Genomic DNA, 72,089 nt, shown 5'->3' with positions numbered 1-72,089 from the left:
TGCAGGCTTGGTGAGCAGAAGAGACTTCTTTAAAAAACTTTTGACTGGTAGTGTATATGCAGTACCATAGAGGTCCATATATGGTACCTTTCTGTTTCCCACCATCACGGCTTTCATGTCTTTTGTGATGATTTCAATATACGCATATTCAAATTCAGTGCATTCATTGCGATGTATGTGTAATATGGCATCAGTGACATTAAGCGTGGTGTGAAATGGCATATTATGTAAATGAGATAAATGAGTTGTCAGGAATGATACATTGCACACATGCATTGAATAGAAAAGGGCAGTTTGGACATTCTGTTAAATAACTTTTTTTGTATTCCACCGGTCTGGAGCAACAAGAAGAGAGTAAATGATGACAGGATTTTCATTTTGGGTGAACCATCTGTTTTAAAAACTGTTTAGCACATTTCTTAAATGCATTTTCCTTTCCAAAGTGAATGAATTTGTGGTTTAAAATTAGATGAAGTATGAAAAATATGAATATTTGAAGTCTGAGCTCAAGAAGGCAAGTCGTTAAACCTCCTGTCGTTTTCATTTTGATCTCTCTACTTGATTTAGGGTGTAACGGTAGACTGTGGGGGTTCTGGTGAATTCAGGTAATGTGGCATATGGTGATAAGACACAATGAAAAACATGAAAAATCACTCAAGCAGCTCCTCACCTGAGGGACAGAGAGAACAACACTCATCGCCCAGGCCACGCACAGCATTATTTTGTTCTTCTTCTTAGCCTTATTGATGGCCAGGGGGTTGAGAATGGCCGACTGCCTGTCCAGGCTTATGACCACAGTCACAAACGCGCAGGAGTACATAGCCACGAGCTTCAGAAACATTAGCAATCTGCAAGCCAGATCCCCCGCCAACCACTGAACCGTGATGTTCCAAGCCGCATCCACGGGCATCACGATGAAAGTCACCAGCAGGTCAGCAACGGTGAGGTTTATGATTAAAATTCGTACGTGAGATTTGCGCTTGTTGTTGGTGCTGGCAGCCCACAGCACCGAGAGGTTGCACACAGCTGACACCGCGCAAAGCGTGAAGGTAATTATCACCCTCACTTTGGCTGCCATGGAAAAAGTGGGCAGCTGCAATGCCGCTTCACCTGTGCTATTGTTACACGTGGGCAAGGTGTAGTCACAGCTACCGTTCAAAGCATCTGCAGTCAGCTGGTGAAACATGATGTTCTCAGATGTTGGGGAGCTGTCATTCATCACTGAAGAGCGAAAGTGTTTGCTGCATTCGCGCCGCTACCTGCTGCACAATGAGGCTCACAGACGATTCATCATGATCCAGGGGAGGAGACTGCGATAGTGCCTGGAAATCTTCTTTATTTGATAGTACTAGAGTGAGGGGGGGGGGGGGGAAGCATGTTTTGTGTGTGTGTTTGTAGAACAATGGTGCATTTCACAAATACCAACAAATGTTAATGGATGAAAACAAATGTACTATCATAAAGCAAAGTGATGTTTAAGTGCATCTTTTAATGCTAAAAAAAAAGCTAAAACACTGCATACACTCTTAAAAAAAGATTCTTTATTGGCATCGATGGTTCCATGAGTCCATATATCTATGGAACCTTTCAAATGCAAAAAAGGTTCTTTGTAGTGGAAAAGGTTCTTTAGATTTAAAAAAAATATTATTCAAAATGGTTCTTTTAAGAACTGTTCACTGAAAGGAAAACCAAAAATGGTTCTTTTCTGGTATCACTGCAAAAACAACCCTTTTAGAGACTATTTTTAAGAGTGTATCTTTAAGTTCACTATAAAAACGATTTTTCTAAGTTGTATATAAGACATCTGAGTACGTTTAATTCAGTGTGTAACTTATCGTATCTTTGCAATTGTTCGTAAACATTTCTACAATTTTTTTTTCCTTTCTATCTGCTGGCTTTAGAATATCCCTTACGAAAACCATGGTATCATTATAGTAAAAGTGTGTTAACCATGTTTGTTTTGCGTATTGTTTACCCTTTGTACTAAAAATACCACGGTTAAACTATGGTTAGTACAGCAAAACAATGCTTACTTTGTGGTTACCATGGTTTAACTGCGGTTTTAGTTTTATTTGTGGTAAAACCATTGTTAATTTTCGTAAGGGATGCATTAAAACTCGCCTATGTATTTTAATGTCTTTATTCTAATAAAAACAGGTCATTTTCGGTCTTACCTGTCACACCTCTTACGGAAAGATCGCTTAGAGCATTAGAAGAAATCCAATGACCTTGAAACAAGTTGTTTGTACATCTCATTGACTTAAAAACCTTGGTTAATTCGAATCATCCATCATTTCTAAAATCCGATCTTCAAATTCAAATGTTGTTCTTCTCAAACACTTTTCCAGACAGATGAGCAGTCATCCAACAAGACACCTGTTCGCAAGGTGACATTCGTCTTGGTGAGAGAAGTTCTTCGGTCTGATTTGTAACTAAAAAGGCACCTCTACTTTTCCAAAGAAATTGCAGTTGAACCGAGCTAAAATAGTCTGTAAAGAGTTTCAGAAATACTAATCAGTCCATATCTTAGACTGCATCCTCAGTGCTTTCTTTTCCAGTTGTTCGAGTGAAGTATGTCCGTGTGTGTGTCTCCTTCACTCTGGCGCATCTCTTGCTTCCACGGACTTTCCACCTCTTAATTCCCTTGCGCGTCACTTGACAACACCCGCGCTCCCGCGCTCGCTCTCGCAGCGCGTGGCAGTCTGAACTGTCATCACGTAGGGCAGCTGTGTTGCAGTTATCCATGTTTTAGGAAGATACATTCGGTAATTTCATCTAAACTAGAGGGAGAATCACTGGGATGGGAGGGGGAGGGTTTCTCTCGGGATTTGAATCCTCCACTCCGAAGGACATAAAAAAAGTTATTATGCAGAGGAGTTTTAATTATGCATACGGTTTCATTGGCATTTCAAACATAATTTTAGTAAACACAAAGATTAGATTACAAATTGGTTGGCGCGTATATTCACGCTGTGCCAAACATATGTTCACAAATCGAACTGGAAATCACCTGGGGAGGTTGCTATAGCAACAGCACGCGTTCCAGCGGTTCGATAAAACGTACTCGGTTACTAACGTAACCTCGGTTCTCTCTAGAGAGGGAACGAGTACTGCGTAAGAAGTATCTTACGCTAGGGGAAAATCCTTTTCTGCGAGATATTGAAGCCAAAAATTATCCTTAATTTTGAAATAATGTAAAGCGCGTTGCAGCAGCATACAGACATAGGCGAAACAGCTTGCGCGCCTATTGGCTGCTCTGCGGCAACTGCAGCAGCCTATTAGAGCGAGGCCTGACGCGACGCCAGATCCAATGGGGGCATTTTGCGCCCTTTGCGTCGCTTCGCGCCCTTTTCGTAGCTTCCCGCCTAAAAGGGCGTGGTCTAGACCTATAAATATCGCTCATAGGCAGCTATTATCTGGTTTTTCATCATCAAAGCAACCAGAGCGTGCGCATGCACGGCAAGATACGCAGTACTCGTTCCCTCTCTAGAGAGAACCGAGGTTACGTTAGTAACCGAGTACGTTCTCTTACAAGAGGGAACGAGTACTGCGTAAGAAGTATCTTACGCTAGGGGACCCAGTGTAAAACGCCGTGCATGCTGAGATCTGACACCAAAGACCCAAGGGCGAAAGCCCGGGGTTCATACAGTTCATAATCACCTATGGAACTCACAGGGAGTCCGGGGAAGAGGGAGGGGCAATGCCGCACTCTTCCACATAGTGCAGCGTCACTCAGACGCTAAGTAAACGTACATACAGGGCGGGGTTACGGCCTGAGCTGACGTAAGAATAAGGGTCTTCACACAGTTTGCTCAGACACATCTTGTGCTATCACTTTCACTGTCGACCCTAGAGCTGTGCTCAGTAGACGCAGCATTCCGAGCTGATAACATCAGGTCAGACAACACTGAACATCTAGACTGACAGCAATCTGGCCTGTAAGGCGGGAACCTCCAGGTTGTAAAACCTTATAAATGTAGACGGAGAGGCCCAGCCCGCCGCCGTACAAATATCTTGCAAGGCAATCCCACTCGACCACGCCCACGATGAGGCCACGCCCCTCGTGGAATGTGCTCTGACACCTAGCGGGCACTGCATGCCCTTGGAAGCAAGCATATGCCAACGCAATAGCATCAACTATCCATCTGGATAAGCTCTGTTTCGACGCGGCCAGTCCCTTGGGACGCCCGTAAAACGAAACAAAAAGCTGCTCTGTCTGTCTAAAAGCAGACGAGCGAGACACGTAAGCTCGTAATGCCCTGACTGGGCATAGGAGGCTCGCGTCCGTTTCCTCATCATTGACCGGTAGGGCTGACAGCGCGATGACCTGTGCCCTAAACGGTGTGTTGAGGGATTTTGGAACGTAACCATGTTTGTGTTTGAGTATGACTTTAGAGTCATTAGGTCCAAATTCCATGCACGTCGCGCTCACAGAGAGTGCGTGCAAATCCCCTATGCGCTTCACTGAAGCGAGAGCCAGCAGAAACACGGTCTTAAGAGACAGGTATTTCAAATCAATAGTCTGCAGAGGCTCGAATGGTCCACCTTTCATGGCCTCTAGTACCACAGAAAGGTCCCATACGGGGACTGTGGGAGGTCTGGGGGGATTTAGTCTTCTAGCTCCCTTCAGGAAGCGAATAACTAAATCGTTCCTTCCTATTGACTGACCTAGCGTTGTGCTCGAGAACGCTGTTATGGCCGCCACATAGACTTTGAGCGTGGACGGGGTTCTGCCCTTGTCCAGCAGCTCTTGTAGAAAGGAAAGCACCTCCATCACACCACAGTTAGTGGGTGACGAGCCGCGAGCTGCGCACCAGCCCGAAAACACTGACCATTTTGAGGAATAGAGCCGTCTCGTAGACGGGGCTCTAGCCTGCGTGATCGTGTTTAATAGTCCTTTAGGGAGTTCATCATATATTCGCTGGTGGCCCAGACATGAAGGGACCACAGCTCTGGGTGAGGATGCCAAATCGAGCCGCTGGCCTGAGAGAGAAGGACTCTCCTCACTGGTATCGGCCACGGGACAGTGCTCGTCAGCTGCATCAGCGCTGGGAACCAGGGCTGGTTTTCCCAAAACGGCGTTATCAGCAGTATTGAACATCCTTTTTCGCTGACCCTCTCTATCACCTGAGGTAGGAGAGAGACGGGGGGAAAAGCATAGAGATGACGGCGGGGCCATTCGTGGGCCAGCGCGTCTCTGCTTTTTGAGTAAAATTCCAGACAGTGAGCGTTGTTCGGAGACGCAAACAGGTCTACTTCCGCTCTGCCGAATTTCTTCCACAGTAGTTGTACTGTCTGTGGGTGTAGAGACCATTCGCCTGCTGGAACATTGTTCCTGGACAGTCTGTCTGGCCCTATGTTTAGAAGCCCCGGCACATGCGCTGCTTTCAGCGAGCGCAGGTTGCGCTGAGCCCATACCAGGAGGCGTTCTGCAAGTCTGTATAGGTTTTTGGACCTGAGACCGCCCTGGCGATTTATATAGGAAACCACTGACATGTTGTCCGAGCGGACTAATACATGGTTTCCTTTTATTTGGGGACAGAAGCGCATCAGCGCGTTCTGTACTGCCAACATTTCGAGGCAGTTGATATGCAGGAGCTTTTCCCGTTCTGACCACTGGCCAAAAGACGGTCTGCCCTCGAGCAGAGCCCCCCATCCCGAGGTGGACGCGTCCGTAGACACCACTTTTATTCTCGAGGAAGTCCCCAGGCTTACACCTAACTGGTACCAGTCGATTGCTCTCCACGGATTCAGGGCTGTGACACATTACTGATTGACCGTGATACGAAGCCGACCGGGCGCCCACGCTTGACGCGGGACGTGCGCTTTCTGCCAGAACTGCAGTGGGCGCATACATAGCAGACCCAGCTGCAGAACTGATGACGCTGAGGCCATGAGACCCAGCATTTTCTGAAATTTTTTGAGCGGGACAGACGCGCCGCAGCGGAACGAGCCCGCTGTGCGCTGAATGTCTGCTGCGCGCTGTGGTGACAGCCGCGCTATCATTGACAGCGAGTCCAATTCTGTGCCCAGGAAGGAAGTTTTCTGACTGGGGGATAGTGAGCTCTTCGCCCAATTGACTCTGAGACCCAAATTCTCGAGGTGATCGAGTAACATGGTCGTATGCTGTACAAGCACTGAGCGAGACTGCGCTAGAATCAGCCAATCGTCCAAATAGTTCAGTATGCGCACGCCTTTCAGTCTGAGAGGAACGAGCGCTGAGTCCATGCACTTCGTAATGTACGGGGTGCCTGGGACAAACCGAACGGCAGGACTGTGTACTGATATGCCTGGCCCTCGAAGGCGAGTCTCAAAAATCGCCTGTGACGTGACGCTATCTGTATTTGAAAATACGCGTCTTTCAGATCCATTGACACGAACCAGTCTCCTTGGCGAACTTGCGCGAGGATTTTTCTGGTCGTGAGCATCCTGAACCGACGCTTCACCAACGCTTTGTTCAGTTGCCTTAGATCTAATATGGGTCTGTGACCCCCGTCTTTTTTCGGTACCAGGAAATATCTGCTGTACAGCCTCCCTTCGCTTTGAGCTTGAGAAAGGGGCTCTATGACCCCTTTGCTCAATAGTTTCGCCACTTCGGCTCGAAGCAGGTGTGCTGCTTCTGTCTGCATTGTGGTCTCGACGCGCGCTGTATAGCGGCGCGGACGTCGGTGAAACTGTAGCGAATAGCCTCCTTTTATAATGTCCAGCACCCATTTCGAGACCCCTGGAAGCTTTTCCAATGCGTTTGCATGAATAGCTAGAGGCTGAATACGAAGCGCGCTCCGTTCTTTCATTAACGGAGTGGTTTCGGTATGCTGTGGCACCAGAGACGTGCTCGTGACATTCGGGGCGTGGGGCACGCTGATAGCGGGAACTATTATGTCTGTGTGTGTATGTGGATGTGTGGCAACAGGCACATTTAACACACTGCAAACACCGTTCGCCTGCATACACGTTAGTTTCGTTTGTACAGAAACCTTTTGACGTGCATAATGTGATGTCTGTGAGCACTGTTAAGTGGACACGTTTACCACATGTGAAGCGCAATCGATCTGAGCCGATTTTATGTTCGCAGGGTCTGTATGACAGGTTGTGCTTGTGTGTAGAAATGAGCACTGGAGGAGTGGGCATTTTTGACTACACGTGAAACACCATCGGCCGTGGCCGGGACTCCAGAAAATACACTCTATTGGGGGTTTATCTGGGTAGCCGTGAAAACAACCTTTGTGTGCAGGCAAGCGGGCGACAGAACCGGCTTGTTGGCTGCAGCAAACACTGGAACAGTCACATTTAACACACTCCAAACATCGTTCGCTTGCATGGAGCGAATGCACGCTGATTTCATGCAAAACGTGCTCGTGATATTTGAGGCATGGGGCACGCTGATAGCGGGAACTATTATGTCTGTGTGTGGATGTGGCTGTGGGGCAGCGGGCACATTTAACACACTCCAAACAACGTTCGCCTGCGTAGAGCGAATGCACTTTTGGTTTCGTTTTCACAGAAACCGTTTGACGTGCATAATGTGGTGTCTGTGGCCACTGTGAAGCGGGCATATTTACCACGTGTGAAGCGCAATCGATCTGAGTCGATTTTATGTGCGCTGTGCTTGTATGTAGAGATGAGCACTGCTAGTGGGCATTCTTACACGTGAAACACCATCGGCCGTGGCCGGTTGTGAAGCGCAATCGATCTGTGTCGATTTTAAGTGCGCTGTGCTTGTGTGTAGAGATGAGCACTGCAGTGGGCATTCTTACACGTGAAACACCATCGGCCGTGGCCGGTTGTGAAGCGCAATCGATCTGTGTCGATTTTAAGTGCGCTGTGCTTGTGTGTAGAGATGAGCACTGCAGTGGGCATTCTTACACGTGAAACACCATCGGCCGTGGCCGGTTGTGAAGCGCAATCGATCTGTGTCGATTTTAAGTGCGCTGTGCTTGTGTGTAGAGATGAGCACTGCAGTGGGCATTCTTACACGTGAAACACCATCGGCCGTGGCCGGTTGTGAAGCGCAATCGATCTGTGTCGATTTTAAGTGCGCTGTGCTTGTGTGTAGAGATGAGCACTGCAGTGGGCATTCTTACACGTGAAACACCATCGGCCGTGGCCGGTTGTGAAGCGCAATCGATCTGTGTCGATTTTATGTGCGCTGTGCTTGTGTGTAACGTTAGAGATGAGCACTGGTTAGTGGGCATTCTTACGACACATGAAACACCATCGGCCGTGGCCGGGACACCAGACAATACACTTTATTGGGGGTTTATCTGTGTAGCCGTGGGAACGACTTTTGTGTGCAGGCAAACGGGCGACGGAGCCGGTTTGTTGGCTGCAGAAAACACTGGAACAGTCACATTTCCTGGAACTGGACGAGCGAATAACTTTGGTGGGGGTCCGGCAACAGCGGGACTCGTACACCGTCGTTTTCCCAGTTGTGCTAGGACGATTTCGGAGGCTCAGGTTTCAACTCAATCCTGGGCCGCGGGCCGCGTCTGGCGGGGCGGCGGCCAGACGAGAAAAACGTCAGAAAGCGTTAACCACGGGTGCCTCTCAGCAACGGTGAGAGACCATGTTACGCAGCGCTGACGCGGCTAGGCGGCGGCGAAGCAGGTTTGACGTCTGACGGCAAGCTTTAGAGGGGAGGGCCGACTTAGCACGCCGTCCAGCGGAGGGCAGACATAAGTGGGCTGCTATCGCCTCTTCTGAGCAGCATGCGCGTTCCTGCTTTGGCGGGAAACGGAAATCAGAAACCTCTTCCTCCTTCATGGCCCCCCTCGTCAGCGGCGTCGATGGAAGCGGTGGCAGACAGCGGCCGCTTTACGTCCGGAACAGAGGCTGACGAGGTCGATGAAGCAGGCGGGCGAACCGGCGAGCTTTGTCGGCTGGGGGAAGTGTCCGGGGCCCGCTGGGCACGGCGCTTTTTACGGCGCTACACCGCGGCGGGCGGGGGAGCAGTCTCAGTGAAGAAGGCAAGGCAAGTCCTCAGAGTCACCATTGGCATCTGCACGAGCCGTATGAAGGCATCTTTAAAAAGACGCTTTGCTCTTTTTAGAGAAACAGTGTGTATCGCAGCGGCGACACACACTGTAGATTATAAAGGATATAGGCGCCGGAAAGCGCAGCAGGAATGCACGGAAGGCGGCGTGGCCAGCAGCTTCAGTGGCTCGTCCCGCTGAGATGCTTGCAGTCAAACGGCGGCTTCTTATCCGGCTCCAGCGATGCGTGTGCTTCGCTTGAAGGATGAAAAATCAGATAATAGCTGCCTATGAGCGATATTTATAGGTCTAGACCACGCCCTTTTAGGCGGGAAGCTACGAAAAGGGCGCGAAGCGACGCAAAGGGCGCAAAATGCCCCCATTGGATCTGGCGTCGCGTCAGGCCTCGCTCTAATAGGCTGCTGCAGTTGCCGCAGAGCAGCCAATAGGCGCGCAAGCTGTTTCGCCTATGTCTGTATGCTGCTGCAACGCGCTTTACATTATTTCAAAATTAAGGATAATTTTTGGCTTCAATATCTCGCAGAAAAGGATTTTCCCCTAGCGTAAGATACTTCTTACGCAGTACTCGTTCCCTCTTGTAAGAGAACAAAAACTACTGTGTGGACGAAATAACGGATATTTTGACTGAAAACCATCGAGTCGAGGGGGAGTAAATGATGACATCGTTTTATTTCATCGTTATTATTAACGTGATTTATTGTTATATATATGAAAGAATATTGTTATATGAATACGAAAAGCTTTAAAGATAAAGCCGTGCGTTGACTGTAAGTAAAACTGACTGTAGTGCCATAACAGAAGAACTGGTAAAGAACAATTTGGTGCAGCTTTCAAGGTAAGTTTTTAGTTTCTACGTATTATTCTGAAACATAAAGTTGTAAAATGTGACCCTGGACCACAAAACTAATCATAAGTAGCATGGGCCAATAGCCAACAATACATTGTTCGGGTCAAAATGATCGTCAAAAATCATTAGGATATTAAGTAAAGATCATGCTCCACGAAGATATTTTGTAAATTTCATACTGTAAATATATTAAAACTTAATTTTTGATTAGTAATATGCATAGCTAAGAACTTCATTTTAGACAACTTTAAAGGCGATATCTCAGTATTTTGATTTATTTGCACCCTCAGATTCCAGGATCTCGGCCAAATATTGCCCTATCCTAACAAACATTAATATCAATCTTATTTATTCAGCTTTCAGATTATGTACAAAATTGACCCTTATTATTTGTTTGTGAAGAGTGAAGTCACTCGTTCATGTCTTTGTAGACGCTGTCATAAGCTGTACAGTGAGGCATGTAGATTTGATTAGAAAAAAATAGAGCACGATTTTGTCCACTAGGGGGCAGCCTTAAACAGGCTTGAACCAACATGTCAAATGACTAAATCTAGATGGAAGTAGTGTGTTCACAGTGGGTTGTCGCTCTGGTTGGTCTCAGAAGCTTGTTCCCGTAACTATGAGGGGAGATCTTCATCCTCCTCCTCTCAACTCCGGAGCACAGCATCAAAGACACCTTTCATCCTTCATCTGCACACCTCTGATCTCAGGCATGTCAAGTGCTCCTGTTACTATCCACCTTTAATGTCTGATTCAGGGTCAGGTTCGATCATGACTCATATGGTATTTTTTCAGACTTCATTTTGAATTGATTCTTGGTCAGATGCTGTGAGGTAGAGAGCACTTCATAGGAGGTGGAGTTAAAGCATGTGCCACTGTTTTACATTGTCGGTATTATGTTATAGAGGTGTAAAATAAAATCCACAATCAAAGAAAAAACAGAATAGACACAGCACTTGCTGAAACGCATCTGCAAAGTTTATTGACAGTCATCTTTGACTCAGACAAAACAAAGCTTGATAAACTGATCACAGACTTTAAGAAGAAAACAAATCTGAACATGGGTTTGAGTCAAAAACTGAATGCCGCAATAAGCTGAGACATTTCTCATGACTAAATCACTACTGACCTCATGGACTCTATGAATCAATGATTCAATTAACACAGCCCTTGAATGAACCCTGGGAAATAGGAGTCATATCTTTTTGATTCAATATTTGTTTGGTCCCACTGTTCACCAATGGGTAATGAGTGAACGAAACACACTGGAAACAACAATTACTAGGATAAAGAAAAGCAATTCCAATCATTTTTCTTAAAACATGTATATATAATAAGATAAAAAAGCTTGTTTTATTCACCTTTGAAAAAATATTTAGATTTTATCAACATTGAAATTGAAATTATTTAAGGTTGGGGTGATAATTTATGCAATCCCTGATCCCATTTGTGGTTACTTTACAAAAAATCAAAACTTTTTTTTTTTTTTTCCTGAAACAAAATTATTGGCCAGTGTGCGAATATGGCTGTTTTCATTATATCTAGAGCTTAAAACAGGAAAGCTAAATAAGGTAAATGACATTTACCACAGAATCTGCAACACACATCAGATTCAACACATCGTACTCTACACGCGGTACATAAATAAAGTACATTACAGGGTCGACAACAATCAAACTGTGGCGCGTCGGTAAAGACTGTATGTCCTCTGAAGATCCTCAGAAAAACTAAAAGTGAAAAGCGAGAACGTAAAATAAATAATCCCATTCTATAGCGATTTCGTTAGAAATGCAGGGTAAGATTAGTACACTTATTCAAACGGGATTCATTTCATTTTCTCTAAATTTTAACAGAAAGGTGATGTCAAAAACTGGTAAATTTTTCAAAACAAAACAATCAAATTTTATAAAGTGACAGAAACACAAAGATTGCCCTTATATTACACCCTAAATTGTGCAAAAGACATAGAATACAAAAGTGGGGTGAAAAGAAAAATACATTTGGGGGAATATTGATAATCTTTTAAAGTGACTAAAATTTATTTTAAAAAAAGTGCAAGGTTTATCTGATAAAAAATTGTATTTGCTGAAGTTTTCCAAAAAATCTTTAGGATGAATGCTTTAAACTCAAATATTGGGCCTTCAGGGCATTTTCAATACTGTATGAACTTTCAGCAAGCTCACTCCAGTAAGATTTCACCATAAATAGACACCTCAGAACAAACACCTGATATAATAGGGAGTGTACATAATCTTCAGTTCATCTTGCTTCCAACAAAAGCTGGTTCTGATTGTTTCCGGCGAAGCCCCTGATTGGTGCACAGCGTGTTGGGTACAAGAAAACCAGCGCAAAATTCAAGAAATACACTTCCGTATAAACCACAGAGGACTGATAAGCAAACTATACAATCATAATTTCGGTCCAATAATTCAAAAAAGACAATAATAAAAACAAAGCGCTATAGCAACACCTCAGATACAGCTATGCTAATAGGTTCCTCTAGGTAACATAAATTAACATTCAAAAGTGAATCACCACTTCAAACAAAAACAGAATATCCTGTCAGGAGGATGTCCTGACGGGACATTTTCTCGACACGGTGTTAGCATTGCCTGAAGGAGAGCTGGCTAATACTAATAGCAGCATGAATTTAAGCGCCAGTTATCACGATTGCTTTACACAAGCTAACTGGCTAGTTATGAACAATATTAGCCTGCAGTCCATTGTAGTTCACCGATATTACTCATGAGCTGCTTGAACATCCACGCGCACACACAAATGCACATTATTGTGTCCTCTTTCACTTATTTGCCATAAATCTGGAGTCTTTTCCTGCTGTTGATGTGGATCTGGGTTGGGTGGGATATTGAAGGACTTTCTATCAACCTTATTTATCCTGTAAGAGTGGATGAATATTTCATTTGTAAATTGTACGGGTCTCTACCGGTCTCATCCGTGTCCAGCTATTTTTGGCTGTACAAAACAGCTCATTTTCAGCCTTGAAATTGCATATTGGTGTGTCTTACCATATTATTTGATTGTATAATCTTCATGAACACACTAGTTTGTAGTGCAAACAGTTTTACCGTTTACTGCACATTGTTATTCTTCTTGTTATTTCCCTATAGTGGCTAATGAACCTTGATAATATGATAAATAACCTTGAGAAGCTGTTTGGATGCAGTTTGTGAAGCTCCAAAAAGACAAGTCTGCTGTTAAATGCTACTTTTTAATAGGAATTCGGCTTTGGGGGTAAGTCAAAAAGAAACTGATAATCCTTTCAACCCCGCACTCTAAAAAATTAGTGGGTTATTTTATTTAACCCAAATGCTGAGTTCAGCCTGCTGGGTCATTTAATTGGGTTGGTTTGAATAGTTTTATCCAGGTGCTGGGTAGTTTTTCTGCACTCTAAAAAACACTGGGTTATTTTTTTAACCCAAATGCTGGGTTCTATGGAATCCCGTTTCCGCCACTGAATGAAAAATTTAAAAAGGTTATTGCGACTTATGTCACAATTCTGACTTTTTTTCACATAATTGTAAGACATAAACTGGCAATTGCGATTTATACAGTCAGAATTACGAGATATAAACTCACAATTTTGAGAAATAAAGTCAGAATTGCGTGATATAAACTTGCAATTGTAAGAAAAAAGTCAGAATTGTGTGATAAAAAGTCGCAAATGCGAGTTATATAGACAGAATTGCATAATATAAACTCACAATTCTGAGAAATAAAGTCAGAATTTCATGATATAAACTTGCAGTTGCGAGAAAAAAAAGCCAGAATTGTGAGATGAAAAATCGCAGTTGTGAATTATAAAGTCAGAATTGTGAGAGATAAACTCGCAATTCTGTGAATATATCTTTTTTTTCTCCTCAGAAATGGACATTATAACTCCCAATTGCAAGGAAAAGAAAGTAAGAATTGCAAGATACAAACTCGCAATTTTGTGAGTTTATTATATCCCACAACTCTGACTTTATTTCTCGCAATTGTGAGTTTATATCCTGCATTTCTGCTTTTATAACTCACAATTGTGTGTTAAATCTCACAGTTCTGAAAAAAAAAGTCAGAATTGCGAGATGCAAACTCGCAATTGCGAAAAAAATAATAATTGTAAGATAAAAAGTCACAATTACCTTTTTTATTTTTTATTCAGTGGTGGAAACGGGCTTCTATAGGGTTCAGCTTGTTAGGTTGGGTTATATTTAGTATTTTTTACTAAGGTGCTGGATATTTTTTCTGTATCTAAGCTGCTGTGTTAATTTTTTAATGGATTATTAAATATCGGGTTGTTTTTTGGGTTATGATTTGGTGCTCTTCTTCAGTGAAATAAAGGTTTGTTTACATGGTATTTCATTTATAAAGTCTTTACTGTGCTGTAAATTATATTATTTGATGTCAAAATATGTTCTCTAATCTCAGTACTGTTTTGTATGGTTAGGTTATTGAGTCAGTCACAGCATCGTTCAGCTACGAGTGAAATGTGACCCTGGACCACAAAACCAGTCTTAAGTCGCTGGGGTATATTTGTAGCAATAGCCAAAAATACATTGCATGGGTCAAAATTTTAGATTTTTCTTTTATGCCAAAAATCATTAAGAAATTAAGTAAAGTTCATGTTCCATGAAGATTTTTTGTAAAATTATACTGTAAACATATCAAAATGTATTTTTTGATTTGTAATATGCATTGTTAAGAACCTAATTTGGACAACTTTAAAGGTGATTTTCTCAGTCTTTTTGATTTTTTTGCATCCTCAGATTTCTGATTTCAAATAGATGTATCTCAGCCAAATATTGTCCTATCCTAACAAACCATACATTAATAGAAAGCTTATTTATTGAGCTTTCATATGATGTATAAATCTCACATCTCAGTTTTGTCAAATTTAACCTTATGACTGGTTTTGTCGTCCAGGGTCACAAATGTGAAGCAGCAGTCTGAGGTTCATATTCCCACGGCGAAAAGCAGCCCAACACCGGCTTAGATTTCTACGACACACCGGCACGAGAATTAGTGCTATTTTGGTAAAAAGTGATTACAGAGAACGGTTGAATACACTTACATTGAAATCCTACTTTTAAATATTACATTTTTTATTTCTAATATGCTTGTTAAATGAGTTCAAATGTATGTAATGTTGTACACTGTGCCGTATATTTTTGTTCATGGGTGTTCTTGCTTAATAATAAATGTTCATCTTTTGATTATTGCTTTTGCCTCTATAATTCTGTGATTTTTCATTTTCAGCCCATTTTAAGTCTGCAGTATAATAATTTTAAACAATAGTTGACTCAAATAAAACAACCCAGTATGTTGGGTAAAAACATTTTCCCCAACCAGCATGTGTTCTGTCCAATATTTACCCAGTGCTGGGTTGCCAAATAACCCAAGTTGGGTTGTTTTTAACCGAGCATTTATTTTTTGAGTGTGATTTTTTTCTTTCTCAGCTCCAGCAGGAACACCAAGCCAGCTTTTTTCCCCAAACATATTCCATTTTAATCAATTTGCTCTTTCATCAGTGGCCTGTGTTCGCTATTATCCCCATACACACCATTTCTGGCCTACAGAAAGTGTCAGCGGAAGGGGGCTGGGAGAAAATATGGATTAACTGGGCAAATCAAATATCCTCTCACCACAAATGACTCTTTCATTGGTTAATGCCTCAAGGCTGTTTTCCTCCTTCCTAGATTTTGCTCTCCATGGCAACATTGCAATTGCTTTAGCAGAAAACCCAGAGCTTGCGTGTTCCGATCGACGGTCGAGAACAAGTTCACAGTAAATCGAGGTTTGATTAGGCCAACATGTTTTAGGGTCGTGAGATGAGGTGCTCTATTTAACCGCAGATCACATTTCCCAGCACCGTTGGATCAATTAAGATATCCAATATTAATGTTCTTTAAATGAGTTGTTATGTAACATGACTCACTGGTTAATCATCCCTGTGTATTGTTTTAACAAATCATATCTCTTTAATTCCACCGCAACGTCCTGCTCGCCGAACGCACGCATAAGCAAAATTATAGCGGACCGTTAGCTGACCTGCTGCCTACCAAAGCTTCATATTACATTACGAAACACGTGATCAAATAGTCATCAAAGCACAAAGACCTCCAGATCAACTCACTTTAGAGCATGTAATAAGGGCAAGCTGTTGGTTACACAACTAGCATGAAATGGTGAGGTATGAAAGCACTGTACCTTTATATCTGTCTCAGTCTCAGCCCAGCACAGACAAAAATTGTGAAATGCTGAGACGTTCTTGTATGAATTTCAATAGTGCCTTAGCTGGTCTGACTAGAGAGGACAGCAGAAGGAAAAAAATAACAGACTGTAAAACCCTCTATTGAATATGATTCCAGCTTTAAAGGATATGCAGCTATGCTATGGATGCGAGTCTGTTACGCAGTCTATTATGGCTCACGGAGGTGTGTGAAATGGGAGATGAGCAACCACCTGAAATGTCCTGAATTGGATGAGATACTGTCTTACGTCGGTTGAAAAGCCGGATGCTTCTAAAAAGCAGCAACATCACTGGTTACCATAGCAACAGAGACTTGAGCATGAAATACGAAAGACCTTTGTGAATGGATGCCTGAGCCTTGAAGGTTCAAGGGTTCAAAAGTCATCGCAATGGGAGCGGAGACCCATGCAGTGCCAGAGCAAGTCCCTGAACTGTGACACCAACCCTCTCTTGAAACAGAGATCTATTAGAGATCCTTAATGGCCCTTATGAGACTTGGGTTTGGGGGGTCCCCCCCTAGGTGCTCCGGTAGGTCTTTATAATGTCTTTGATAGCTCTCCTACAGATGGGACAGCTGGCGTTGGCCATTTTTTTGAGGCGGAGACCGCAGGTGTAGCAGAGACACATGTGTCCGCAGGCGTAGATGACGGTGTCCACTGTGTTTTCGTAGCAGATAGAACACTCGTCCGGCCATGAGCCTGAGGCGGATGGGAAAGTGGGGGATTTGGGGAGACTGACGGGCGAGTTGGGTGTTGTTCCTGTGACAGAGAATGACAGGGAAAAAAATGATCACCATTTACTCATTTATAAGTATAGTAGTTGCTCCAGGGAAGTAGATCCCATAAGACGTTCAAGACAACAGTGCTGGGTCAGAAATTGATTTCCAGGGGCATTTTGTATACAATATGCCAATACTGTTTAAAATTGTATCTAAATTATCCATGTAAAAACAGGACCTTATAGGGCTGCAATATTATTGTAGATTATTGGTCTTTATATTATAATAATATAATAAGCACCTCTGATTGGTGCGTTTTCAATCTAAGCACCTCTGGTTGGCCAATGCATTCTTAAGTTTAACAGAAATGCGTTTGATTGGTTATAAGGCTCAATACTGCACATTGTGAGCGAATTTAAATGTAATTACGCGAATTGACACTTTTCATTCATTTTCACATTTCACTTTAATTGTGAGAGCCGTAATACGTTGTTTAAAGGAGAAGTTTACTTCCAGAACAAAAATGTACAGATAATTTACTCACCGCCTTGTCATCCAAGATGTCCATCTCTTTCTTTCTTCAGTCATAATGCATTTATGTTTTGTTTTTTTTAAGGAAAACATTTCAGGATTTCTCACTAGTGGACTTCTATGGTGCCCGTGAGTTTGAACTTCCAAAATGCAGTTTAAATGCAGCTTCAAAGGGTTCTAAACGATCCCAGCCGAGGAAGAAGGGTCTTATCTAGCGAAACGATTGGTTATTTTCTAAAAAAAAAAAAGACAATTTATATACTTTTTACCCTTTAAATGCTTGTCTTGTCTACCTCTATGTGTGTACTCTGTGTATTCTGGTTCAATACAGTTAGGGTTATGTCGAAAAACTCATCATTCCTCTTCCAACTTTAAAATCATCCTATTTCGCTGTTTAACCTTTTTTTCTAAAGGGCATTTGATCTTGCATGTTCACTTTGTAAACACTGGGTTGGTACTTCTGCAGCCATGTTGGAGCTTTTTGACCTACGCTAACTGTCTTGAACCGGAATACGCACAGTGAATGCAGAACTAGACAAGATGAGCATTTGAGGATTTTTAAAAAAAATAACCAATCGTTTCTCTAGATAAGACCCTTCTTCCTTGGCTGGAATCATTTAGAGCCTTTTGAAGCTGCATTTAAACTGGGAAGGTCAAACTTGTGGGCACCATAGAAGTCCACTTTATGGAAAGAAATCCTGAAATGTCTTCCTCAAAAAACATAATTTCTTTATGACTGAAGAAAGAAAGGCATGAACATCTTAGATGACTAGGGGGCGAGTAAATTTTTTTGTAAATTTTGTTCTGGAAGTGAAGTTCTCCTTTAATCTTTGTTCATTTTGGTGACATTTTTGCTAGAAGCCCTTGTTAATTTTCCGACCCTGCAACAGTGCCGTAAAAGTGGTTTATATGAATTTCAGTCTTCTGAAAGTTTTGTGTCAAAAGAAGAGCAAAATACAATGCAACTTTTATCATAAAATCTTACACTTATCTAATTACTGATAAAAAAAAAAGTACACATTTGTTTTTTCCAGGAAATCCTGAAATACAGTATGCCTGAAAATACTGACCTTCAGTGGAGCTGCAGAAGGCAGCAGAACAGCCACGTTCATTGAGACTGGGCTCTGGGCTTCCACCGCACAGGCCTGAGGGCGAGAGGGGCGAGGCAGAGGGTGAACCAGGGCTGGACGGTTCACGAGCATCACCCAAGAAAGTGGAGCCTGGAAAAGCACATAATATTTAAACAGGTGACATTTTTAATGTGATTTAGTTCTACTAATAATGTATTCTGTACACTAGAATAATGTATTTTGTTTTTATAAATAATGTTTTATGTAATCTGTGCTTTCTGAAACTCAGATATTGTGTAAAGACAATCATATCAGAGATTTGTTGTTATTGTACAGTTGAAGTCAAAAGTTTAAGTATACCTTGCAGAATCTGCAAAATGGTAATTATTTTACATAAATAAGAAGGATCACACAAATGCTTTTTATTTTTTATTTAGTAATGGCCTGAATAAGATTATTTCACATAAAAGATGTTTACATACAAGAGAAAATAATAGCTTAATTAAAAAAATTACCCCGTTCAAAAGTTTACATACACTTGATTGTAGACTGTATGACTGTTTTTTTTTTTTTTTTTGAGATCCATCTTTTCAGACTGAGGACAACTGAGGGACTCATATGCAACTATTACAGAAGGTTCAAACACTCACTGATGCTTCAAAAGGAAACCCAATGCATTAAGAGCCAGGGGTGTAAACTTTTGAACAGGATGAAAATGTGTAAATGTTTTCTTATTTTGCCTAAATATCATATTTTTTCATTTACTACTGCTCTTCAGAAGCTACAGAAAATACTTTCATGTTGTCAGAAGACAAAATAGGTTAAGTTTACCCTGATCTTTAAATTCAAAAAGTTTTCACCCCCCAGCTTAATGCATGTAAACTTTTGAACGGGGTCATTTTTATAAATTCAACAATTATTTTCTCTTGTCTTTTATATGAAATATCTTATTCAGGTCAGTACTAAATAAAAATAACATGCATTTTGTATGATCCCTCCTTATTTGGATGAAATAATTACAATTTTGCAGATTCTGCAAGATGCATGTAAACTTTTGACTTCAACTGTACATCGGAATATCAGTGAACGTTGAGAATTACATTTTAAAATGACCACTCAAGGAGCTGTAGCCTAAATCTAAAGCTGTTATTGCAACTGTGTCACCGTGTCTTTGTAGAACCACATAGTACATAATGTATAATTGCACAGGTGCTGCATTTGTGGATGTTATGGGGGTGTTTGTTTCACTGATCTCGGTACATTGTTCTGGCTGCAGGAGCTTAAGAAGGAATCTGAATCTGACACCTTTAAAGACCATGCTGCCACCTTGCATTATCCAGCATTTTAACTAGCACACCTCGTCTATACAGCTTGAATAAAATAGAACAGCAATTCTCTCACTGAGAGATCATCATTTGGAGCATTTATTGACTTATTCACTGAACCACAAATAAATTCAGCCTATTTACTGATTGGTGGCTCATATAACAACCCGTTGTAAAACATACATAGTATATTAAACAGTACTTTAATATATTAAAATATGTCAACAAGGATGGTTTTGTTAAACCACGTGATTAAATATTGGAGGGGTGGGGGTCTGTTCAAGTTCTAATAGAATTGTTAATGGAATCATTAGTGAAGTCATTAATTGGGATCCGAATCAAACCGACTCATTAATTTCTTACGATTTCCATCCCTTATAAGGGCCATGGATTTCTGAGCCTTTTTAATGTAGTCTAGAGCTGAGACTGAATTAAACTGAACTGACCACATTTCTAGTACATTGGATCTTCTGATATATATGCATGCGTGTATACGACAGGGAGAATTGGCTGAACTGAAACTAACCTGACCTAAAATCCCATAAACACATGATCCTCTGAGGTAAGTCTGTATGTGTGTGTGTGTACTGTAGTGTGTGCTTACCCTGCATGAGGTCTATAATAATATTAGATAGGAGTCAGTGGGATTCCCCAAGGTCTTGTTTTAGGCCCGTCAGGGGTTTGATTTATACAATACATGTGTGTGTGTTCTTTGCTCGCATGTTTGCATACAGTATGTTAGTCCTACAGCGTAATCCTTTATTAAGATGGAGACGGGTTAGGGGTTATATATGGGGTGGAGTCCACTGAGCGTGATCCTTTGTGAGTCTGACATGCCATTCCACCTTCTTGTCATTCCACACATAGACATATCATAAATCCCCTTCTCTAGGCCTCAGCAACTGGCCCTGGATCACAAGGGCCAGGCCTCTTCAAGAGCATCTCTACTAGATTAACAGGGACACGAGAACAGCTGAGTCTCTCTAACCTCCACCCTTTCGAAAAAACCTATTAGAGAAAGTCAGGCCTCTGTAAAGCCTTTCGTCATGCGTAAAATGAGCACTATGTGCCAACATGGCAGAAAGGCTTTTCTGTATTTTTAATAGCTAAGGGGTACAGACTAAACCAGCTTGCATGGTAAAAACAGTCACGTCGTTCATCTGTCAAAAAATTCTGTTTATGCTTAAGTAAAGGTGTGAACTGCATGTATTCACATTTGTCCTATATTAGGGGTCTCAAACTGAAATTACTGAGGGTTATTACATTGCTTTCAGTATATAAGTGATTTGGTATAGAAAATAGTACTGAATAGTACTTACTGTAAGTTTATGTTCATATATTTACAGATCGAACAAGTTAAGTAAAGCCTCTGCATTTGTTTAGTCTGTTTTTGTGTTGATAAATGTGACTTTTCCTGTCTCTGTCTTTACACCGATCATATATAGTCTTTGTTACCGTCACTGTGAGCTCTTACTGACGTCATGGGGAAAAAACATGCGTTGAACGATCAGTTATTGTAGCTAGCAGACACCTGCAATAAACTGCAATAAATTGGGGATGGAGAGAGTCAAGAAGTGTTTGAATTGTGTCTATTATATGCATGTCTTTGTGCATTTCATTTATTACCACTAGATTTAATTGAAGTGCTTGCAGCGCAGAAACGTCTAACCGACAGTCACTGTATGCATACTAACAGTCATTATTTGCATACTTCGATTTATTTGCATTCTGGTGGCTATCTTTATTATACAGCTCTCTGGAATACTTAATTCTAATGATCAATCATGGCATTAAGCATGATTTTAATATATCTACTTACAGATTAGTGATAATATATTGATTAATACTGTTATATTTATACTCCTCCTTTACCTAGATCCAAAGCCTGAAACCTAAGCCTACATAAAACTTAGTTCTTTTGCAGTCTCTGGTATTTCTTTCAGGTTTCCTCATTTGTCATGTCTTCATTGTATATTTCATCTACTGTTACTGTTGAATGAGCACAATGAGACCACTTTCTAACAAGTAAATTGTTATTACAATGACGTTTTGAACCTTGAATCTTGAAAGAACAAAAACATTATGGTAAGAGGCGAAATAGGAATGAGAAATAGAGAGAAGAGATGTAAACGAGAGAAATGTTCTCAAATGAATGTTCTCAAATGAAGTGTGAATCGCCCACTCTCCTCTTCACTTTCTCATTTCCTTTCCTTCACCGCATGCTAATGAGATGGGGTGAGCGCGTTGGTGGAGGGAGGGGAATGTGCTTCCAGCGACACAGACATCTTGGAGAGTGCATCCAAAGCTAACAGAGGTCAGAGCCCTCCTACACAAACTCCTGCAATGTTTTTAGCTGTGTATTGTTTTTGTGTGAACATACTTTGTTTAGTTCAAACTTAAGAGCGTGTCAGTCGCAGGTGTTTGGGTGAGACCTGGAGCACTGTCTGGTGTTTTGAAAGGTTACTGGTGTGCATCTGTATTTTTGGTATCAACAAAATTCAAGTGATTGCAATCAAACAAACCCAAAGTTTTGAAATGAATCTGTTGATACCAACAATAGACGCAGCATAGTTTTGTAAAGTTCTTTACATAAAGATTAGATATATTCAGGGCCCAAGCATCAATGGTGCGAGGACCCTCTTAGAATTGCATTGTTTCTTTTTTTTTTCTTCTTCTTCTCCAAAATGACTTGCATTTTTAAAAATGCAAACATGATGCAAAACCTATGGTTGCATAAGTGTTCTGTCCAAGTTTCCACTGACAGCCTTGTAGGCAGTGCATTGACATGAAGCGTCATTGCGCTACAGGTGTCCCAAGTTCGAATCCCAGCTCAAGAGCCTTTCCTGATCCAGCCCTCCTCTCTCTCTGCCACTTCGCTTCCTGTCTCCTCTAAACTGTCCTATCATAAATAAGGCAAAAATGGCAAAAACAAATATGACCCTGGACCACAAAACCAGTCATAAGGGTCAATTTTTTTAAATTGAGATTATTACAACATCTGAAATCTGAATAAAGCTTTCCATTGATGTATGGTTTGTTAGGATAGGACAATATTCGGCTGAGATAATAATTTGAAAATCTGAGGGTGGAAAAAAATCCAAATATTGAGAAAATTGCCTTTAAAGTTGCCAAATTAAGTTCTTAGCAATTCATATTATTAATCAAAAATTAAGTTTTGATATATATACAGTAGAAAACTAACAAAATATCTCTACGGAACATGATCTTTACTTAATATTTTTGATTTAGATAATTTTGACCCATTCAATGTATTGTTGGCTATTGCTACAAATATTCCATTCTACTTATGACTGGTTTTGTGGTCCTGGGTCAAAAATGTTAAAAAAGTCCTGGCCAGATGACTTGAACATGCCAATATCCAGTTACAATCATAGCGCCATCTACTGGCAACAGGAAGTGGCATGGCATTTACACTGTAATCTGCCATCAACATGCTAGACACATGCTAAACCATGCTAGTAACACTTAGCTAAGTTGTAACTCAAACATGTAATGTCCAATCTGTCCCAAACTTCATATGTTTGATAAAAGTTCTTGCCTGAACACATCTAAAGGCCAATATTCAGTTATAGTCATAAAGCCACCTGCTGGCATTATTTTCCTCCTTTATTTACCCAATTAAATGTATATTGCCTGTTGACGCCAATAGTGTGCCAATAAGTATGCAGACACACCGAGTTCTACACCGTATTGTTATAATAGAATAAAAAAAACACCAAAAATAAGGCTGTTCACACCAGTGCATTTTCGTTTTAAAAAACAACTTTTGTTACGGTTAAGCCTGTCGTTTACACTACTCGACCCTCGAAAACGGAGACTTTCGAAAATGCTGCATGCTGCATGAATGTGATTTGGCAGTTGATTGTGGAGTGCCCTAAAATGTAAGGTTTACATCTTACATTGTAGAACAAATGTCTTAAATATCATTTTTAAATGTTCTTGAACAAGTACGCATCCTACCCTGCTGAAGAAAACAGCATATGCTGGTTAGGTAGGTTTTGGTGCTGGGATGCTGGTTTTAGCTGGTTTATGCTGGTCCTTTGCTGGTTTATGCTGGTCCTTGACCAGCAACATGACCAGCATAAACAAGCAAAGGACCAGCATTAACCAGCTAAGGACCAGCATAAACCAGCAAATGACCAGCATAAACCAGCTAAAACCAGCATCCCAGCACCAAAACCTACCTAACCAGCATATGCTGTTTTTTTCAGCAGGGTAGTCCAAGTTGGTCCAACGGTTTGAACTATACTGTCAGTGTGAAAGCATCCTAAGTAAGGTTTTATAAGGTGTTCAACAATGTAATGCAAATAGTGTTGTTTCTGGCGGCCGATTTTGGTTTTAGTTTTAGTCTAGTCTTTGTGTGAAGCTGTCATTTTAGTTTTTATTAGTTTTAGTCACGTTCATACTCTTTTTAGTCTAGTCAAGTTTTAGTCAACTAAAAGTCTGAGCATTTTAGTCTTATTTTAGTCAGAATTACCCATGGCTATTTTCGTCTAGTTTTAGTCGACGAAAACTGATGACATTTTAGTCTAGTTTTAGTCAATGAAAACTGATGACATTTAGTCAATTTTTAGTCAATGAAAATTGTATTTTAGTCTATTTTTAGTAATACAATTTTATTTAACCCAGTCAATATAGTATAAGTACCTAGTAGTATAGACGAAACCAAAGTTTTGTTTTAGCCAAACCCATTTCAAACAAGATTATTATATTATTGTTACCTTATAAGCTCAAGAATACATCCATTCCAGACATGGAAGATGCTCTAATTTGAAATGACAACATTTATTTTACCTACCAAACATGTTAGAAGTACACACATAGATTGAAATAAAATAAATAAAATAAAATAAATAAAATAGCATCACATGACAATGCCAGAAAAAAAAAATATATATTCAAGTTTAACAAACGTGACTGCTTCTTATTCTGATTCAAACAACACAAACCCCTTGCGCAGGTTTCAAGTGTCATTCACTTCTTTATTAAGAATAAATCATAATACAAAAAAATATGTACATGTGTAGTTTTGTGCATTTTCATTTTGTAGTGATTCCCGCTTCAAAAGCACTTCTAATTAATAATAATATTAGTCAATTTAACAATATTCCTAATGTACTTTGCAAAAGTTTATTTACAGATTAATTAATTTGTGTAAGTAAAATATTTCTTATGGTTTTTGTAGCCCAAATTGTTTCATTTTATGAAACTGTCCAAAAAATCGCTTTGACATCTGGGACGCAAAAGAAACGTTTTCCACCTTTGACCACAAGATGTCATTAGTGTACAACGTGTTAAAAAAGTTTCGAGTAATAAAGCTTTTTACAATACAGTTGAGGGGAACGCTTTGGTGCTTCGAAAAGCTTCATTAATAAAAAGTAGTAAAAATGTATGTGTCGTTTCTTCTTTTTCTCCCAAAGACGAACCACAGCTGACCGGCCATCGGTCCCTTTCTCTGTGTCAGACTTAACTTTGTCTGTAGTCGTCTTCTATCTAGATAATGCCGCGAGTGTGTGTTGAGAAAGTGACGTCGTTTGAGGTTAAGTCTAGAAGGGATACAGCTCTGGCTACTGGGCATGCGCACATCAATCTAAAGTTATAACATTTCGTTTCGTCTCGTTTTCGTCGCCGAAAATGAAGAGATATTTTAGCATAGTTTTTATTTTGTAAACCACATTTAGTCTCGTTTTTATTCGTCAACGATATTGCATTATACATTTTATTATAGTCATCGTCACATGACCAGCATTTTCGTTTAGTCTCGTCTCGTTTTCGTCACGTGATAAAGGTTCGTTGACGACTATATTTAGTCATAATTTTCGTTGACGAAAGCAACACTAAATGCAAAACTATAGATTTGGCTTGCTTACCTAGAATCCTCAGCTGCGTGACAGCACCATGCAGTCCAAAGAACATCCAGAGCGGTCGTGAGTTGTCCACGCACACCTGCATCCCCACGTTGTTGCCATTATGGCTTAGAATGACTTCCCCTTCCTGTGTGACCAGGAAACCCAAGATATCTCCACTCTGCAAAGCAGTAGGCACCCTGCACACCGCCCAGAATTCCTTACGGTCTACCAGCGCTTCAGGATTGTACGGGAGGTCGCTAGGGCGAAGCACTGCTGGGTCACATGACGTCACACCGTATGAGAGAGATCCAGATCGAGCAGGGCTGGACTTGATGACTTTGATGAAGATGGTTTCGCCAATTCGCAGCGGGCGATCTGTGAAGACCAGCGTGCGTTCTTCGCGACTGTGTTCGGATCGGGCCACGGTCTGTTCGTTAAGCGTTTTGATGTGGGCACCTCGGAGCTGGTGGAAACGTAGGTCACATTCCAAGGTGTGAGGAAGCAGCGATGACTGCTGGGAGTTCATGGAATTTTGAGGAATGGGACAGGCGACAGGGGCGGGAGGCAACCGGAGCCTGGCATCATCTTGTTGCAGGTTAAGATCGCAAAGACTGACGGACAGGCGGGAGGTGTCTGCATCACGCCGTAAAGAGGCGGATCCCCGTACGGTGGTGAAGGATCGTGGGCGGAGAAGGTCTGGAGGGACGACTTCACTTTCTGTGGGACAAAGGTGGGATATGCAGTTAGCTATCAGTTGATATGAACTATTTGTATTATAGAGTATGGTTTTATTCAATGGTTGTCCTAGATAATCGACAAATATTGGGCAGTTAATAACATTTTTCTTGCAGAGTTTTTCTCCAGTCCTGATCAAACTCGCTTACCCGTGACTTTCTAGTAATCCTGAAGACACTGATTAGTTTGTTCAGGTGTGTTTGATTCGCTAAACTCTGCAGGAAATTGGACCTTGAGGGCTTTCACAGATTTCACTGTCTATTACTAATTATGCCATACTGGAAAAAAAGAAAATAAAAAAGTTTGCTGAGGCCCCCTAGAGGGCCCTGGCTCAAGTGTTTTAAAAAGGAGGTGATGTGAGGCCAAGTATGGTGAACCATACTAGGAATTTGTGCTCTGCATTTAACCCATCCAAGTGCACACACACACAGTAGTGAACACACACACACCGTGAACACACACCCGGAGCAGTGGGCAGCCATTGCTGCGGTGCCTGGGGAGCAGTTGGGGGTTCGGTGCCTTGCTCAAGGGACTCACCTCAGTCGTGGTATGTGGATGGGTGGAGAGAGTGCTGTACATTCACTCCCCCCACCTGTAATCCCTGCCGGAACCTAGGCTCGAACCTGCAACCTTTGGGTTACAAGTCCGACTCTCTAACCATTAGGCCACGACTGCCCAACAAATTAAAGGGGTTTTCAGGCATTTGTCAACTGGCCAGCCTGGAAGACCAGGTGAACACCAGCTTGACCAGGATGGGAGACCAGCTGGACCACATTAGGCTGGTTTTATTCTATTTTTATAAATGTAGAGCATAGAGATACAAGTCTTTTCAACATCTACCAAAATTGTACATGGGTTGTTGACTTGACATGCCACAAGATAAAACTGAATATAATTAATATTGTTGTTATTTAAAATACACGGACCTGTTATTATAAAAGCTGCAGTGTTATTTGATTTTTTTTTTTTTTGAGCCAAATCTCAAAATTATCCAATGGTATGACACTCTCAAGCATTAAATTACAATTTTTATAAATTAAAAAGTATAAAAGTATGCCTGTACTGTCACACCAGAGGACAAGGTGTCTTTAAAAAGCATTTTAAATAATTAATCAAGATTTGTTTAACGTTATTTATCATTTTCAGTGTTCTTAAATGCAATAATTACAATAATTAAACTATTTTCTAATGTTTTTGCAGAAAACTTGTACAGTTATAAAGTGTCATTAAAATAAGTATAGAATGTGATACTTTGTTAATTAACAGGGAGCCACCAGAAGGCAATGCCTTAAAAAGAGTAGCCTTATACTAGAAAATTTCATTCATGAAATTAATGAATATAGTTTCAATCATATATCATTAATATTTAGCTGTATCATAAATATCAATACAATTTGATGCAACAGGGGGGTTAGAAGAGTTTCAGTAACATACTGATTGAGTAAGAGACTGATGCTGCGTCCCAATTCGCCTACTTATACTATGCCCTAAAAGTATGTACTCTTTTTGTGAAGAAAAAGTACATACTTTTGAGTATGTAGCAGAATAGTAGGCAAGCTTTGGGACATACTACTTCATAATAACTGCTTCTTTAATGGACGCTCTGTTGCTTAGTTACCTGAATACTGTCACTGTTTAAACTGCCCTGTCAATCATCACAGTTAACATTATCTACATTTCCTTTAATTTAATTTCCTAACGTATTAGGGAGAAATGAAGAGGCACGTTCTTTCAGGAGTCTTTCATGCCCAGACCTCTGCTCTTGTGTTTGCATAATTATGCATTTAAACGTTAATGACCAAACCTATCATTATAAAAGTTCACAATGTTGCTGCACATTGAAATATAACGCGGATAACATTTAAAAAATCAGGTTACACGTTGATTATTTATCACTCAAACCCTTCTCTACCTGTCCGTTGGTCGCGCATATTCTCCATGTTTGTAGTTTTTTAACACTTTTTATGCGTGTTTGTAGTTCTAATCGAATCCTCGTTCGCCGCACAATGTGTTGTGGGCAATATTAGCCGTTAGAGTGTGCATTGATCCGCACTTCGAATTCCGAAGTTAAGTAGTAGACCATCCGGGAATCTTTGGAATACTTTTTTAAACATACTACGATTTGGGACATACTAATTCTATTTTCGAATACTATTTAGGACGGATAGTATGCGAATTGGGACGCAGCATGAATCTTGTTGATCAAAATTACTTTGTTTTGTTTAAAAAAAAACATTGTTTGTATCAAAATTAAGCATTCTTTCTCCTTTGACATGTCCAAATTAAATAGAAATACTTTAATAACTACAATTTCTGTCTTTTAGCTTGACATAATGTCCTTTGGTGTGACGTAATGCCCTATAGTGTGACACACAAAAGAACGACAGATTTGTTTTTATCTCAAAATATCTTGAACAAAACGGTTGAGTATTGCGATAGAGGAGATATGAATATCACTCATCTTAAAATAGTATAATTTTCAGCAGTTTTGAATGGATGACAGCAAAGTTTGTCTTGGAAATTATAATTTCATATTAAATAAATAACACTATATGAAAATAAGTGTTTAACAATAAAGATACATCTCTCTCATGCTATTTATATATTATAAATAGAGTTCTTTTTTCTTAATTTTTGATATGTCACACCATTGGACAAATTTATGGTACAATTCAGTTAAAATGTAAAAATTTTTTTTAAAGAACTGACAAAGTTAGAAACGCTTTATATTTTCTCAAAGATCAGACTTTACACTATAAATAAATGCATTTCTTCTTCAAAAACGGTCATTTTTAACCGTCAAAATAAGCATTTTTACTGCCTATTTTTCAACTACCCAACATGCTACAGAGGCTATTAATTAAACAAATGTAAAAAGTCCAAGTTACTGTTCACATCTCTGGATCAAAGTGAGTTCAAAACTGCTAGCATACATGTAACACATTACTATTTTACATAACAGCTAAAGTTGTTTCCAAAATGGCTGCCAAGGAGTGTCACTTTACATTCTTTACCATTCATACCATGTACTCACTGGCTGTCAAGAATAGAACTTTATAGTAATGAAATAGTAGGCGAGCATAGTACTATAAGCACAACATACCCACTGCTCCGCGCCTGTATGCCAAAAATAGTGCGAAATATGAATGAAATGCTGCGCTAGCAAAGTGTTTCGCGTTGACTGAATTTAATGCCACACTCCTAGTAGCCAAAAATAGCTTATTACAGTAGTTTCGAGGTAGGCTAGCTTAGTTTATCATAGCTCAGCACTCAAACAAGCTGAAGATCGTCATTCCTCTTTTTGTAACTGATAGCCCCACTGGAGTGTGCCCTGTATTTAGACCTCATCTGTGCATTCGAAGACAGTCAGACCCCAGTCAAAAATATTAGCACTAAAAGTGGCCTGCCGGTGCTAATTAATCCACCGTTGATATTTTTTTTAAAGTAAGGGAGAACGTTATTTAACCTACTCATTAAAATGGATTTAGTATGTGTAGCTTATACATCAGGATCAGAAATATATATATCATTTTTTATGTAAGAGGATAAGAGGTTTGGAAATTGAATGGATGGATATTTAAATATTTTGAATGTCATTCTACCTTCTTCAAAACTTGTTTTGCATTAGCATCCTCACAGCAGTGCTGGTTTGAAAGAAATGGTTATACAGAAAAGGAAATGACTTGAAGATAAAAACGAAGGTAGAGGTCAACAAGTGTGATAGATGGAGATAAAAGGAAAGTGAGAGGCTTTAACTCCAGAGGGCCTCTCTCTCTCCTTCCACCTCTCTTTCTCTTCCTGTGTCTGTCTCTATATATCGACAATGACCCGCAGAGACTGTTGATTAGCTCTCGTCTCAGATAAACCCTCTTAGACCCATTACAGTATGTGTGAGTGGCTCAGCAAACAATGGTGAAAGAGAAAAAGCAGTTCTCCAAGCCTCTATGTTTAGCTCTATAAGGACGCAACTTATTTCCATCAGGATGAAGGACGCAAGATGGTTTGCTTAGAGATTAATCCCTAACATACAAGGCTAACAGGTCAGCAAATTAATTATTCCATAATAATATGCAAAGCCACTGTGTAAACAGAATGATGCAGTATCTGTGACACAACTGTTTTACTTTCTATATTTCATAACAAGAGTCAACAAAGGTTTAGAATTAGGATTACGGTTATCACTAAAGCATTGAAATACTTGCATAATACAGATAGGGTATGTAAATAAAAAAAGGGTTACTTGAAATACATTCTAATAGACTACAATAGTCAAGACATGGGTACAGCTGTTAAAAGGCTGCTAAAACTTTCCTAACCCTATTTGTGTGAGGTCTTGAGTTTGAGATTGAATGCAGCTATAAATACTATTGGTAAATCGTCTTATTTGCAAAAGTTTTCACCCCCGGCTCTTAATGCCTCGCTTTTCCTTCCTTCTGAGTCCCTCAGTTGTCCTCAGTGTGAAAAGATGGATCTCAAAATCATACAGTCATTGTTGAAAAGAGTTCAAATACACAAAAATGCTAAAAAAACAAAGAATCTGTGGGACCTGAAGGACTTCTCTCAAGAACAGTGGGCAGTTTAACTGTTCAATACAAACAACTATCACAAAAAAATAAAATAAAATAATAATCATTCAAATAACAACACAGTATTAAGTATCAAGTGTATGTAAACTTTTGAACAGGGTCATTTTTATAAATTTAACTATTATTTTCTCTTGTGGACTATATGTAAACGTCTTCTAATGTGAAATATCTCATTCAGGTCAGTACTAAATAAAAAAATACTATGCATTATGTATGATCCCTCTTATTTTAGAAAAATAATTAACATTTTGGAGATTCTCGAAGGTATATGTAAACTTTTGACTTCAACTGCACATTTTCTGTTTGTAGCTTTCATGACTTTCAGATCTAGCTTTGATAAATTAATCTAAGTACGCAGTCTTTGATTTGCACACAAAAAAAGTCTGCCTGCCGCATGAAGTGCTCTGAACTGCAAATCAGCGTCCCAACATAAGGACTTAATTTTCCTTATTGATCCTTTAAAAACATTTTCTAAGAGCTTCAAAGTGTCTTGTGTGGTAGTCTGTGCTAATTAGCGAAATATTAAACACTCCTAAGGAGAGCGTGGGGACGGCCCAGGGGCACTAACTCTAACACAACTACAAAATTATTAAAGGCGAGATGGAGATAAATTTAAACTTGTTAGACTCTTATGGGCAAGAAGAAAAAAAATAAAATAAAGTCACAGGAGATAATGAAGACATCTTTTAAAACAGGAGCAGCATCATATTCCAGCCAACAATTATAGTTCCAAATTTCTAAACAAATGGTTCTAATATCTTTCTGGTGGCATTTGAGTATCTTAAAAGAACAATTCACCCAATAACTAAAATAAAACTGATTAACTTTTCTCTTTGATGATCCAAACTGACTTCCTTTCTTCCAAAGATATGCGTTTTGAACGATGTTCACACTGCTCTTTCTCATTTACCAAAAGTATATAATCAGGTGCTGTCAAGTTCCTTGCTCTTGGCCACAGCTCTCAAATTTTAGTGTTGATCACACATGTTCAAACTTGCCACAAAAAGGAATTGGTGACTGACAAAACGCTTCTTAAAGTGCCTTTTATTCCAGCTTATCCTTTGTTAAAGGGAACATCGGATACACAATTCACTTTTACATGGTGTTCATAAGTCCCTTATTTGTCCGGAACAGTTAAACTAAACACTGTTCTTCAGAAAAATCCTTCAGGTCCCACAGATTCTTTGGGTTTTCAGTATTTTTGTGCATTTGAAACCTTTCCAACACTGGCTGGATGATTTTGAATCCATATTTTCATACTAAGGACAACTGTAGGACTCATATGCAACTATTACAGAAGGTTCAAACACTCACTGATGCTTCAGAAGGAAACACAATGCATTAAGAGCCAAGGGCGTAAACTTTTGAATAAAATGAGGATGTTTACATTCTTCTTAGTTTGCCGAAATATCATATTTTTTTCCATTTAGTACTGCCCTTCAGAAGCTACAGAAGACACTTACATGTTCCCCAGAAGACAAAATAAACTAAGTTTACCCTGTCTTCAAATTCAAAGTTCTCACCCCCCGGCTCTTAATGCATAGTATTTCTTACTGAAGCACCACAAAAAGGAACTAATGTTAATGACTGACAAAACGCTTCTAAAGGTGCCTTTTATTCCAGATTATCCATTGTTAAAGAGGACATTGGATGCAAAATTCACTTTTACATGGTGTTCATGAGTCCCTTGTCAAATTTTTGTTGATCACGCATGTTCAAACTTGCCACAAAAAGGAACTGGTGTTAATGACTGACAAAACACTTCTTAAAGTGCCTTTTATTCCATCTTATCCATTGTTAAACGAGACATCGGATGCAAAATTCACTTTTAAATGGTGTTGAAGTCCCTTGTTTGTCCTGAACAGTTAAACTGAACGTTGTTCTTCAGAAAAAATCCTTTAGGTCCCACAGCTTCTTTGGGTTTTCAGTTTTTTTGTGCATTTGAACCCTTTCCAACAATGACTGGATGATTTTGAGATCCATCTTTTCACAAGGAGAAGGTTCAAAAGCTCACTGATGCTTCAGAAGGAAATAGTGCATTGTAAAAAATGCAGGTGTTTTATTGTTGAATGTAAAAGAAAATGTACGAGGCTTCATATTCTCCTGACATCAGAGCCACTAAGGATGCAGTGGATTAGTTTTGGTTTTGATGGTACACGCCAAAAAATACACAAAAAAATTAGGGGCGGGGTGAGCAGAGATCATCATCATTTAAAGAGACATGCACTGAAGCAGGTCGGTGTAAACAGAGCTGTTTTTGACAAGGTAAAAAGGGTGTTTTACACAAACATTGAGGAATTTTAACCAAATTATGTTGCAGACATTTCATAAAGACCCTAAAGAATCATACCAACCAGATATCTCCTTTAATGGTCAGCTTCCAATGGTTCCCAATCCTGATCCTGGAGTACCCCCAACTCTGCACATTTTGCATGTTTCCTTAATAAAAGACACCTGATTCAACTAATGACTTTAAAACTTGAAATGGTTGTGTCAGATGAAAGAGACGTCCAAATTGTGAGACGACTGTTGAGATACACCAGGACCAGGTTTGGAAACCACTGCATTATATTAAATAAACCAGCAAGGACATTCATCAAAACATTTTTCATAGTGCCATAGGGTGTGGGATCAACATGAGGGTGAGTAAATGATGACAGAATTTTTCAATTTTGAACAAATTGTTAAATGGACACACAGCTGGACGCACCCAGTTGGAGCGGGCAGAGAAGTGGGTAATGACATCACCACAGGAGGTCTGGCTGGAGTGTGTCTCTTAGATCAGGCTCATTAGAGTAAAGCCATGCTGTAAATAGGATTAATCCAGGCTTCAGTGTCCCACACTGCCCTAGACCTGGAGACACTGACGCAAGCCCTAAAATCAAGTTTGGGCACTTTTCTCTAGATAAATCTCATAGCAGAAAAAGGGAAGTGGAGGGGGAAATGGAGGTTGACAAGGGATGAGACAGAAAATGTAGTTTTTTTTTGAGCACAGAATATATATTTCATTCAGCTATGTTGTCCATCCCTGTCTCATCATGTTCTTATCTTATTTTTTTTTCAAAGCCATTTGCAATCCTAATGGGATCATACTATAGTGGGATCTGTTCTCCGTCTGATAACCGTGAAATGACACTTTAGATGTGCAAAATAGACACTGTTAGACAGAAATTCATTGATATAATCAGTTGACATTTACACAGACATTGTTTGGGATGAATAATCATATTCACTAAAATATGTGACTTGAATTGTTCCGCTGATACAATAGCTTACAGTAGTGGTTTGAATACTGTCTGGATAAATAAACCAAATCAAACAGGGTTTTTATTGAGTTTTTAGTTTTATTTGTTTTATTTTCAATTTGTCTGTTTAGATTTTGGTTACAAAATTGTTTTGGAGTCATGAAAATGTGTTTTAGTTCAGATTGAAGGCACAATACAGTATGTAAGATGTTTTGATTAAAATATCCAAAAACCACTAGAACAGTGTTATATATTTTGCTGAATTGCCAGAGTCCCGACGGATTGCATCGGCTGTGGGGATAAAGACTACAACTCTTGTAATTCCACACTCTTTGTTTTGAATATGCGCCCTCTAGTGCTGAAAACTTACATATTGTGCCTTTAAGGTTATTCGATTTATGCTATTAGTTTAAATATCAAAAATGTCTTCATTTAGATGTTGTGAACAGACAATTAGCATCAGATAACGGCAGCTCGCAGAAGCACATAACACGCTCTATAGGATGCCGAGTTCTTGAGCCTAGTTGTCAATGCTGTTTTGATATAGCTGAGACACAAATTGTCTTTGTCAGTCAAGACCAGTGATGGGAATAACGGCGCTATAAATAAACGGCGTTACTAACTATACTTTTTTCAGTAACGAGTAATCAAACAAATTACTGTTTCCTCCGTTACAACGCCGTTACCATTACTGACAAAAAAAATTGCGTTACTATAACTGAGAACATTGAAGCCGTTTTCATGCAAGCAGCGTCTCTCTCAGCCATAGGACCTCTCTTTCTCTGGTGTGTGTGTGTGTGTGTGTGTGTGTGTACCTGGTATTCATCACGTTGTGGGGACCAAATGTCCCCACAAGGATAGGAATACCAGTAGATTTTGACCTTGTGGGGACATTTCTCAGGTCCCCATGAGGAAACAGGCTTATAAATCATGCACAATGAGTTTTTTTGAGGAAGTAAAAGTGTACACAATCTCCTGTGAGGGCTAGGTTTAGGTGTAGGGTAGGTGTAGGGCGATAGAAAATACGGTTTGTACAGTATAAAAACCATTACGCCTATGGAATGTCCCCATAAAACATGTAAACCCAACATGTGTGTGTGTGTGTGTGTGTGTGTGTGTGTGTACCTGGTATTCATCACGTTATGGGGACCAAATGTCCCCACAAGGATAGTAATACCAGTAGATTTTGACCTTGCGGGGACATTTCTCAGGTCCCCATGAGGAAACAGGCTTATAAATCATGCACAATGAGTTTTTTTGAGGGAGTAAAAGTGTGCACAATCTCCTGTGAGGGCTAGGTTTAGGTGTAGGGTAGGGTTAGGGTGATAGAAAGTACGGTTTGTACAGTATAAAAACCATTACGCCTATGGAATGTCCCCATAAAACATGTAAACCCAACATGTGTGTGTGTGTGTGTGTGTGTGTGTGTGTGTGTGTGTGTGTGTGTGTGTGTGTGTGTGTGTGTGTGTGTGTGTGTGTGTGTGTGTGTGTTCGGGGCCGGGGCGGGACAAATAACCAGTGATGATGATTGGTGTGTCTGTAAACGTGGTGTAACTGAGAACGCAATGATTGGCTTAGATTGAGTACATTTCTATAGTTTGCCAATCAGAGGCAGAGTAGTGCGGTCAGTCGCACACGTCACGCACACACACATCTTCCACAACATCACAACGATGGCAAGTCCAACAAGTTCAAAGGTAGCTTTTGCAAACTGGAAGAATAAGCATTATTTTTCCCTCGCTGAGGTGAAAGGCAAAAATATTTATGTAACGTGCAACTTATGCCCAGGAAAAAAGAGTCTCTCTGCGTCGGTGACAAGTAATTCTAATCTACTGAAGCACCTCACATCGTCACATGCCGCCACAAAATTAGTGGCTAAGAACGCAGGTATTAAACGACATTTAAAGTTCTAATCCATCTACTGTGCTTTATTGTTCCACTATAGTAATGATAATATTTATAATAATATGTTGAATTTGATAGTTGTCTCTCAGGTTGTCCCACAACAACATTAAAATAGTGTAGATTAGTGTACAATGTTTTATATTTATTTTACAGTTATATTAAATTTAAAAAAAATTAAGTAACGCAATAGTTACTTTGCCTGGTAATTAGTTACTTTTATAATGATGTAACTCAGTTACTAACTCAGTTACTATTTGTGAGAAGTAACTAGTAACTATAACTAATTACTTTTTTAAAGGTACGTGCCCAACACTGGTCAAGACAGGACATCTGATAAAGCTGGCTTAAATCTTTCACTTACATGTTCCCCAGGAGACCAAATAAGTTAAATTTACCCTGTCTTTAAATTTAAAGTTTTGACCCAAGGCTCTTAATGCATGGTATTTCTTACTGAAGCATGCCACAAAAAGGAATTGGTGTTAATGACTGACAAAACGCTTCTTAAAATGCCATTTATTCCAGCTTATCCATTGTTAAAGGGGACATCGGATGCAAAATTCACTTTTACATGGTGTTTGCATATAAATGTGTCACCCTTCAATGATAAAAATCCATTCACTCCCTTTTTTAACAGGTAAAAAACTAAACAGTCTCAGTTATCAAACAGTTTTCATATTCTGAGCATTATGACATCGTATTGCTTAGGCACCGCCCTTGACCGCTAACGGACAGTCTCATATTAGCATATTGCCGCCCTCAGCAAGTTGTACGCTGTCCACCATTTTCAAAACTTACATATTGTGCCTTTAAAGTTATTCGATTCATGTTATTAGTTCAAATAACAAAAATGTCTTCATTTAGATGTTGTGAATGGACAATTAGCATCAAATAACGGCAGTGCGCAGAAGCACATAACACGCTCTATAGGATGCCGAGTTCTTGAGCCTAGTTGTCAATGCGGTTTTGATATAGCTGAGACACAAATTGTCTTTGTCCGTCATGACAGGACGTCTGATAAAGCTGGCTTAAATCTGTCTGCTTTGACCATTCGTCAACAGACTCTTCAAAAAAAGGCATTAGAATGCCTGAAGGTTTGCTTACAGTTTGCATTTGATATTCTCAATTTTGGCGAAACAAGCGAGTGCTAATTACTCAATGGACTCGCCGGGCCGCTCTGAGGGAGCACAGACATCAACTGCACGCTTGGAGTGGAAAGCTTAAAGGAAAGGAGATGGAAAATCCCAGGGAGGGGCAAAGACAAGAGAGCGTTCGTGCCAAGATGTCTGTGACCGGTGGCAGCTGCTACCCCTCTAATTACCCTGCACCTGCTTAGCTGCCAATCCCCACATTTCCTTTGTCTCATTGGCAGCTTTCACACAAGGCCCGGTTATTCTGCAATATGACTGGCTGAGACCGGATTGTAATCTCTTTGAAAATATAAATCTCTGTAAAAAAAGAAGACATGAAGCCAGGCTTGTGCATTAATGCCTCACTTTAGTGATGGGACGCAGCTGCGCTGACCAAAAGCAAACACCCATTTTGATTGTCCAAGGTGCTTTTTTTTTAAATTTAGCACCAGGCTCCAGCACCTGTTGGGCTAAACACAAAAGGCAGTGGAAAATAAGCAGATGAGGTTTCTGATAAACAAAAGCGGCTCTTGGTTCAGTCAGAAAGGGCCTGGATGGGAATGAAATGACCAAAAATGGAAGTGCACGTTCTGTGCTTTCATTGTACTTTGAGGCACCGTGTAAGGTTGCTCATGTCAATTTTTCATTCTCCTTTTTTGTTGTTTTATCTATTACTATATAAGTAACTATGTCTCTTTTTATATCATTTTCCCATTTTAATGAAAGGAACATTTTTGTTCTGTCTGACTAAGCTCAAGATTGTATCCGTTTGTTAGACGTTCAATGTGGACAAAAAACTGGGAAGAGAGTGTGGGGCCCGCAGGGCAGGCAGAGTGATGCTGATGCATATGGTACATGTAAGTGTGTGTGTGTTTGGGGGAAACAGTAGGGGGAGACAGAAGAGGTTTCGGAATAGCCTGTTGGCTCTATGCCATGCTTGGCTGTTGGGTCTCTTTGTTTGGAATAATGGCCACACAGGCAACACGTGGACCCATTGACAAATGATCTCTGGGTCACAAACCTCCTTCCCTGAGGTCATTTCTCACTTTCTCTCTCTGAAATACACACATACACAGCCAAGTTCGCTCAGAAAGCCACAAAAGACCCTCCGTGTGGCTTATATCCAAAATTTAGTCAGGCCAACCGTGGTTTTCTTGCCTTACATCATGGCTGCAGTCAACACAGAATCCAAATTGAGCTATTTTACTTTTAATATCTTGGTCTTATTGCGAATGATTCATTGGTGTCTTAATAATCTTTGATCCGTTTTCTGGATCTTGGAAATCGCACTGGCTAGGCTGTGGATTGTTAACCCATTATGTTATTATCTTCCATGTCGTTTCGTTCAGTTACTTGTTTTCCTCTTGACATCTACAATCCGAGGCTTTTTTTCATTTGTACCACCCATTTAATTTAACCCAGCAGATTGGAGACATACCGAAAATTTTGCACCAGGACTCCGACCCAGGAAACATGAGAAGGTCTGCGTAGTCCTAAATATGTGGATGTTTATCTAGTAGTCTATAAACTGATGTTTGCCCATAACTCCTTCAAAGAGGCCCTGAAGAGCTCAGCCTATATATAAGACAGCCACACCTTATCTCAGCAGTACTGTCCATGTTTGGATGTCCAGAGGCCTTGGCATGAGCAAAATGAAGGAAAAGGGGAGTTCTAAGTTTGGAGAAGGGATACAAGGACACTTAACAGCAGGAAAAGGAAGGTGTTCTGTTTTGGGATGGGTCATGCTACACTTTCCCGCCACCTTGAGCCCTCTTCCCACAACTTCCTGTGTTGGTTCGAACTCTTAAAAAACACAATCTGACCTTTTGACAAGCATTTCTTTACTATTTTTTTCTCCTTCTACTCAAAACATAAAATACTGTCAAATAGCCAAATGGTACAACATCTGTTGTTCTAATTTCTTTAATTTGTTCCACCCCAAAGCAGTTGGCCAGTCAAACAAATGCAATTACTACTGTTAATACCCATTATGTGAGCTAGCACTGAAACAACCCATCAGTCTCACAAATTCACTAATTCTTTCTGGCTGAATTGGTTAAATAGTCCATATTTAAGATATTACTTTTTGGAGGATTACGCTTTCAGCGGGGGACTTTCAATTAGGGTTTTTAGCCTGGAATGGCCCACTGTTGCCAAGTCAAACTTGCATGTCAATCAAGTAAATAATAAGAATCATTTGTTTTTTGATTGAAAGGGATTGTTTATCCTAAGCATTAATTCTGTCATTAATAACTCACCCTCATGTCATTCCAAACCTGTAAGACCTTCGTTCATCTTCGGAACACAAATTATTTATTTCTGAAGAAATCCAAGAGCCTTTTGACTCTGAAAAAAGTCAAAAGTTTACACCCCTGGCTCTTAATGCATGATTTTTCCTTCTGGAGCATCAGTGAGTGTTTGAACCCTCTGTAATGGTTGTCCTCAGTTGTCCTCTGTGTGAAAAGATGGATCTCAAAATCATACAGTCATTGTTGGAAAGGGTTCAAAAACACAAAAATGCTAAAAAAAAAAAAACACAGAATCTGTCAGACCTGAAGGATTTTTCTGAAGAACAGCAGGCAGTTTAACTGTTCAGGACAAACAAGAAACTCATGAACAACTATCAGTAAAAAAAATACACAGCCGTGGATCATTCAGGTAACAACAAAGTATTAAGAAACAAGTATGTGTAAACTTTTGAACTGGGTCATTTTTATAAATTCAACTATTATTTTCTTTTGGACTATATGTAATATCTTTCATGTGAAATATCTTATTCAGGTCAGTACTAAAAAAAATAACATGCATTTTGTATGATCCCTCTTATTTTGGTAAAGTACTTAACATTTTGAGAATTCTGCATGGTGTATGTAAAGTTTTGACTTTAACTGTACTGTATTTGTAAACTTAAAGCTTGTTCTCACAAATTTTGCTTCTAATTTCCCAGAGTTCCTAGAGGAGTGTGTCTTCTGATAAAGTAAAATGAGAAATTTCATGTCTCTTGAAATTCATTATATTTTAGGTTTTATTATTTATTTAACAATATAGATACATTTCCTAGAATTTAATTAAAACTCTAGTTAAGGCAAATTGCATTTAGCAGCACAAGGGTCCAATTTAGCCTTTCTAATGCTATAGAAACCAGACACTATGCTCTTGCTACAAAGTCCAGATGTTTGACAAGCCATTTGAAATCCCATTAGGAGCTGCTCTGGATGTGCATACAGTATAGAAAGTGCTTTCTTTGACTAGATTGCTTGGACACTGGAAGCATAAAGCCTTTAAGTTAAACAATAGAAGCATGAAATGTACTGTAACACCCCAAACATGAGCCATTAAGTCTATCTGTTTGAGTTATGAGATAAACATGGCTGACATTTGAACTATGTAGCCTGTAAAATCTTCATTACCATGGGCTCTTCCGAGTTTAGTCTTGTCAGTAACGTCTATTCAATGTTCTGCTAAGCCAAACAATACTTCGTGCTAGCTAGCCCACCATCAGGATTTCGAGTTCATGCAGTACAGTACAATAAATCCACATTTTGGACGTACTGAAAGTTAAATACCACATTCAGTGGTGATCATCTTGCAAAATAAACATGATGAGCCAAATGGATAAAAGTAAACGGTGTCGGCAACTGTTTTTGCCAGCTAAATCTCAAACCCATGAATTAAAATGGTGCAAATTCTGGCCCACAAGAAGGAAAATTGTCCCACTCTACAATATTCTTTTGTAAACTGGTGCTTCCAAATATGTTGGTCCACCAGCTTCTGCCGCATTTAGCCTGGTCGGCCTTTCAGAAGAGGCTGATGGCTGGGTTATTTATTAAACAACATTCCAGCCTCACTGCATTTTCAAATGCCTCAAGGGACGATTTAATTTCACCAATATATTCTAGAACCCTGAAAACTACACCACACTTGCAAGGTTCAAGGTCCAGGCAAACTCTAATCGCATACAAGAAAGAAGCCCGCGGGACAGTCGTGGTATCACCTCCTAGCTGCAGGGGTGATAAAGAGGAGCGGATATTACAGGAGAAAGGGAAGTTCGACAGGAGATCACAGCGTGTGAGTGGTTGCCTCTAAGGAAGGAATGAGTATTTACGTGCAGGAGGCTGATTTACTGCTCATGGCTATATTTTTCCCTGTCAGAGTTTTATTAGTAATGGAGAGAATTTTAACACCATTCAGAAGCAAGGAGACTGTATATCAGTGTCACTGTTTATTTTAAAATGACCGCAAAACTTTCTCTTAAAGGTCTCTCTGCACCACTAGTGTCAGAAAATGGAACTGAAAAAGTAAATGTTTTTAAACAGGTTTCCCTGAACCTGATTGGTTTCCCTTGGTTGGTTTCACAAATAGCCACGCCCCCAAATGCACACTATTATACTATTAAATATAGCTGCAAGCAGCGATTACCAAGGTTCGCTTTAAGGCATTTAAACACATATGAAAAAAGACATTATTTTTCAAGCTTGTAACCACCTTAATTAATGATTTTTGGAAAATCCAGGTAATTTACCATAGAAATATATATTTTTTAAAACAGTTATGACTGTTATAGTGGCAGCTGTGGTCCGATCTTCTTAAAACTTTGCATGCTTGTTTAGAATCACCTGTCGCATGTGCTAACCAGGTTTTGTGAAGTTTTTAGTTTTTTCTTTAGGCTTTATAGAATTTTGGGTAAATTTGGACGGGCCCCTTTTCTAAACTACCCCGCTATAGCTTCCCAAAGGGTAAATTTTAACATTTCAACATTATTGACCTAGAGAGTCCAGAGAATTGCACTATAGTGTTTTTTTCCAGATTGAGTGAAAAACCTAGGACTAGTTTACAAAAGGCATCTTTTGACATCTTTGCAATCATTTACCAAACGATTTGATTGACAGCAATGGTCCTTGAGGCAAAGTTGATATATATAGATATATATAGAGATATATCAAATGATTTGAAGATTGAGTGTATGTTTGCGTGCTACAATCATTTATAAATTTAAAAATGTGATATCGTTCTTGCCATGGGTCCAACATGCCCACTGAGTTTCGTTCCAATCTGCCTCCATTAACCCTGTCTAATAGGTGCTCAAAATTATCGCCAATGACGGCCATGTTTTTGTTGAGATATGCAAATGTCCTTACAGACGCCTGTGGCACTTTGGACCAAGACCGTGCACAGCAATTTTCATGTTGATAGCACAAATGGTTGCATAGTTATAGCCATAGCTACCATTTTTATGTTTTCCCCCTCTTATAGCGCCACCATGTGGCCAAGCTCCACAATTTTTTGTTAAAATTTTTTCTTTTGATCTCAGATTGAGTTCTTATGTATGTATTCTAAGTTTGGCAAAGATATCTCATTCCATTCAGGAGTTATAGGCATTTTTACCAAAAGTGGCCCCACCCCTTTCGAATGTTTTTGGTGTCCCTTTGCGCTAATTATTGATATTCGCTCTCCAGAGAATTTTTTCTGGACTGGTTTGGTTCTGATTAGGCGAAAAACTTCTAGTTCGCAAAAATAGGTTTTTCAAAAAAATCCAAAATACCCGAAAATACACACTTGAACCTTTAACAACAAACAAAAAATGTAGAAACAATTTCTTCTTAAAAGTTGCTTGTAAATTTCAAAAGTAATTACAAAGAAATGGCAAGTAACACATTGAATTAATTGTGAAAATTTGAAGACTAAAATAATATTTCCTTGTAAAAATGTACTTGAGCTTTGTTTTAATAACTTAATGTGTAAAATCATTACAAAACCATTTTACAGTCTGTGTTTTAATTGTGTTTGAACTATTTCTCAAGACTAAATCATAAATTATTTATAGTGCTATCAATCACAAGCTCTTGGTTGTTTATGAGTTATGGTGCATTAATTAAATGTCAACTTGAAGATTATCCTGAAATGCATGTCTGGCAACCATAGCTGCAAATTTAGGCCAGTGTACGTTTTAACAATGCATTCTCATACATGCCAGCATAATAGACATGTTATGCAGGTACCTGAAATGATCTCAATCATTAGTGAAAACTGTGTCGTTAGTGTGGGTGTGTGCGTTTGTTATTGTGTACAGTGTAATCATCTGTATTTGTGTGTGTGTGTGTGTGTGTGTGTGTGTGTGTGTGTGTGTGTGTTTTAAACTCACAGGTGCATGAGAAAATGTCATCATGTATTTAAGCCTGAGGCACTCAAAACACAGTTTCACAAGATAAGAACGGCTGAAATTACAAAGAAGAATTTATGGCATCTGTACAAATGGGCCATAGAGCGTTCAAATTCATCTTAAAACCTCATTGTGTAAATGGTTTACAAATGGTTCTACCAATTTGGACCAGTTTTTCCATCCATAATCAAAGCTGTATTTATCTAGCATGTGAATTGAGAAAAACAGGAAAACGTTTCTTTGCGATTAACATGAAACTACATTCACAACCAGTTTTTCGTCTCTAATACGACATTTCTGACTGAGAAACCATATTCAACAAGAAAAATGTAGGTCAGGACTTTTATTCGTTGGGAGTTTCGTCCATTGAGAAAAGTGGGCGTTCTAGGCCCAGATTTCGAGGTTGCATTTGAATGTGTAGGCCTACCCCCTCTTGAAACCGCTGGGAGTCACTTTTGAAGCTTTTTAACTGGGACATGGAGGCTGATGGTCAAGTTCACCCTCGAGAGCATCACACGTGTACCCAATGTTAGTGCTTTTTTTTTTGTTATTTGTTAACTTATTGTTATTTGTTCATTTATTAAAGGGATAGTTCACCCAAAAATAAAAATTCTGTTATTAATTACTCACCCTCATCATGTTGTTCCAAACCCGTAAGACCTTCGTTCATCTTCGGAACACAAATTAAGACATTTTTAATGAAATTCGAGAGAGATAAAATAGTCCATGTGACATGTTGACTGACACGGAAGAAAATAAATAGTTGAATAAAGTCGTTACTTTTGTAAAGTATTCTCGTAGCTTCATAAAATTAAGGTTGAACCACTGTCACATGGGCTATTTTATCGATGTCCTTACTGCCTTTCTAGGCCTTGAATGTGAAAGGACCGTTGCTGTCTATACAGGGTCAGAAAGCTCTTGGATTTCATAAAAAAAAAAATATTTTTTAGGTCTTAAGTTTGCAACGGCATTAGGGTGAATAATTAATGACAGAATTTTAACGTCTGAGTGAACTATCCCTTTAATAAAGTAAATACTTAATAGGGTCAGTATTTGATACCTCAGGCTTTGCGTACTGTCACTAACAAGCTCTTCCGTCCCGCATCCTGTAAATAAAGGCATTTCATGTCAGCCCACAGGAAACTGAGACTCAAGTGTGATTGTTTCGGTTCTGGCATCAGCACTCCAGGAGCAACGTTTGAAGGAAATACAGGAAGAGCTCTTTTGATCTCGCTCTGCAGGCACTGCACACACTTACAAACCCTTCTGGGAAGAGAAAATGTGACGTACTGCTGGGAGGTGAAAAGAGTGGATGACTAGTTTGCTTTTCATAATTAGTTTATAGTTTATGTTTATAGTGTTTATAGTGCACCGAAACTCACACCTTTGTGCTACGTAACATCATTGTGAATACTGCTACAATAGGCCTTGCGCACACACACATTCTTTGGTTTTACAGTGGCAGTAGACAGTCGAAGAACATAGGTTCAGCAGTGCATGTCAACGCCGTCCTTCGTGAGGCAAAGGTAGAGATAAAGTTACTCGCACACGTAACGAAACACATCCCACACAGTGGACAGATAGCAGACAGAGAGGCTGCCGTCAATTGCCACAGTGCTCAATTAGGATAAATGGAGCTATCTCTGGTGTATGTGACCTGGTTCTATAATTAACCCTGGGGGATGACAGCATTAAAGCCTGCTGCATGTATGCGTGTGAGATGTGAATGTCTCACCTCTTACTGCCAAACCCCCCTTCCATGCGCAAACACTCGTACACAGAGCGGTACATCAAAGCGTGGCGTATGGTATGTTCTGCTCAAGACAATGTTGACTGTGATTATATACAGCAATACATCCAGAGCACTGCCTCCAAGTTTAAGCTCTCTGATTTACTGTGTGTTTAGCGCAAGAGCTATTCTATCATGCACTTACATAAACAGTAAAAAATTATTTCGAACAAGTTTTCAAGACACCTTTAGAAGCATTAGCGCATTATGTAATTGGAGGAAATGCACCCTAGTTCAGATATGTAATTACGTGAACAAATTGATTTAGGCTAGTTCACGAAACTGGTCTGAGTGATTCATTCAAAACACAGAAACCAGTTCTCTAGTTCTTTTTTTTTCCATCTTGGAGTTTAGGAGAAGCCAGTTTGCTACCTTAAAATGTATATCTTGTGTTTAGCAGAATTGAAAAAGCTTTTAAATGTATAAATGTTAGCTAAAACTGATTTCCTATCTAAGAGTTAACTGGTAACTCTATGCAGGCACAATGCTTTGCATAGGGAGGAGACAAGCAACAGTCTCACACTTGCATGGCAAATGTGTGATTGCTTGATTAACAGGTTTTCATAGACAAAAGAACCTTAAATGTTCATGTAAAGTCATGAAAAAAATATGTGCAAAATATTCATAGATCTTTTTGCATCTAAAATAATGCACACTAAGTTTGATGTCTAATATTCACCATTCTTCGAAAAATGTTCTAGAAAAACTCAAACATTTTGTCCCTGACTGTGCTTTTATGTTCATCAGAATGCATTAAAACTGTTGCAGAACCACTGCATTTAAATCATGATCCAAACATGCTGTAAATTAGATTGTATAATTTCAAAATTTAAAGCAAAAACAGAACGGTCTGACCATAGCTTTGTGATATTATGCCACATAAAACATCTGAACGAAACACAAACACACAGCTGGCTGAATGAGAGCGCAAATTCACTCTATGACAGCAGGTGGCGCTTATGGAACAACAGCAATACAGCGTTTTTTTATAGTTGCCACTATAAACAAAGCAGTGCTGCTTTTAAAAAAACTACATTAATATGCATTATATAGAGGTAAAATGAAAACACTGGTAACAAGTGGACGGAAATAGGAAAAATCCATAGAATAAGAGAAAAAAATTATTGTTGTGCCTTTGGATGTCAGAATTGGAATTTTTATAGAATATTGTTGTCGAAAACACCATTTGAAGCTAAACACAGTTGTTTAAACGGACAGAATTTGGATGAAACCTGCTATGAATACTTTACTTTTAAAGCAAAAATTTGATTTAAACCATTTGTCTACACAATATTCATATATGTAGCTCATAGGGGACATATTGTATTAGCCCTACAGTTATAGCATAAAACACTATTTAAACCTATAACATCTTACATATTTACACATTTACCTATTTTATTTTACAATTCTGACTTTTTTTTCTCCGCAGATGCAGGTTTATATCTCGTAATTCGGACTTTATAACTCAATTTAACTCAACAATAGCAAGTTTGTCAATTCTGAGGGGAAAAAAACACAAGTGTGTGATTTAAACTCACAATTCTTAGCCAAAAAGTAAGATATAATCTCAAAAATGCAAGAATAAAGTCAGAATTTTGAAATATAAACTCAAATGCATTCTTTTATTCCATGGCTTCCATAGACTGCTACTTGAAAATGGTAATTTTCTGCCACCAGATAAGCTTTGCCCACAAAAAAAATGCCATCACTGTTTGCAAATACTGAATTGGTCTATAAGCCCTCACCCCCAGTTCAGTATTTAGAATTTTCTTCCTATATTTGGCGAATTGCGAACAGTGAGCTTGCTCTGCCTGCTACAGTATTTTCTCCTATTTGTGTTCATCTTCAGCGTCTCTGGCTTCTGTTAATGGCCGTTTATAGTTGGTTATTTGCCCAGGTAAAGAATTAGTTGTGCGTTATTAATAGTTCTAAAGGTTTTCCAACCATTAGTCAGAAGTGTATGCAATTAAAAGTCATCTCCTCTCAGTTAACAACACTGTGTACGTTGCCTAGGCACTTGTACCAGTATACAGTTTTTTTTTTATTTTTAATCATACCAGTTGTGTAATTGCATAGTGTTTCCAATTAAAAAATCAAGCTAGCATTAAAAAACACTACTTCAGTATTTCATTTTACAGTCTGTTAGAGCAGAACATTCAGAAATGGCATGAACTGGCTTAAGCTACTGTATGCAGTCAGTTATTTTTCTCACCCAGCAGTTGCACTCCTCTGGTCAGACCGTAGACATCAATAAGGGCCCACAGTGGCTCTGTAGTCCGAACGCCGCTGAAGAACAGCATGGGGCTGGAATCGTTGATGCGGTAAAATACTCTCCCCTTCTTATCTACCCAGAAGGAAATAAGGTTCCCTTCGTTTGCAAACTCCTCTGGCAGGGCCTTGGCCCAGAAGCCGCTCTGGGATACCAGGTCAGGGCAGGCGTATTTGGGCAGGCTGTCGGGATTGATTCGAGACGGGTCCTTAGAAGTAAAGCCCAGGCGGAGAGCGCCACTCCAGCAGCACTGCTTTTTAGTTATCTAAGAACAGAATAAAATCTGTTGTCATCACAACATAAGTGTTCTTTATGGGTCACTGCATAGCATACACATTTTTTGTGACAAGCTTTTGTACCCCTAGAATGGTTTTGATTTGTTTTCTAATACAATATACACTATATTGGCAAAAGTATTGGGACACCCCCTACTACTGAACAGGTTTGACTACTTTAGTATTTTCCATGAGTACAAATCTTAATGTTAAGCATATAATGATATTCTGGGGTATTGTATGATTTAAATTTTTCTATTGTATCCCAACCCTTTTCTATTCTAAGATGACAGTGCATTTGTGTATAAAGAAAGGTTCAAAAGGAAATGACTGATTCAGTCAATGTGGAAGAACTTGACTGGTCTGCATAAAGCTAAGTCCTAATCCCAGTTGAACGCCTCTGGGACTTTGAGCTAAAAACTCATCACCAATTACCAATGACTTGTACACATGGGTACAGTCATTTTAGACACTTCCAAAACAACAACAGAGATGGAAATGCATGAATTATGTTTCCATTATTGTTGCCACAGTTTTGGAAGTGCCTTTTTTTGCTCTAAAGAAGGTGGTCTCAATACTTTTGTCCATATAGTGAATGTACATTGGTGTTTGGTGATAAGTTTTTGGCTCAAGGTCTGCATTTAAAGTCACACCAGAGGTGTTCTCCTGGGATTAGGACTTGGTTTTACCAGATCAGTCAAGCTCTTCCACACTAACTGAATTAATAGTTTCTTTGAACCTTGCTTTATACACAGATGCATTGTCATGTTAAACTAAAAAAGGGTCCTATCCAAACTGTTGCTATAAAATTGGAAACACACAATACCCTAGACTATTATTATATGCTTAAACATTAAGATTTGTACTCATGGAAATTACTATAGTCAAACCTGTTCATTAGAATACTTTTGGCAATATAGTGTATATGGAATTATGCAACATACTTAATGCAGAAGGAAACTATTTTTGTTAAGCAAACACAAAATGCTTTATTTGTATTCTATTTAATCTCATTTCTATTTCTGAGAGATATTAACTTACATTTCATTGTGTGTTTTCTTTCCTGTGAGCTGAAACAAGTTTCTAATTCACTCCTTTAATGTCTTTACATGTGATTCATTTCAACTTAGAGTAATTCTACCAAAGTTTACTCTTCTATTTCCATTTGTAGCAGTGTGGAAGGCCAAACGAGGGCAAACATTTTGTGCTGGTCATAAATGGTTGAGCGTAGGGGACGATTGAGGGGATGTATGATGTAGTCGCATGGTGTGTTTGGACTAAAGAAGCTCTGATTTATTTGATATACAGGAACTCCAGGAATAAGTACTACAAACATTTCAGGAACATAATGACAAATATCACAGCGGCCCTGCGCTACTGAGAATATCAGGATTTAAACTTACCGTGCGAGTAAAAAAACAAAACCATCTTTGTATGTTGGCCGAATAACTGGTTAGGCTAGATTCAGTGCCATCGTCTGGGATAAGAGTGTTTATTTTGGTTTGTTACTGGATTTACATGGGTAGCCAGAACTTGCATAATGTCTTTACGGTGGTGTTTTTAAAGTACAGGAACGATTGGGTAACAATCTAAGATGGATAAGAAAGCAAAAACCTATTTTCCTAAAGCATACTTCGGTTTTTAGGTTACAACAAGACTTACGAATATTTGTTGCACAAATGTCAACTTTGCTTTAGCAGACACTCAGAAGTATTCACATCCGCCTGTGTGTACCGTCCACTTGACTATTCCAGACTCACCATCCCTCCATAGATTATCCCACCGTTCTCAAACATGCCCTAGATTCATCTACGCCTTTCCTTGTTCCTACCTTTAAGCGAACCTGCTCGTAAAGAGCAGTGGGCCGGTTGCTGAAAGTGATGGCGTTGCAGAAGCTGGCCTGGCGTTTGACGCTCCTTTGTGCTAGATCCATGACTATCTGAGAGCCTTTAGCGTTGGGGTGGAAGAGAAGGGGGCTCACAGGAACACCTCCGCATGGATGTAAGGGTAAACAGCGTTTGGGTTTGTGGTGGCATCGGTGAGCTGTTGAGGGGAACGGTCCACCTAGAGAGTCTAGGATAGAGAAGGAAATACAGCTTTATAAACCATGGTCAGGTTGAAAAGTGCAAATGATCATTTTAATAAATATAAAAATACATAATAGTGTGAAAATAAGTCTTCTCTTAGCCATAATCGTGTTTAAAACCTTAGCTTGATATGACTAAGCCTGGCCTTTACTTTCAAATCAATGAACCGCATTAAACAGCATCAGCCTTTGCATGGTGAGATTTGTCTGACCCCATTTCACACAGCATTTGTGTACAGCGTTTTTATTGCACAAAGTGATTTTTGGCTTTGTAGAAAAATCTGATTTGCGTTTCCCTACAGAACTGTACAATTTCTGTACTGAAGCATAAAATGCAAAAGCATTTGTTTATAAATCGTACAGTATGTTGCACTGCAAATTTGTCTTTGCTCCTAGTCACGTAATGGAATTGTGTTTACTGATTGTCAATGTATTAATTAATAACAATTAATAACATAAGCTGTCTCTCACTTATAAGCTCACAACTTTTTGTGTAGAGTTAATGTCAAAAGTTTACACACACCTTGCAGAATCTGCAAAATGATAATTATTTTACCAAAGTAAGACGGATCATACAAAATGCATGTTATTTCTTATTTAGTACTGACCTGAAGTTTACATACACTTGATTCTTAATACTGTGTTGTTACCTGAATGTTCCACAGCTGTGTTGTTGAACCCCTGTCCTTCCTGAACCCCTGTGTTTGTCCTGAACAGTTGAACTGTCCACTGTTCTTCAGAAAATCCTTCAGGTACCACAAATTCATTGTTTTTTCAACATTTTTGTGTATTTGAACCCTTTCCAACAATGACTCTATGATTTTGAGATCCATCTTTTGACACTGAGGACAACTGAGGGACTCATATGCAACTATAACAGAAGGTTGAAATGCTCACTGATGCTTCAGAAGGAAACATTACGCATTAAGAGCTGGGGAGGGGGGGGGGGGTGAAAACTTTTGAACAGAACTTTTTTCTTATTTTACCTAAATATAGTTTTTTTTTTCCCATGTAGCACTGCCCTTAAGAAGCTGCAGAAGATACATGTTTCCCAGAAGACAAAATAATATAAATTTACCCTGATCTTTAAATTCCAAAAGTTTTCACATCATGTTTCCTTCTGAAGCAACAGTGAGCGTTTGAACCTTCTGTAATAGTTGCATATGAATCCCTCAGTTGATTTTTGCTGAAGAACAGCAGGCAATTTAACTGTTCAGGACAAACAAGGAACTAATGAAAAACTATCACTAAAAAAACACACAGCTGTGGATCATTCAGGTAACAACACAGCATTAAGGTCTACGTAAACTTTTGACTTCAACTGTATGCGTAAAACTCCACTCCTGAATATAGGTGCAGCAAACACTTCCATTTTACAGTGCACATATGCATCATGATTTACATGATGCATTTTAATTTTTAAAATTAAGATTTTAATTATACACCCACGTGCCAAATCAATAGAGCTTTCCACCCAAACGCACCCATATCTCTCAACATGTTACACCTGAAAATGCAGTCGTTTAAATCAGGCTATCTACAGTATCTATCTTCCTTTCATAGTACTGTCTCTCTGTCATACTATCTATCAAATTGTCTCAGTAGTTCTGAATTGCTCTAAATTATCTCCATAGTTGAGTTTCCATAATTGATTCTGTGCTTTCTAGCTATTTAGCAAATAATCTTATATCTTGTCTTTTATTCACATTGAAGGTCCAGCTGATAACATCAAACATACTGGATCGTGCATCTTAAATGCACACAGAACTGTGGCCAGAGTAATGGTTTCAGCTGTTTTTCAGCTGGGACAATGTCATCCATGAGAGGCTATCCTCTCTGCATTCATTCATGTCCAGCATTCACCCAGTTGGCAAGGGGCTCCTTTAACAAGATAACACACCATCACAGGTCTGTAATGGCACAGTTGGAGGAGCATTCAGTGATGACACCAGTCCTCTCAGCTATTGTGGCTCCCTTGTAGAAACTGATAGTGGGCAATGACATGTTTCCTGAGCAATGCAGATAAGGCTACACTGGTCACAAGAGAAGAGTATAAAGACTAGGTGTTTTTTCTACATCTGGCAACCACAGAGTCATAAATAAAACCACAATTTGACAAAACATTGCATTATAAAAGCATTAATATTCCTCAGGTGCCTTTGCACAGCTCATACGTGTGTCTGTAAGTATGTGTGTGGGCAGGTCTGTTAGCGGACAGACATTGTGTGTAACACTCATAGTCTGAGCACACTGAAATGAATACATTAGCAAACACAAGAGCTGCAGCTGTCAGACAGAAAATGGAGGTTAAGTAGCAGCTCATGTTCCTTAGCAACGCTACCATGGTGAGAGCTTTCCGTTTTCTGCTGATCTGAGTTCAGCGTCTGTGCTTTCGGGAAAGACGACCCCAGATTGGTTTAATCTACTAAATGTCATTAAAAATCAGTAAATGCTGTGTGTGTCTAAACTGGGTTTGGGTTGGAAGAGAGACATTGGGCCTCATACATGAAACACCAGCAGAATGAAAGTTTGTGTAAATCGTGCGTAAAGCCATTCTGATGTAAACTTTCGAATTCTTGAAAACGTTAGCTGGTACGAAAGAAATGTACAACTGCTCCCTATCATGTGCAAATGGTGTTATTTTTGGCAAACTGCTGAAAAACTGCATTTCAAAGCACTACCATAATAATATTTCACAAGTAAGTTTGTCCTGTCTTTTTTTGTAACTGTACAACTTTGGGTAATACACAGTGCTCGTGCTGTCACTTTTTACCCAGCCATCCAATCCATGGACAAGGGGCGGGACAGATACTACACCGACCAACCAACCTCATTGTACAATGACTGAACAACAATGAAGAAGTTAATATTGCTGGTTACTTAATTTTCATATTTAGTAATATTCTTTAAAATGAGATTCTAGTGATACGTTACTGTTGTGGATAGTAGCAACCAAAGCATCTCAGCTGGAAAAAACACTGTGTGACCAAAGTGCTCATCAGCTGGCCGTTTTTTCTTTGGTGGACAAACATTAATTGAATATTTATTTATTATTAATATTTATTATACTGGAGCCAAATCCGAGAAGGGAGTCCAGAATATTCCACTGCATTCCTGGGCACGTAACTTACGTAGTTGTAATTTATAGAGCATTATGCTCATTGCAATCTCATGTTAAAGACGCACCTGTGGGAACTTTTTTGCAAGACGCAAAATACGTACCCCCATGTACGTTTTGTGACATATTCGATGTGAAATGTCCACTGAGTGGTGCTAAAAGAGTGTCCTTTTTTTCGGAACAGATGAACGTACATATGGTATGTTTTACAGTATGTGATGTTGGTTTTGTACATGTCACAACAGTTATGACTTGAAATGTCCATTACGTGATGTTACGTATATGGTACAAATAATGTACCATCTGCACTAAACACATAAATGCAATAGCAAACATGCCTTTTTGCTTGTTTTTCGATTTCTCATCTTTTAGCTCATCATGAGTCATGTTTTTCACAGGATTTGTACCCAAAGATTCCGCATCCTAAGTCCAATTATGTGCCGACTGAGCTACATTTGGAAAGCGAAACATATGGAGCTGTAATCATAACTGTGTACAAAAACAAAAAAAAAAGTGCTCACTGTTTTACTGCCTTTAGTGATCAGTTCTGTTGGAAACTGCAGTGATATGTATTTATTGTTATGCATTTCCCGTGTCGCGAAAAAGTTTCAACGGGTATGTATTCGTCATGAAATCAGGTAGGCTAATTGTGAATGTGTATTTACGAATGATTGGAATTCATTAACGTACAAGTTTAACTATTAAATCTGATGTTCACGTTCACAAACCATTTGTGGATCTTAAGGAGAGTTTGCGGAAAGGTCTGTTTTATGTGCAAATTACTCAGAATTTACATATATGTGACCCTGGACCACAAAACCAGTCATAAGGGTCAATAGGACAATATTTGACTGAGATACAATTAGTTTAAAATCTGGAATCTGAGGGTACAAAAAAAAATCAAAATATTGAGAAAATCGCCTTTAAAGTTGTCCAAATGAAGTTCTTAGCAATGCTTATTACTAACATCAAAAATTAAGTTTTGATATATTTACGATAGAAAATTTATAAAATGTCTTTTGTATCTGTACTTAATATCCTAATGATTTTTGGCATGAAAGAAAAATCGATAATTTTGACCTATCCAATGTATTTTTGGCTATTGCTACAAATACACCCGTGCAACTTATGACTGGTTTTGTGATCCAGGGTCATATATATTTATGCAAGTTTCATGAATAAGGTCTATAGTATGTATTTTTGGAGCAAGTTATGATAAATATTGAGCCAACAACCATTCAAAAAATAATTAAATTATAACTGAACTTAAATCAGCATGCAATCAAATTGTCTTTCTTAATAGTGTTCCTTGCCTTTCGCATAATAATTAATTATTCATAATTATTCACATTAATTCAATTAAATAAATAAAAATAATAATTTAATTCAAATCACTGTGTAATCGAAAATGTTGTAATAATGTTCCTGGTCTTTTTGTGAATGATTCATCGCTGTACTTTATTCCAAAGATAAAGCGATAGGTATCGATTTAGCAAACTCATATTAAGTCTGGCTCCATTCTGTAATGTAACACCAACTTTCTATAATTAAATCATTTCATGATGGATAAAAATGAGCATTAAAAATGAGTAAAATCTAAACCGCAATTCACACTGACTTCAATAACCTTCTATTGTCATCCTTATTTTTATTATGTAAGATGCACACAAGTCGTTAAAAATAAAACTGCTTACGACATGCAGAGACACAAACACACATTGTAAGTAATAGAAGCCAGTAATATAAACAGTCTTTCAACACACAAAAAGCAGATTCCACCCAGGGCTACCAAACACATCACAATGCTGCTATTTCTATGGTAACCACAATCATTTTTAAGGTAACCAATGGACAGAAAATGATTCTTACATAAGTTCATTCCATAAAGAACAGCCTGGGGAGGGGGGGGTCTGAATCAACACACTTGAGCATATGAATAATCATTACTTGGAATTAGCTCATTTGTATTCCGTTTCCTTTCCACTCTGTAGTAGACTCTTGAATACTGTTGATTTTATAAATATTATTTATAATAATTTAAAGTCCCCCTTTAGTCAAAAATGTTATCTCTTAAAACTAATCTTTGATCATCAAAAATCAAATTATTTTCTCAAGCCTTAAAACGGCTTGCATGTAACTCCACCCCTCTTTGCCTATATGAATATGCAAATTAGCCCCGCCTCCACACACTCACTCATGCCAGCCAGGCAGTGCTGCCAAGGCCGGGGTTTTACCGCGGAATTGGGCTATTTTAACGCTGTTGCCGCAGGTGGTTTTTCATGTCCGCGGGTTTAAACGACCACAATAACGTTATCTTTATCTCCAGAACGCGACTTTTACTGGGGGACCCCCTCAAAATGCCATTGGGATAGTTTTGAGTAGCAATTGGACGGGATTTGTTGTGAAAACCTGGCAACTTTGAACCAGAGCCTCCTGATCCGTCCACTAACTGAGCTTAACTGAAGTAAACGCGATATGACTGATAAAACTATGTTTTTACTAGCGGACAACTACAGTGGATACTGCAAAATCCGTTAAAGCTACTTACTTTATGATGTTATGTCCTCAAAATGCCTCGAAGGCTCGAATGCAGCCTAGATAGTGATTCCAGTTCGTGCCCGCGAGCGTCTGAAGAGCAGACGCCAATGCGGGAGAGGTGCTTCTGACTCCGGCCAACTTTTACACTGTTGCCGCGGGTTGTTATTCAAGTTAACGGTTAACGGTTTTGCTCTATTTAATTTTTGGTTTTGTGCTGGTAATACTATTGGTATATTTTGCATGCTACTGATATGAATCTATCCATTGACATGGTTATTGAAATTAGACTGGTCTGACTTGTCTCGCGAGAACGTGACGATATCCTCGCAAAAATGTTTGCAGTGTTGCATGATTAATCGTTAAAAGATGGCTATTTCAAACACCCACTCGATCTTATTCCCGAATGACAACGATTCAGAGGTGTCTACTGCAACTGTTTCACACGCTCCACTGCCGCTTACAATGTGAAACAGGCCTTAAAGACATTAAAATCTGCATTCATGCTGTTGCTGATCCAAAAAAAGCAACACAAACAGCCTTTTCAACCACATAATGATCTTTTTTCTGTGTTACGGACATTTAAATAACATAAGCACCGGGATAAACGTTTATAGTTTGGGTATAAACACTTATTGTCTACAGTAGCGGTCAAAACGAAAGTATCTTGCCACTATGTATTTTAATGCTTACCCTCTTCCGCCAAGAGGTGGCGACAACTGCACGTTTAGTAATTTAGTTCTGTCAAATAGTGAAACAAGACCATAGACTGTAAAAAATATGGACGTAGTATCCGTGACGTCACCCGTAGGATTCTGAAGCGCTAATTTGAAGCTCATAGTGGGCGGGATTCGGCCGTCGCCATCTTGGAATCGCGTCATCGCGCGTCACTCCCGGATAATCAAAAATGGGCAAAAAGGCGGGATGTGGGTGGAGCTGGTTGCTGAAACCACGCCCGCCTAGAGCGACAGTGGTGACAGCAGTGGCAATCCCCCTGTCACTCAAGTGGCCACACCCTTAATTATGCTGAACTTTAAGGCTTAATATAACTTAAACCGATGAGTTATAAAAAAAATTCACCCCCCTCACAGTTGACATGAAGGGCAAAACTAGCTATATAGACCAAAACCATTTTTTGAACCAGGCTGTAGGGCTGTCGCGATAACCGCAATATCGCAATACCGTGCTATTGACGTGCATAACCGCAGAGGAATGCAACAACCGCAGCAACCGCGATATTTGCCTGTTTTCTTTTTTCCTAAGGATGTGCCCTTCTCACTTAATGCCTGTGTGCTGAATATTAAATTAGTAATAAGTTAGTAATGATAACATAAAGTGTTTATTATGAGGCTCGATCAGTAGATATGCACTTAACATGCCTAAACAGACAGCGAATGAGAGATAGATCGACTGAGCTTGTGCTATTACCTGCGTCTGTCAGGTATGTATGTGAAACTAGCTTGTCATGTCCAAGGAAAGTGAAATCTCTGTCTTCACTTCATGTTAACATTGACGCTCTGCTGGTCAGCTGAGCCTTTAAAAGTGGCGATTAAAGTTAAAATGATTTCAACATCGTGTTTCATTACGTCTCTCTTTAAATGAATAAGCATTTTTGAACGTGTAGTTGAATGAACGGTTTAAAGACTTACTCAAAGATAGTCTCTTGCCTCCATCTTGTGGCGTAAAAATGAAACTGCACTGACTGACAGCTCGCCTAGAACACGCAGGTGAAATCCTGACAGAAAGTCTCTTGTCCAGTCAGACTCGACGGTGCGCGCTAACTGTTATATATACGAAGATTTCAGACGCAAAGCCTCTAAGTATGTCTGACATGTTTCTTCAAAATTTGCATTTCTTTCTGGCTAGGTTTCTATGTAAGTACTGTTTACTTCACTTCATATATCAACGCGATTTGGTTTCGGTTTATTGATTTCTGAATATGACCTTACATTGTAACAGCCTACACACAATTATATATATATATATATATATATATATATATATATATATGGCGGTAATACCGCATACCGCGCTACCGAGCCACTCAAAATTACCGCAAGGGAAATTCCTTAACCGCGACAGCCCTACCAGGCTGTAAACATACTTTTTTCTGCTGTAAAGTTGGGCATTTTAACATGGAGTGTCAATGGGATTGACTCCCTTTTGCAGCCAGCCTCAAGCGGCCAGTCGATGAATTGCAGTTTCAGTCACTTCCGTGTTGGTTTCACGAGGGAGACCGGAAGGTTGCCCCCTGAACAAGACACAGACACCCTCTTTTTTTATTTTGTTTATATATATTTTTTTTAAAGACATAAGCAATTAACATTTTGTTAGAACCACTAGTAAATTAGGGTATTTAAGATTTAAAAATTTTTCTTCAGAATTGTGAGAGAATTGTGATTTTCAATTTATATAAAAAATTGTAATTTTCAATTTATCCACAATCATGCTTTAGTTTACATGTTTATTACAGAATATAATTCATTAAAATACAAGTTTAGTCGACATACAGTGCCGTTACTCTCCGGCTGTCCCGTGTTCGAATCCCGACTCGAGGACCTTTCCCGACCCCGCCCCTATCTCTCTCCCACTTCGCTTCCTGTCATAGCTGATCTGTCCTATCGCAAAAATGCAAGTTTAATTTGATAAAGCACACGTTCATATCAAAATGCACGTGCATTTTGTTTTTTAGTTAAATAAATGCTATTTTTTCCCTATTTATATTTCATCATTGACGATTTCTTTAAAAAAAGTTTAATAATCTTGTCTGGTCTCTTTCTCGTGAACCCAGTCTCATGTCTCGTCTCATCACACCCCTACTAAAAGCATATTAAAAACACCACACAGACAAATAAACATTAAAAAAACTTGATTTTTTACTACAGGGGGACTTTAAATATATCAGTATTATAATATAATATAATAATTTATTGAGCGGCAAATCAGTATATTAGGATCATGTGACACTGAAGACTGGATTATTGCCATCACAGCAATAAATTACATTTGAAATTGTATTCAAATATAAAGCAGATATTTTAAAGTGTAATAATATTAATGTTTTTAGAGTATTTTTGACTAAATAAATGCAGCCTTGGTGAGCATAACAGAGGACCTTCACATGCTAAGGTCAGGTTCAAAATCGCTGTGTGTAATACGGCTGTCAGGTAGCTGCTATCTTTATCCTCATTACATCCTCATTACCATGCAGACGTGTTCGGGGCAGGTTCAGATGTCTGACTGTAGGTCAGAGAATGTCATGTTATGTGTAAACACTTCACATCACACACACTATCACACACTCAACGTTAAAATAAAACTGCTTGGCCAGCAGCCCTCCAGAACTGTTTTCACAACACAGCATCCAGAGGCCGACTTTTTGCAGTTTCATTTGCTGAATATACATAAAGTTTGATCTGAAGTGACTTGCAAAAGAGCACTCCAGAGTATTTTATTACATACATCACAAGGAGGCAAAGTCTACAGCCAAATATATCTGTTCTGTTTCATCTGTTCAACAGCTAAAGACAGGAAAACAGTTTTAGATGTGCCTTAAAATCCACATAAAGCATTTTTTTTAACATTGTAAAGGTTCACACACCAGGGTAACAGAAGGTTGTCATATCTCATCTATTTATAAGTATTTCAGTGGATATGTATCATAAATATTTTCACTAAATTAAACTAATTAAAAAACATTTGTTATAAGACAAGCAGTTTATGTTTAATTATGTCAAGCACTGACCTTCTTTTAAATCTGTTATCTAGGAATGAGCTTTTAATTTGCTCTGTTGGTAATCACATTAACTGTTCTACTGTAAGTACATCTCCTCTGATACTCAATATAACTTATTAGGAAAGTTGTTTTTAGCTATCAGACAGTGGAATGTAAATAATCTACTTGGGAATCTGAATCATTAAGCAGTTAGATTTCATTAACTAGTGTAAAAGATTATCCAAAAATCATTGTTTGTCAAAAACTGTAAACGTAGTTGCAAAAGAGACGTTTTGCTTCAGTATTTAAGTGAAAGAAATTATATAAAATGGCAAATGATGTATGAAATCAATTTAAACTGCCATTTTAAGGAGATGCACTAGCACTAATGCTTCTAATCCATCTGAGGTGAGAAGCATGTCATGTGACCACAACTCGTGAGCGTAGTTAAGTAGCAAGCTTGGCTAAAGATTCATATGCTAATATGTTTAGTTATTCTGGTTAAAAGCAACCAGAATAACATAGAGAGAGTTTCACCTGGCTGAACAAACAGCCTCCGGCTTCTGCTTTCTACAAATCCTTCGCTCAAGTGTCGTCACACACTTTAACTCAAAAAACACAAGCTGTCACTTAATATCAAGCATCAATGCTAGAAGAATACATCCATGTCTGTTTATTTATTTTATATTCAAACAGCAGCTCAGGACATTATTAGCCTAACATTGAACAAGTAGATCTAACATTTTTATTTGTTTTATCTATAGGGTTTTTTTCAAGTCTCAACAAACCTGCATTTATTTTATCCAAGGTACAGTAAAATTGTAAAATAGTTTTACTATTTAAAATAGCTGTTTTCCATTTAAATATATTTTAAAATGTAATTTATTCCTGTGATCAAATTAAAATTTTCAGCGGCATTACTCCAGTCTGTCACGTGATCCTTCAGAAATTATTTTAATATGCTGATTTGCTGTTTAAGAAACATTTTTATTATTAATATCAATATTTAAAACAGCTGAGGAAATTTCTTAGGATTCTTTAATAAATTGAAAGATCCAAAGATCAGCATTTTTCTGAAATAAAAAGCTTTCGTAACATACACTATGCCATTCAAAAGCTTGGAGTCAGTATATTTATTTATTTGTTCATTTTGGAAAATAAATGATAGAAATTAATACTTTTATTTAGACAGGATGATGATACACTGGAAAAAAATGCTTTTTCTTACTTTTTGTCTTGTTTCCAGCCAAGTTATTAAAAAAATCTTAAATCAAGAAGGATTTTCTAAACAAGTAAAACATTTTTTGCTTAAAACAAGCTTAATCAGGCAATTAGGTTAGCAAAATATTCTTATTCCAAGCAGACAACTAAATTATTTTTCTTACCCCAATGACAGATTATTTGGCTTGTTTCAAAACTTCATTTTAACTTCTTTTTTCTGAAAAAATAATAATTTTATTAAATTAAATTAAATAATTTTTGGATATTTTAGCTAGAAACTAGACAAAAAAAAATCTAAGTAAGAAATGCATTTTTTCGCAGTGTAAAGACATAAAGTTGCAAAAGATTTCTATTTTCAGATAAATGCTGTTCTTCTGAACGTTCTATTCCTCAAAGAAACCTGCAAAAATATATTTTTTAACATAATAATAATACTAATAACAATAAATGTTTTTTTGAACAGCAAATCAGACTATTAGAATGATTTCTAAAGGATCGTGTGACACTAAAGACTTGAGTAACGATGCTAAAAATTCAGCTTTGAAATCACAATATACTGTATATATATTCAAATATAAAACTTATTTTAAATAGTAAAAATATTAAAAATATATTTACTAAACACTGTTTTTGCTGTATTTGGATTAAATAAATGCAGGCTTGGTGAGCAGAAGTGACTTTTTAAAAAAACATTAAAAATCTTACTGTTCAAAAACGTGTATATGATCAAAAATACAATATTACCCGTTTAAAAAAGTTTATAAACTGCATAATAAATGTCTTTACTGTCACTTTTAATTCATTTAATTGCATCTTTGCAATGAAAGTACGCATTTCTTACTTAATTTTTAATTCTGAAGCCAATTAGCAACTATCTGGTTGTGTGGCAATAAACTATGAATGAGTGCAGAATATATTAAGCACTGGTCTTCTGCCACGGCTGGCCTGCTCCTAGGTGATCTGATCCGTACATAAACAGCCGTGTGTGGTGGTGTCATTCAGTTTCTACGGTGAGAGCGAGGATTACATGACTCATCAATGATGTTGTGCTCCGCAGAGGTGCAGCGGATGGTTACTTAGCAGCATCAGCACCTGACCTGCAGACATATGTTTCTGTCACGACACGACATAAACTGAGCGATGTAACCACATCAGGGATTGCTGATAAGAGCACTTCCTCTGTTTGCCTTTCAATAATCTGTCACCGCAGCGCATTGACTCCTTGTCCTCGTGTCAACCAATCACTGATAATCAATCCCAACATGCCCCATTAATAATTCCACTCCAAACAATCGGCAGTGCTAACAGTTTCCTCATGTTGTTTGTGCATGGCTGTCTTATTGTGAATTCAACAAAATAACACCGTGGTAATTGATTCAGTAATTCCAATACTTTTCATGCTGTTATAAACAAATTAGCAGCAAATCACTGATTCAACACTGATGTTTAGAGGAGAATCAATAATGAATTAGCTATGCTCGATATTGGTTATTAGCCGAAATTAGTTTTAATTTATCGCATTGGTCAGTATTGTACATAATACAGTTGAGGTCAGAAGTTTACATACACCTTGCAGAATCTGCAAAATGTTCATTATTTTCCTAAAATAAGAGGGATCATATATTTTTTTTTTTTATTTAGTACTGACTAAGATATTTCACATAAAAGATGTTTACATATAGTCCACAACAGAAAATAATAGTTGAATTTATAAAAATGGCCCCGTTCAAAAGTTTACATACGCTTGGTTCTTCATACTGTGTTGTTACCTGAATGATCCACAGATGTTTTTTTGTTTTGTTTTTTGTTCAGTGATAGCTGTTTATGAGTCCTTTGTTTGTCCTGAACAGTTAAACTGCCTGCTGTTCTTTAGAAAAATTCTTCAGCTCTCACAAATTCTTTGGTTTTTCAGCATTTTTGTGTATTTGAACCCTTTCCAACAATGGTTGTATGATTTTGAGATCTATCTTTTCACACTGAGGACAACCGAGGGACTCGTATACAACTATTACAGAAAGTTCAAAAGCTCACTGATGCTCCAGAAGGAAACATAATGCATTTAGAGCCAGGGGTTTAAACTTTTGAACAGAACAAAGATGTGTACATTTTTCTTATTTTGCCTAAACCTTTTTTTTTGTTCATTTAGTGCTGCACTTCAGAAACTACAGAAGTACAGAAGATACTAACATGTTTCCTAGGAGACAAAATAAGTTAAATGTAGCCTATTCTGATCTTCAAATTCCAAAAGTTTTCACCCCCTGGCTCTTAATGCATTGTGTTTCTTTCTGGAGCATCAATGAGCTTTTGAACCTACTATAATAGTTGCATATGATTCCCTCAGTTGTCCTCAGTGTCAAAAGATGGATCTCAAAATCATAGTCATTGTTGGAAAGGGTTCGAATACACAAAAAGGCTGAAAAAACAAAGAAATTGTGAGACCTGAAGAATTTTTCTGAAGAACAGCAGGCATTTTAACTGTTCACGTCAAACAAAGGACTCATAAACAACTATCACTAAACAAAAAAACACAGCTGTGGATCATTCAGGTAACAACACAGTATAATGTTGAATCAAGTGTATGTAAACTTTTGAAAAGGGTAATTTTTATAAATTAAACTATTACTTTCTTTTTTGAACTATATGTAAATGTCTTTCATTTCATGTGAAATATCTTACAAAATTTTGTACGATCCCTCTTATTTTGGTAAAATAATGAACATTTTGCCGATTCTGCAAGGTGTGTGTAAACTTTTGACCTCAACTGTATACTATATCAGGTGTTGGATATTTAATTATGCATGCTCTTTTCTTACCTTTCATAGCTTTGTCGTCATCTAATGCTCACTTAGTTAATCTTTGTACATTAAAATGTGAATTTAAAATAACAGATTTTCTATTTATTTATTTATTTGGTTAGTTTTAGAGATTTTTTAAATTATTTATTTAGACAAAATATTATACAATTTAAACATCTGCCATTATAGTTTATCAATACCAGCTAGAATTTTTATATCAGTGTACCATCTGATAACGCCATTTATTGCACAAAATGTGTTATGTAAACTCACACAACGGTGCAAAAAGTACAGACCTGAGAAAAACACATGAAAGCAAACTGACAATTTGCATAGGATTTTCCATCTGTACTCATATTTTCAGTGTAAGGTGGAGAGCTGATACTGTTTTTGTCCTGGTGACAGTGGGAAATATCTGGAACTGTCGTAATGTTCCAATTTTATCAGCCTTTCTGAAAAAATACTACTTATTATTCATCTCTTTCCTGCCTTAGAGGCCAGGATGTGTTCCAGAGGTGTATGAAAAAACACCCACACAGTCTTAAATACACACACAAACAAGCATAAAGTGTCGATCCAGCTCAAACACTACAAACCAGACTATCTTGTTCTCAGTTCCTGATCATTTCTAAACAGTTTTTATGCAAAAATGAGATAAACCACTATAATTTGCTGTATGTGAGGTAAAATGCACGTGCATATCTGGATAAGCAATTTATATCCACTGTCAGCTGCAACAGAAATGGGAAGCGGAAGGTGAAACCAGAATGTTACAGGCTACAGCCATCTTTAAATGATTTGTGCTCCTGGTAAATGAAGACAAACTTAAAAAAAAAAATTCAAAGCAGCGGCCAGTTAGTGCATGTGCTCACGTTAAACAAAAATGACGAAGTCTGGCTTGCGTCATTTCCCAATCCTGTTTCCACCTCTTCTTCCCATCATTTCCTTTGTCTTCTTAATAGTCTCCAAAGATACAATTAAAAAGATTTCAATGCCTCAAACAAAAGCGTATGCTTTTAATTTTTAAAATACTTTATTTGCTTGTAGTCAAATGTTGTAATGTTTTTGTTTCAGACAGGACTGATTTGTTTTGAATGCTCATATTTCAGTTGATCTATTCATTTATTTTAATTCAGAAATTTCCTCAGGGTATGAAAACACAGAATATGTTTCCGACAAGTGCACTTTGTACTAACACCAGGTGCTACTATGCATTCTGGACTGTTATAGCTCTAGTCCCGGTTTACCTAATTGGATGTGATATAGTGCTTTAATTAGAATTAATGATCAAGTGGGTCAGATCCACCAAGGGTTCAGATTAACTCCAGGCCAATCAGCTGCACTCAGAGCCAGAGTAAGACGGAGAGATTTACATAAACCAACTGCTCATGTTTGTTTCAGTTACAGAGTCACCGATTATTCACCCATTCACCCTGGAGGCCAACGGAAAACAACCCGTACCAGATCAACTTTTGATTTTAAACCATATTGAATCTATTTACTGTACAGCACATTTCATTTTTGCCATGATTTAGGAAATAATGCTTAATTGGATAAATACACTAACTAGTGTTGTAACTCCAAGTCCTAGTATCTAGGTGAAGTTCAGGAGGATGCTAGTCAATAGTGGATTACTAAAAAGCACTGACAAAAAAAAAACAGATAGCATAGCTGCAAGTTTAGCAAGAAATACATGTTAACACGACTTGGTGAAACCAATGTTGTGGTAGCACAACAGCCTGAACATGAATTTCAGGATATAGCAGATGTATACCAACAACAGTCTATGTTTATGCAGAACTAATCAATTGATTTATTGATTTATATGGTTCTCTTTTAAACCAGCTGCTTCACGTGCTTGTTAGTAATAAAATCAAAGGTTGTGGAAAACCCACAGTAAATCCTGCTTATTCTCAACAACAGAGGGAATCCCCACAAATTCCCTTCCCTTTCTCACGCTTTCAAGCTGCTGTGGGGGAAACACGTCTGATGTCGAAAGCGCGTTCACTGACATGAGCGGCTGGACGCGGAGACGCGCTCGTATATTCGTTCCTTAGAGCCCCTGAAACCTATACAAATGCAGTCTACAATAAGTCTACGACTTGTGGTCGTTGTATTTGTGTTTTAAATATCCCAACGCCTGTCTGATATTTATAGGTAGACGTTTTCTATCTAAATTCGTTTATATCTGTCTATTCTTCACAATACAGCTGAAGCAGCGCGTATCGGAGCCTTCATCAGCAGGCAAGCATAATGAACATCATTCAGCGGTTGCACGTAGATCCTTAACGCAGTTCCTCACCGTACAAGGCGTTTCGGGTTATCTGGCCTCCCATGACTCAACGCCGGGTCACTGCTTTGCGCTGGCCGCCTTTAATTCTCAAAGGTTGAGAGTGCGATAATTCCACACCGACATCATGCTGGAGGAAAATATCTCTCGGCCCCCGAAACGAGATGTAAACAGTCGGACACTCCTCCTGTCTCGGTGCTCATTGACTGAGAGCGCGGACACCAGCGCCACACTGGCTCATTTACATAGAAGGCGGAGTCTAAGAGCGCTTCACTGGGTGTCACGCCCCTCAGCTACAGCCAGTGTCTCTTCAGATCATTTCGAGACCCACGCAGACATATCAAATATTCAGGAACTCAAAAAAATAAATGAAGGTATATAACCTAACACCCATAACTTAACTGGAAGTCCTGGAAACTCATATATAGTCATTTATTTATTATTATTTTGTTTTACCAAATAGTAAGTTTCCCAAAACGTTAATTTAAGTTAAAAACTTAAAGTTAATTATAAATAATTCATGAAATGCATTATAATTATTAGATGTTATTACCACTTACAAAGTACAAACCTTGTTTTTTTTTGAAATTGTAAGATTTTTAGTGTTTTTAAAGACATCTTTTGCTCACCAAACCTGCATTTATTTGATCCAAAGTACAGTAAAAGATATATTGAAATATTTTTTATTATTTAAAATAACTGTTTTCTATTTGAATATATTTTAAAATGTAATTTATTCCAGTGATCAAAGCTACATTTTCAGCATCATTACTCTAGTCTTCAATGTCACATGATCCTTCAAAAATCAATCTAATACGCTGATTTGAAGTTCATGAAACAATTATTATTATTATTGTTATTAATATTTAAAACAGTTGAGTACATTTTTTAGACAGACCCAAAGATCAGCGTTTATCTGAAATAAAAAGCTTCAAAAACTTCAAAAGCTTGAAGTCAGTATAGTTTATGTAAATTAATACTTTATTTGCTTTAAATTGACCAAAAGTGATAATAAAGAACTTTATAATGTTACAAAATATTTCTATTTCAGATAAATGCTGTTCTCCTGAATTTTCTATCCATACAAGAAACTTAAAAAAATCGTGTGACTAAAGTAAATTCAGCTTTGAAATCTCAGGAATAAATTACATTTGAAAATATATTCAAATAGAAAACAGTTATTTTAAATGGTAAAAATATTTCAAAATGTAACTGTTTTGCTGTACTTTGGAATAAATATGCAAGCTTGGTGACCAGAAGAGACTTAAAAAAAAAAAAACATGAAAAGTCTTACTGTTTTTTCTTTTTTTTTTGTCTGGTAGTATATATATTATATTACCAGTATTTGACAACTGTGTTCTCAGGTGTTTAATAAAAACACTACAGTGAACAAAAATGCACTTTTGGGTGTCATGCAGGAGGATGTGGGATATGCACACTTCTCTGATGTGGTTGACCTACAATAATATCTCAAGAGGAAGTACAGCTTTCGAATGAAGGAAAAGAGGAAGTGCCAAAAGAGGAATATGTTTAACCAAACCAACAGTAAATCAACATGCGAAAATTATGTTTACGATCACTTTCCTGTCATGTCTTTGAGATACAGTGAAACTCCTATGGCCAGCCTACTCTAGATCTCACCAGAATGATTAAATTAGTCTGTTAAAGACCCTACAACGTTTCCTCCCTGACTTTCTTCTCTTCTGTGACCCTTGTTAAGAATTCTGACCTGTTCATGTCATCTCGGGTCAATCTACTTACTGTCACTCCGCTGATCTGGGAGCAGGTAGTTCTAACCCAGATTTTAAGAAACATTTCTTCAGCCAAACAGACAGTTCAAAGGGTTGGTTAATCCATTACACTTTAGAATTGACATGGCAGAATTTCATTTACATTATATAAATATAAATCAGTTAATAAACAAAGAGCTGGAGAGTTTCGCCGGTTAAGTTAATAAATAAATGTGATTAAAAAAAAAAGGGCAGGGAGGACATAAACTCAATTAAACTCATTCTCACTCTTGCCTCTCTGATTACGGGGAAAACATTATCCACTAAAATCACGTTAGCAATAATATTTACTTTTTTTGCCTTCCCCTTTTTAACAATTGGAATTTTGAAGGGAACCATAACAAACCGCAGGCCTTCGCTCCAGAACACCACCACTTTGATCAAAATGAAATCATCGCTTACTCCACAACGATGGGCTGATTGGTGCTCTCTCGCTCACACATGGTGCACACATTTTTGGGAGCCCATGCCCGAAACTCACAAGCGCTTATGCTACTTTTGTGTTTAGGAATAGGGGATCGTCATACGACTTTCATTAGCACTGCTCTGAATGATGAATCCATATCCTTTTACAATACACGACGAAATGAAATTAATGATGCTCTTGCAAAAACCTCCTCTGGGAAATATGACGGTGCATGTTTGCCATTTAGTGGGTTTTGAGTCGTTTTTATAGTAAAAGATGATGCAGTTGATTATTTTCATGAGGCTGATGACATTTTGTTTTCCATAGGGCAATATATAACTATTCATTTAATAGTTAACTTTTAACTATTTTTGAATTTTTCGGATCATCAGTCATCAAAGCTTGGTAAATATTGGTCACAGACAAGGACATTTACTTTATATTTTACCAAGCAACTAAAACCTCCCACAGATCATGTTTTCATGCTATTCAAGTCTTACTTTGATATAACAAAGTGGTTATATCTAAATGTGTGAGCTGTTTACTTATGTTTTTAATTTAGTCTTCCCATTATACAGTATAACACCATTATATTGTTCATTTAGTTGATTTATGAACACAAAACATGCACAAACCCAAGAGGCGGGACTTGCATGAACCAATCACAGCCGATCATAACCAGTCATATCCAATCATATCACAATGGATGCATTGCCGCCTCTCACATGACTTTCCCCCATTCATTTTTTTCACCAAACTCACCGCACACTTTAGGGTTTTGTTAAAACTCAATGGGCTCAGGGGAGTCTATACTTGGACTATATTTCTTTAGAAAAACAAGTGTTTTATACACCTTTATATTTTGTAATAGAAGCGTTGTTTTATTTTTGTACTGCAATTTTTTTTATCCTGCAGTGTTGTTTTCTAGTCAGGTTACTGTAAATCGATAAAAAGAAATTAAACGGAAGTAATAGCTACGTGGCACCACCACAAAGATCAAATAGTGTTCAACCACTCTCACCATAGATTCTGAGCAAACAGATTTATGGTAATTGCTTTATGTGCCTATAAAAACGAATAAACCCTGAAACCAGAAATGACTGGAAGCACATTGAAATTGGAGATTGGCTGGCAAAGTGTCGGTGAAATACTATCTTCATTAGAAGCACGAGACAGGCAATGCTGGAACAGCACTTACTGTATGGATGACTTGACAAGAACTGCGGCTGAACCCCAGCCTGTGTTTGAGTGCTGGGGAGACAACAAGCCCTATTATGCTGACCTTTAGGATTCAGATCCCAAAGTGGGAATGCTCCTTTGCAGATACGCCATCAATCCTGCAGTCACAGAGGAGTTTGCTGAGGCTGTATATCCGTGTTTGTATTGTGTTTGTGCATGCTGCATAAGGTTATCACGAGGTTGCCCCTCTCTCCTTTTAATTCCGGATACATATTCTCTTACATAATGCACTCAGAGAGATAAAAATGCTTTAGAGATAATAGAGCAATGCATTATATTCCTCATCCTATGTCAAAATACTTCAGTTTACATTTTGTAATTAGACCTCATAATTACATTAAACCTGCACACAGTCTCAACCTCAAATTATTATGTCATCTGTTTTGTAATGCATTGTCAGTCAATTAGGTAATTGTTTTGAAACTGTTTCAGCAAGGAATTGGCATTTATTGTACCACAAATACTTATATTCACTAGGGTTTTTGCATAGTTCTCTGGAAAAGGGGTTTTGAACTTCTGATTTTTTTTTATTTAGTACTGACCTGAAGATAAGATATTTTACATAAAATATGTTTGCATATAGCTCACAAGAGAAAATAATAGATTCTTGATTCTTAATACTGTGTTGTTACCTGAATGATTCTCAGGTCCAACAGATTTTTTGTTTTTTCAGCATTTTTGTGTATTTGAACCCTTTCCAACAATGACTGTATGATTTTGGGAGCCATCTTTTCACACTGAGGACAACTGAGGGACCATTAAGAGGCAGGGGGTGAAATCTTTTGGAATTTGAAGATCAGGGTAAATTTAATTTATTTTGTCTTCTGGGGAACATGCAAGTATCTTCTGTAGCTTCTGAAAGGCAGTACTAAATGAAAAAAAAACATGATATTTAGGCAAAATAAGAAAAATGTACACATCTTCATTATGTTCAAAAGTTTTCACCCCCTTGGCTCTTAAAGGGATAGTTCACCCAAAAATGAAAATTTGATGTTTATCTGCTTACCCCCAGGGCATCCAAGATGTAGGTTACTTTGTTTCCTCAGAAAAACACAAACGAATATTTTTAATAAAAACCGGTGCAGTCTGCCAGCCTTATCATGGACTTGGATGGGCACCAAACCTTTAAAAGTAAACAAAAAACATGCACAGACAAATCCAAATTACACCCTGCGGCTCGTGATGATACATTGATGTCCTAAGACACGAAACGATCGGTTTTTGTGAGAAACTGAACAGTATTTATATAATTTTTTACCTTTGATACACAGCCACGTCCATCTGTCATGTGCACGAGTTTGGCATCAGTCACGTCACATGTGCACGTGCTCTGGCGTAGAATACGCAAACACCGGAAACGATCTGTCGCATGAATACGACACTCATTGTTTACACAGAGCACAGAGATTGTGGGTATAGCGGCTATTCAAAATGGTAATTACTTGCGCGTATCCTGATTGTTTAAACCGATTTAAAGCTAAAAGATTACATTAGTTTGCGCAAACTCATCCGGGACTTTTTACTGATTTCCCCTTACGGCGTTTGCGTATTCTACGCCAGAAGTGCGTGCACATGTGACGTTCATATGACAAACTCGTGCTCATGACAGATGGACGTGGCTGTGTATCAAAGGTAAAAAATGATATAAATACTGTTCACTTTCTCACAAAAACCTATCGTTTCATGTCTTAGGACATCAATGTATCATCATGAGCCGCAGGGTGTAATTTGGATTTGTCTGTGCATGTTTTTGTTTACTTTTAAAGGTTTGGTGCCCATCCACATCCATGATAAGGCTGGCAGACTGCACCGGTTTTCGTTAAAAATATTCGTTTGTGTTTTTCTGAGGAAACAAAGTAACCTACATCTTGGATGCATTGGGGGTAAGCAGATAAACATCAAATTTTCATTTTTGGGTGAACTATCCCTTTAATGCAACAGTAAGCGTTTTGGCCTTCTGTAATAGTTGCATATGATTCCCTCACTTGTTTTCAGTGTGAAAAGATAGATCTCAAAATCATACAGTCGTTGTTGAAAGGGTTCAAATACACAAAAATGCTAAAAAACAAAAACAAAGAATCTGTGGGACCTGAAAGACTTTTCTGAAGAACAGCGGGCATTTTTAACTGTTCAGGACAAACAAGGGACTCGTGAACAACTATCACTAAACATAAAAGACAGCTGTGAATCATTCAGGTAACAACAACAAAATATTAGGAATCAAGTGTATGTAAACTTTTGAACGGGTCATTTTTATAAATTCAACTATTATTTGCTATTGTGGAATATATATAAACATCTTTTATGTGAAATATATTATTCAGGTGAGTACTAAATATATGATTCCTCTTATTCTGCTAAAATAATTAACATTTTGCAGATTCTGCAAGGTGTATGTAAACTTTAGACTTCAACTGTATATATTTGACAAGTAGGAATGTGATAAGCAGGATAATGTACATCTCCTTCATTATTGCAAAATAAACACTTAAGAAAGTTGACTTTTTCTGGGTTTCGTCTGCAGTAACTGACCATACTTATTTTACCACTATACATCAGATTGTATGTGTTTAATTGGAACTCAGCCATGGATACTATTGTATCCCAGTCCATGCCATATTTCTTTCCTCATAATAAATCTGATTACATAAGCACCTTTGTTTGCCTTTTTCTCTCTATATTCCCTGCTGGAACTCCATTTCGCATCTGTCTACAATTGCTTGGGTTTATGTTGGCCATAAGGGGGACTTTTCCTGACATATGGATAAACACTAATCAATCTCACTATTGCTTGGCGTGGTCTGACACTGAGTGTTCTTTAGTTCCTGATGTTAAATAAATGAAATGTCCAGTTTGGGTGATGTGTTGGACATTTTCTGACTGCATGTGCTTCCATTATGTGCTATTGTGAATTCGAGTGGATTGTACTCTCTTGAATGATACGTTTGGTCATGATGCCTCGAGCTGAGTATCTCCTTCTTGTTATTTGGTGGTAGATGAGAAAACTGCAGGCCTGAGCCAAATTTAGCTTGATAATATTGATCAAGGACAGACATCGCTGCTAGTGTTTTGTCGTGCAAGCTGGTGTGTATCAAGTAAACACTCTCTGTCCCCCAAAGGTGTGTGTCTGTGTGATGTTGGTGGGTATGAGAGTGTGTGTGTGTGCATGCCCTCATTTTTACTGCCATCATCTGCT

General features: G+C 38.4%; 2 protein-coding genes across 2 annotated transcripts in view; both read right to left on the bottom strand.

The window, feature by feature from the left end:
* Positions 1–1,235, bottom strand: part of gnrhr4 (gonadotropin releasing hormone receptor 4) — a 6,784-nt gene extending 5,549 nt beyond the window's left edge. Inside the window, exon 1 of the mRNA XM_073841917.1 lies at positions 671–1,235. Within this exon, the coding sequence (XP_073698018.1) occupies positions 671–1,219 (549 nt within the window). The 5' untranslated portion in view covers positions 1,220–1,235. The remainder of the gene's footprint in view (positions 1–670) is intronic.
* A 15,075-nt stretch (positions 1,236–16,310) lies between these two features.
* neurl1aa (neuralized E3 ubiquitin protein ligase 1Aa) lies at positions 16,311–65,630 on the bottom strand. The gene is made up of 6 exons (XM_073842413.1): positions 65,471–65,630; positions 49,530–49,771; positions 47,367–47,688; positions 25,626–26,321; positions 18,410–18,559; positions 16,311–16,848 (listed from the first exon to the last, which is right to left on the bottom strand). The coding sequence occupies exons 1-6, from the start codon at positions 65,502–65,504 to the stop codon at positions 16,607–16,609; spliced, it is 1,686 nt and encodes a 561-aa protein (XP_073698514.1). The 5' UTR covers positions 65,505–65,630; the 3' UTR covers positions 16,311–16,606.
* Positions 65,631–72,089: the final 6,459 nt, after the last annotated feature.

Source organism: Garra rufa, chromosome 6 (genome assembly GCF_049309525.1).
Source record: "Garra rufa chromosome 6, GarRuf1.0, whole genome shotgun sequence".
Taxonomy (NCBI): domain Eukaryota; kingdom Metazoa; phylum Chordata; class Actinopteri; order Cypriniformes; family Cyprinidae; genus Garra; species Garra rufa.
This window is presented reverse-complemented; position numbering and strand designations above follow the sequence as displayed.

Bases quoted from the DNA above. Each gene is read 5' to 3' on its own strand.
- neurl1aa (XM_073842413.1), bottom strand. From the start codon at position 65,504: ATGGGAGGCCAGATAACCCGAAACGCCTTGTACG. The intron at 49,772-65,470 runs GTGAGGAACTGC...TCTCTATCCTAG, and splicing joins AACCCGAAACGCCTTGTACG to ACTCTCTAGGTGGACCGTTC. The intron at 47,689-49,529 runs GTAGGAACAAGG...TTCTGTTCTTAG, and splicing joins ACGAGCAGGTTCGCTTAAAG to ATAACTAAAAAGCAGTGCTG.